This window comes from Artemia sp. Qi Xiang Cuo, chromosome 4, assembly GCF_049724085.1.
Source record: "Artemia sp. Qi Xiang Cuo chromosome 4, ASM4972408v1, whole genome shotgun sequence".
Lineage (NCBI taxonomy): Eukaryota > Metazoa > Arthropoda > Branchiopoda > Anostraca > Artemiidae > Artemia > Artemia sp. Qi Xiang Cuo.
Window position 1 is genome coordinate 65763088 of NC_142797.1, and position 72089 is coordinate 65835176.

General features: G+C 33.1%; 1 protein-coding gene across 1 annotated transcript; it reads left to right on the forward strand.

Moving 5' to 3' along the window:
* Positions 1-4227: 4227 nt before the first annotated feature.
* Positions 4228-24730, forward strand: LOC148953341 (octopamine receptor beta-2R-like). Its single transcript, XM_089088494.1, has 2 exons — positions 4228-4326; positions 23365-24730. Exon 2 carries the CDS (start codon positions 23382-23384, stop codon positions 24660-24662), a length of 1281 nt encoding a protein of 426 aa, XP_088944620.1. The 5' UTR covers positions 4228-4326; positions 23365-23381; the 3' UTR covers positions 24663-24730.
* The last annotated feature ends 47359 nt before the right edge of the window (positions 24731-72089 follow it).

The window sequence follows — 72089 nt, forward strand, 5'->3', positions numbered from 1 at the left end:
TCTGACATGGAAGACACATACACTATTAGAGATATCAAAAAAATATTTTGAATATATTAAGCTATAGACGATACTGGTTTAGAAAAAAAAAACCTGTTTGCTTTAAATTATATTATTACGAGCAAAACATGCTTGACTACATTATACTTTGCCAAGTTAAAAAAAAAAAAAAACCTCGACTTTAGTAGGCCAACTTTTAAAATATTCACGCGTAAATACATTGTCCAACGCATGGGTTTTCCTTGCCCAATTCTAATGTATTTTTTCATGTATTTTTGAAACCTTATGCGCAATTCAATGTATTTTTTCGTATATTTTTGAAAGTGCCTAATAGGTAACTACTGGCTATTTTGGCCCAATAGGCTGCCGACTTCAGCGTCATGTGTATATTTAAGAAGGAAAACAAGGAAAGTCCTGCATTTTATTTTGCCAAAAATAAGTTAACGAAATGGAAAATCAGTGGAATTAGGGAATTTTTTTTAATAACATTAAAAAAAGAAAGAGTACCAACTCAGCTCATGTAATAAAATGGTAGTTGTGCAAGTTAAGGCAATTTTAAACTAGCTGTGATAAACGAAAATATTTGTTTTACAAATCTTTTTCACTATGAACGGGTGCAGAGAATAAGTATTATACACTCAATTGAGGATTCGTAATGAAACGTATCTTTTCTTCTTTGCTCTCACCCTTTTTCTATTTTGTCTATAGTCTTACTGGTAGAATATTAAATAAAAAAAACAAGTTTTTTAAACTGAAAGTAAGGAGCGACATTAAAACTTAAAACGAACAGAAATTATTCCGTATATGAAAGGGGCTGTCCCCTCCTCAACGCCACGCTCTTTACGCTAAAGTTTGACTCTGTCTCACAACTTTATTTTTTAAAACAATAAAAAGTTTGACTTTCTCACAACTCTATTTTTTAAAACAATAAAAAACTTTAGCGTAAAGAGCGAGGCGTTGAGGAGGGACAGCCCCTTTCATATACGGAATAATTTCTGTTCGTTTTAAGTTTTAATGTCGCTCCTTACTTTCAGTTTAAAAAACTTGTTTTTTTTATTTAATTTCTGATCGTTTTTTAGTTAATGCAGCTTTTATTTGCATAAAAATTTTACTTTTCTTTTGCTAAATGGATGTCTTTACAAATTAACTTACGTAACTAACTTCTATATTCGTATATTTTTCTTCTGGCAAAAAATACAAAGTTGCAGATTTTTGCAGATATGAGATTGAAATAAATGTAATAGGATTTTCTGATACGCTGAATCTGACGGTGTGATTTTCATTAAAATTCTTTCACTTGTAGGGGATGTTTCCCCCCTCTTTAAAAAATCAGGTGAGTTTTCTGAGGCTCGTAGCCTTTGATGAGTAATACTAAACTTAATAAAATTTATATATTTAGGATCAGCATTATAAACACATTCTTTTGATACATTTATTGACATCAAAATTTTGTTTTTAAAAGTTTTGATTACTATTGAGCCGTATCGCTTGTTTTTTTATTGTTTTTTTTATTATATATATGCTATTACTTATATGAAGGGGTTCTCCCCTTAGTCAATACCACGCTCTTTAAGTTAAAAGTTAAAAAAAAATTTGATTCACAAACCCTGAATCACAAAGGCCGTTTAATTAGAATCGATAGCTCTTTTGAAAGCACTAAAAAAACTGTAGCGTAAAGAGTGAGGTATTGACTTGGGGGAGAACCCCCTTACATACGTTATAATTTCTGTTCGTTTTAAGTTCTAATATTCTTTCTTACATTTTTTCAGTTGAAAAAACTTGTTTTTTTTACGTAACTTCTGATCGTTTCTTAAATAATGCTTGGAAATCCGGCGCCCCCTTCATAGAAATGTCCCTTACCCCAAATAAACATCCTCCACGGAAATATTTTCCAGAGTAATCCCCTCCTCTAGCCCCCCTCTCCAGAAAAAATCCTTCCTAAAAATGGTTGTATACTTCCCAATAACCAATAAATAATGCTGGCAAGTCTGGCGCCCCCTTCATGGCAATTTCCCTTCCTCCATGAAAACTTCCTTCATGGAAAGATCCTTCCATATAGCCCCCGACCCACGCCGTCCCCCACCAACCAGAAAAAAAATCCACTGAAAAAGTCTGTATACTTAACAAAAACAAAAACAAAAAGTTAAAAATTAGTAAATTTAATAAATTTAATACCTCACCCAGGGGACTTTGGGGGATTAAGTCATCCTAAAAGACATAGTTATCATATTTTCGACTCTACTGAACAAAACGGATATCTCAAAATTTTGATCGGATGACTTTGGGGAAAAAGTAAGCATTGGAGGGGGCCTAGTTGCTCTCCATTTTTTTTGGTCACTTAAAAAGGGCACTAGAACTTTTAATTTCCGTTCCAATGAGCCTTCCTAGGATATTCTAGGACCACTGGGTCGATACGATCACCCCTGGGGAAAAAAAACAAAAAAAAACAAATAAACACGCATCCGTGATCTTTTTTCTGGCAAAAAATGCAAAATTCCACATTTTTCTAGATAGGAGTTTAGAACCTAGGAAGGAGGACTCTATTATCAGAGGGAAAGAATTATGTGATTTCAATCAAGGTTTTATAACTTTTAGGGGGTCTTTTTCCCTTTTTTCAAAAATTGGCCAAAATTTCTTTAGTGCGTTGCTATTGCTAGATTGGACTAAACTTGATGAAAGTTATATATTTGAAATCAGCATTGAAATCTGATTCTTTTGATATATCTATTGGTATCAAAAACTCGTTTTCTAGAGTTTCGGTTACCATTGAGCCGGGTCGCTCCTTACTTACAGTTCGTTACCACGAACTGTTTGATTAGCTTGAGTCTTTAAAATTTTAGCAGTAGAGTTAAATCGTTTGTGCAAAAAAAAAAGTAAAACAAACAACTACGAAACATATATTAACAAAACAATGTCTCAAAAATTCTTAATGTCTTATCCAATTAAATGCTAAGGAAATCCATTCTAACTTAATTTAAATTCACTTTAACTTAATTTAAATTCAAATAACTAAACTATAATTATTTTAATTTGTTATCACTAAAATTTTAAAAAGTGACCATAAGTTTTTTTTACTCCTTAATGATACAAATAGAATTTAAATACTTTCAAATTTAAAAATTGTTCTAACAAAAAACTTCTGGAAAACCTTGGCACTTTGTGTCACAGGGTTTGTCAATGTTCCCTGGAAAATAGTCTAAATAATGTCAATAATCAAGGAAATAAAAATTCTGCAAAGCTTAAACACACCGCATACCTATATCAATATGTCTTTGTCTTGGAAACGCTGTATTTCTCATGTTCTTTTAATTAATTTTGTAAATTTATTTTGTTTGCTTAAAATAAATTTTCGAGCTTCTTTTTTTTTTGTTTTTTTTTCTGATTATAGTCCCTATTTTTAATTTTTATTTGTCGTAATGCTTATATTGCGTACCACAAATTGTGAGGTGTTACCGAATCTCTGCCCCCTGGCGTACATATTCGATTGTCACTTGTTCCCCCTTACGCAGCGCACTTGCGCCACGCTAACACTGCGTATACCATGCAGAGTTTTTGAAAGTGAGTAACCCCTCGGCAAATCACATTCATATTCTAGAATAGCTAAATCAACGCGTCCCTTCACAGAGCCGAACAATTACTCCAGCATTAACATTTAAACAATAGATGATTAATGTCTGCATGTAAAAGTTAGTATTTGTTTTTTTTATGACAAATACGTGCCTAAATCTTTTGACTCTCCCAATTATTATTTTAGTTTGAATCCATTCCTTTAGAAAATACTATTAAAGATTATAACTTATTCTCTACTACTAATATTACTACTACTACTACTACTAACAACAACTCACCGTAGCACCAAGCCGCCTGAGGTCATAACAGCTACGCACGCCCCTCCTCCAACCCAATCTATTCAAAACCTCCCTCTTTACACCCTCACAGGAAGTTCCCTTTTCCTTTAGATCCTTCCAAACGACATCCTCTAACCCCAACTGCGGACGACCTGCATTTCGTTTAGCCATAGACGGTTGGCCAAAAAGAACAACGTTTAGCAATCTGTCATCCTTCATCCACAGAATGTGCCCTAGCCATCTCAACCTTTCTCTCATTAGAGCCCTAGAAAGCGCGATTGAGCCACACTTTTCCTACAGCCTATTGTTTGAAATGCGGTCAGTCAGCTGGGTACCCAGAACAATCCGTAGGCAATTTTTCTGAAAAACATCTAGCAAATCTTCATCCGCTTTTCGGAGCGTCCATGCTTCAGAACCATAATTGACCACTGTCGTCACTGTTGTTTCCAATCTGGTGTTTTACGTGTTTCAGATTTACGTATGTCTTTTTGTATATGTTTACGCAGTGAGTTCGCTTCGGATGTTCTACCACTCTTTAGTAGATTCAATTTAATTCTAATTAGTTCTTTCAATTGGCTAGTAATGTATGGTTTGTCATTAGAAAATGTTTTGGCTTTTTTCACAGGGAAGGAATTTATGTATTTTATTTTCATCAGATTTTGGAATTCAGAGACTTTAAAATTAATGTCATTTTTTCCTTTGAGAGCCAGCGAGTTTTCATTGGTAATCCAAGATCCAAATGTGTAAAGACCATCATTGGAAATTGGGGGAAGTAAAAGAGAACTCAGTAACAGAAAAAGTATGATTAAAGCTATTGGGAGGCTTCGTTAATAAACAAAAATGGTAATTTCCTCCTAACGGGGGTAAGGGGACAGGAGGGGCATAGAAATCCTGCATATTGGTGCAAATCAAATCAAAGGTTGAATTTCCTTTTGTTATTGGCATTTTTACTATTTGTTTTAAGTTTAGAGAACTACAAAGGGAATTTAACTTTAGATCATTAGCATCACCTACTATGAAAATACCGGCGTTCGGGAATTTGCATAGGACAATGTCGGCACTACTATTCAGTTGTTGGTAGAATCGCTGTCTTTGTGCAGCGTTTTGATTTGGGGAATAATAGAAGCAGCAAAACACAATCAAATTAAAGGGGCGCGGTAAAACTTTGGGTCTTACATTTACCCAAATGATTTTATCGTAATCTGAAAGGTTGGGGATACGAATTAATTTAGAAAAGAGATTGTTATCTACAAATAATAGTATTCCACCTTTTACCTAGGGGGTGATCATGAGGACGAAGTTTTATGAATTGGGAGTAGTTATTAATTTTCAATAAATCAGTGCTCTGTGCTAGGACCTCAGTTACGGCAATTACATCAATTGTGTGTACTTGACAGATGGCCTCTAGCTCGATCAATTTGTCGAAATTCAGGCTTTCGGCGTTCGTAACAAGCAACTTTGGGAAAGTAAAACGGTTACTAAAGAGGGCAATTTATTGTTTGTTAATTGTGAGTCAGTGGGGGGTAGGAGGAACGTGGGTCTGGGAGAGTAGATGCATCTTTTTTGGGATGAAGGCTGGGATTCGTTTGAGAAGCAGGATCAAACTTCTGGTTGGGTTGAGCAAGGAGGGTTTGAGAGAAAGGGGCCACATCTTTTAAACCTGGGTAACAGTAGTATCCATCTTTTGAATTCTATAGAAGCTATAGCCACTGCTCTTTTCTTCCTTATTGGTTTATTATCATGAAGAAGGTTTAACGGCGATTCCGGAGCTTCATGCAATTTAAGGACAAGTTTTTCTGACGTAGATTTCTAGTTCCTGATATACAAGTTTTTTTTTAGGTTAAATCCGTGGTCATTCATCTGTAAGTTGATTAGTAGGGTTTTTTTTTTTAAACTTGGCTAATAGGTTTTTAAACCTATTACTGCGAACGCTACATGCATCCCATTTTTGGAACTAGGAGCGAGATTGTGTGATGCTATCAGACTGGTTTCATTTCATGGGTTCATTAATAGAAGGACTAATGTTTTTGAAAAGGGTAATTACTTATTTAGTTTACGAGATTTGCGAATTTTTTGCGAAAAGATATTTGCGTAAAGGTATTGCGATGGCTAAGAATGCCTCACGGGTAATTAAAGAATGGGATGCTTGCCTCAAAAATACAAAGAATATGCTCACATACTTAATAGATTTGACGCTTACAAGAGACATTGCTAGAAGGTATTCAATAGCTTAATTGAAAAGTAACGATAGAATGACATTGTGACTTGACCTAGCTTTACCTCACCGATGTGGTCTGTATAATACATAAGTAACGTTTGAAAAGTATTGTCACTTTAAAAAGAAATGGCTGAAAAGTGTTTTGTGGGGGTTGGGTTGCAGGGAGGTTTGAGGTGCACGAGAGGTCAGGTACCGGGGCGCCAGTGGCACGGGGGTTACGGTTAGACCCGGGGTCCGTGACCCGGGGGAGTCACTGGCCCGGGGGTTGAGTTACATGGGAATTGAGTTTCACGAGAGTTGTGCTTTGTCATGGTTTAGCCATGAGGTCCCTTACCGCCACCCCGAAGGGCTGCGGTCCCCCCACCCCAACCCCGCAGGAACCCCCCAGTCCGCAAAGATTCTCTAGGCTCCCAAAGGGGCCGTGGTTTACCTTGCAACTTTTACATTCTCTTGATTTTCAAAGTTCCGTTTGAAGGACTCTGTTGTTTTAAGCCAGTGTGATTTTTTCTTTACATGGTGTTCGTTAAAAAAAGCGAGAATTTCTGTTAAATAAATAATTCTTATATTTTTTCCGTTCAATTAAAGGCGAGGATTTCTGTTAAATAAATAATTGTTATACCTTTTAAAATGACTTTACGGGGTTTGAGAGACTCAGTTGCCTAATTCCGTGTGGTTTTCCTTTACTTGGTGGTCATTAAAACGAAATTTTTGTGTTAAATAAGTAGTTTTTGTATCTTTTAAAAGAGCTTTACTGGGATTGAGGGGGCTCTGTTGTTTTAAGCCGTGTGATTTTTCTTTACATGGTGGTCATTAAAAACGAACTTTTTGTGTTAAATCAGTAGTTTTTGTATCTTTTAAAAGAGCTTCACGGGGTTTGAGAGACTCAGTTGCCTGATTCCGTGTGGTTTTTCTTTACTTGGTGGTCATTTGTTGTATCTTTTAAAAGAGCTTTACAGAGTTTGAGAGACTCAGTTGCCTAATTCCGTGTGGTTTTCCTTTACTTGGTGGTCATTAAAAACGAAATTTTTGTGTTAAATCAGTATTTTTTGTATCTTTTAAAAGAGCTTTACAGTGTTTGAGAGACTCAGTTGCCTGATTCCGTGTGGTTTTTCTTTACTTGGTGGTAATTAAAAACGAAATTTTTGTGTTAAATCAGTAGTTTTTGTATCTTTTAAAAGAGCTTTAAGGGGTTTGAGAGACTCAGTTGCCTTATTCCGTGTGGTTTTCCTTTACTTGGTGGTCATTAAAAAAGAAATTTTTGTGTTAAATCAGTAGTTTTGTATCTTTTAAAAGAGCTTTACAGTGTTTGAGAGACTCAGTTGCCTAATTCCGTGTGGTTTTCCTTTTCTTGGTGGTCATTAGAATCGAAATTTCTGTGTTAAATAAGTAGTTTTTGTATCTTTTAAAAGAGCTTTATGGGGATTGAGAGACTCAGTTGCCGGATTCCATGTGGTTTTTCTTTACTTGGTGGTTATTAAAAACGAAATTTTTGTGTTAAATAAGTAGTTTTTGTATCTTTTAAAAGAGCTTTACCGGGTTTGAGAGACTCAGTTGTCTGATTCCGTGTAGTTTTTCTTTAATTGGTGGTCATTTGTTGTATATTTTAAAAGAGATTTAAATAGTTTGAGAGACTAAGTTGCCTAATTCCGTGTGTTTTTACGTTACTTGGTGGTCATTAAAAAAGAAATTTTTGTGTTAAATAAGTAGTTTTTGTAATTTTTAAAAGAGCTTTAAGGGGTTTGAGAGACTCAGTTGCCTGATTCCGTGTGGTTTTTCTTTACTTGGTGGTCATTAAAAACGAAATTTTTGTGTTAAATAAGTAGTTTTTGTATCTTTTAAAAGAGCTTTACGGGGATTGAGAGACTCAGTTTTACCTTGTCACAGTTACATTTTCTTGATTTTTCAAAGTTCATTTTGAATTTCTTTCGTTGAAATGCAAGAGTTGGAATATTTCAGTAGTGTTTGGTTGTGGTTTACCTTGTCACAGTTACATTTTCTTGATTTTTCAAAGTTCATTTTGAATTTCTTTCGTTGAAATGCAAGAGTTGGAATATTTCAGTAGTGTTTGGTTGTGGTTTACCTTGTCATAGTTACATTTTCTTGATTTTTCAAAGTTCATTTTGAATTTGTTTCATTGAAATGCAAGAGTTGGAATATTTCACTAGTGTTTGTTTGTGTTTTACCTTGTCAGAGTTACATTCTCTTGATTTTTAAAAGTTCATTTTGAATTTCTTTCGTTGAAATGCAAGAGTTGGAATATTTCAGTAGTGTTTGGTTTTTGTTTACCTTGTCACAGTTACATTTTCTTGATTTTTAAAAGTTCATTTTTAATTACTTTATTTTAAATGCACGAGTTGGAATATTTCAGTAGTTGTTGGTTGTGGTCTACCTTGTCACAGTTACACTTTCTTGATTTTTCAAAGTTCATTTTGAATTATTTTCGCTGAAATGCAAGAGTTGGAATATTTCAGTAGTGTTTGGTTGTGGTTTACCTTGTCACAGTTACATTTTCTTGATTTTTCAAAGTTCATTTTGAATTTCTTTCTATTAAATGAAAGATTTTGACTATTTCAGTAGTGGTTGTTTGTTGTTTAACTTGTCATAGTTAAATTTTCTTTATTTTTCTAAGTTCATTTTGAATTTATTTATATGAAATGCAAGAGTTGGAATATTACAGTAGTGTTTGGTTGTAGTTTACCTTGTCACAGTTACATTTTCTTGATTTTTCAAAGTTCATTTTGAATTTCTTTCGCTGAAATGCAAGAGTTGGAATATTTCGGTGTCACAGTTTCATTTTCTTGATTTTTCAAATTTCATTTTGAATTTCTTTTGTTGAAATGCACGTTGAAATGCAAGAGGTGGAATATTTCAGTAGTGTTTGGTTGTGGTTTACCTTGTTACAGTTACATTTTCTTGATTTTTCAAAGTTCATTTTGAATTTCTTTCGTTGAAATGCAAGAGTTGGAATATTTCAGTAGTGTTTGGTTGTGTTTTACCTTGTCAAAGTTACATTTTCTTGATTTTTCAAAGTTCATTATGGATTTCTTTCATTGAAATGAAAGAGTTGAAATATTTCAGTAGTGATTTGTTTTGGTTTAACTTGTAACAGTTACATTCTCTTGATGTTTCAAAGTTCATTTTGAATTTCTATCTTTGAAATTCAAGAGTTGGAATCTTTCAGTATGGTCTGGTTGTGGTTTACCTTATCACAGTTACAATTTCTTGATTTTTCAAAGTTTATTCTGTTTTTCTTTCATTTACATTCCAGAGTAGGAATATTTCTGTTGTGGTTGTGCGTGGATTACCTTGTCACAGGTACATTTTCATGATTTTTCAAAGTTCATTTTGAATTTCTTTCGTTGAAGAGTTGGAATATTTCAGTAGTGTTTGGTTATGGTTTAGCACCTCAAAGTTACATTTTAGTGAGTGTTCCTAGTTCATTTTGATTTTCTTTCGTTGAAATGCAAGAGTTGGACTATTTCAGTAGTGATTGGTGGTGGTTTACCTTGTCACAGTTACATTTTCTTGATTTTTCAAAGTTCATTTTGAATTTCTTTCCTTGAAATGCAAGAGTTGGAATATTTCAGTAGTGTTTGGTTATGGTTTACCTTGTCACAGTTACATTTTCTTGATTTTTCAAAGTTCATTTTGAATTTCTTTCGTTGAAATGCAAGAGTTGGAAAATGTCAGTAGTATTTGGTTGTGGTTTACCTTGTCACAGTTACATTTTCTTGATTTTTCAAAGTTCATTTTGAATTTCTTTTATTGAAATGTAATAGTTGGAATATTTCAGTAGTGTTTGGTTGTGTTTTACCTTGTCACAGTTACATTCTCTTGATTTTTCAAAGTTCATTTTGAAGTTCTTTACTTGAAATGCAAGATTTGGAATATTTCAGTGGTGTTTGGTTGGGGTTTACCTTGTCACAGTTACATATTCTTGATTTTTCAAAGTTCATTTTGAATTTCTTTCGTTGAAATGCAAGAGTTGGAATATTTCAGTAGTGTTTGGTTGTGTTTTACCTTGTAACAGTTACGTTTTCTTGATTTTTCAAAGTTATTTTTGAATTTATTTAGTTGAAATGCAAGAGTTTGTGTCTTTAACTAGTGTTTGGTTGTGGTTTACATTGTCACAGTTACATTTTCTTGATTTTTCAAAGTTCATTTTGAATTTCTTTCGTTGAAATGCAAGAGTTGGAATATTTCAGTAGTGTTTGGTTGTGGTTTACCTTGTCACACTTACATTTTCGTGATTTCTCAAAGTTCATTTTGATTTTCTTTCCTTGAAATGCAAGAGTTGGAATATTTCAGTAGTGTTTGGTTATGGTTTACCTTGTCACAGTTACATTTTCTTGATTTTTCAAATTTCATTTTGAATTTAATTCATTGAAATTAAAGAGTTGGAATATTTCAGTAGTGTTTGGTTGTGGTTTACCTTTTCACAGTTACATTTTCGTGATTTTTCAAAGTTCATTTTGAATTTTTTTCGTTGAAATGCAAGAGTTGGAATATTTCAGTAGTGTTTTGTTGTGGTTTACCTTGTCACAGTTACATTCTCTTGATTTTTCAAAGTTCATTTTGAATTTCTTTCATTGAAATGCAAGAGTTGGAATATTTCAGTAGTGTTTGGTTGTGGTTTACCTTGTCACAGTTACATTTTCTTGATTTTTCAAAGTTCATTTTGAATTTCTTTCATTGAAATGCAAGAGTTGGAATATTTCAGTAGTGTTTGGTTATGTTTTACCTTGTTACAGTTACATTTTCTTGATTTTTCAAAGTTCATTTTGAATTTCTTTCGTTGAAATGAAAGAGTTCGAAAATTTCAGTAGTATTTGGTTGTGGTTTACCGTGTCACAGATACATTTTCTTGATTTTTCAAAGTTCATTTTGAATTTCTTTCATTGAAATGCACGAGTTGGAATCTTTCAGTAGTGTGTTGTTGTGGGTGCCAGTGAGACAGGTTCATTAGCATGATTTTTCACTGATCTTTTATAATTTATTTATCTGAACTGCAAGAGTTGGACTCTTTCAGTCGGGTTTGGTTATGGTGTACCTTGTCAAAATTACATTCTTTTGATTGTTCAATGCTCATTTGAATTTCTTTCGTTGAAAATAAAAAGTCGTAATAGTACATTCCTTGTTTGTTGTTGGTTACATGTACACTGTTACTTTTTATTTATTTTTAAATTTTAATTTTGATTTAATTTAGTAGTTTTTCTAGTTTTTTTATATGACATGATTTTTTTGTAGTTGATTTAATTATCTGAGTTACATTTTGATTATTTTTCAAAGTTTATTTTGAATTTATTTCTTTGAAATGCAAGAGTTGGAATATTTCAGTAGTGTTTGGTTGTGGTTTACCTTGTCACAGTTGCATTTTCTTGATTTTTCAAAGTTCATTTTGATTTTCTTTCGTTGAAATGCAAGAGTTGGAATTTTTTAGCATTCTTGTGTTGTTGTTTAACTTGTCTCAGTTACGTTTTATTGATTTTTCTTAGTTAATTTTGAATATATGAAATTTTATATAAATTTTTTTAATATTTAATTATATTGTTTTTGTTTTTTAACTTGTCAGAGTTAAATTTTCTTGATTTTTCAAAGTTCATTTTGAATTTCTTTCGTTGAAATGCAAGAGTTGGAATATTTCAGTAGTGTTTGCTTGTGGCTTACCTTGTCACAGTTACATTTTCTTGATTTTTCAAAATTCATTTTGAATCAATCAAGAAACGTGATTAAACACGTTTTTAAACTACATGCTATTTGCATGCCTTTCCTTGGCACCTTTCCAAACGAGCGGGGATTCCCCGCTAGTTCCTACACATTGCAAAAAAGTGAGCAGTACGAAAACTCCACATTTTCAACCAGTCTGGTTTTTTAGACAACACACCCACAGAGATGACACACACACATAGAGACGAGACACGCACAGACACGACACACAAACAGAGTCATAGTGAGAGAGATATCCAAAAAGTTAGGTTGATCTAGGTTCACTTAGAGTGGCGCGCCACTCTAAGTGAACCTAGATCAACCTAACTTAACAACCTAACCTAACAACCAAACACTACTAAAATATTCCAACTCTTGCATTTCAATGAAAGAAATTCAAAATGAACTTTGAAAAATCAAGAAAATGTAACTGTGGCATGTTAAACCATGGGGAAACACTACTGAAATAGTGCAACTATTGGTTTTCAATGAAAGAAATTCAAAATGAACTTTGAAAAATCAAGAAAATGTAACTGTGACAAGGTAAAACACAACCAAACACTACTGAAATATTCCAACTCTTGCATTTCAACGAAAGAAATTCAAAATGAACTTTGAAAAATCAATAAAATTTAAATGTGAAACTGTAAACCATAAACAATCACAAATGAAATATACTAAATATATAATTTAAATGAAAGAAATTCAAAATGAAATTTGAAAAATCAATAAAATGTAACTGTTACAAGTTAAACAAAAACCAAACAATACAGAAATATTCCAACTCATGAATTTCAAAGAAAGAAATTAAAAATGAACTTTGAAAAAACAAGAAAATGTAACAGTGACAACGTAAACCAAAACCAAACACAACTGAAATATTCCAACTCTTGCATTTCCACGAAAGAAATTCAAAATGAACTTTGAAAAATCAAGAAAATGTAACTGTGACAAGGTAAACCACAACCAAACACTACTGAAATATTCCAACTCTCGCATTTCAACGAAAGAAATTCAAAATGAACTTTGAAAAATCAAGAAAATGTAACTGTGACAAGGTAAACCACAACCAAACACTACTGAAATATTCCAACTCTTGCATTTCAACGACAAAAATTCAAAATTAACTTTGAAAAATCAAGAAGATGCAACTGTGACAAGGTAAACCACAACCAAACACTACTGAAATATTCCAACTCTTGCATTTCAACGAAAGAAATTCAAAATGAACTTTGAAAAATCAAGAAAATGTAACTGTGACAAGGTAAACCACAACCAAACACTACTGAAATATTCCAACTCTTGCATTTCAATGAAAGAAATTCAAAATGAACTTTGAAAAATCAAGAAAATGTAACTGTGACAAGGTAAACCACAACCAAACACTACTGAAATATTCCAACTCTTGCATTTCAACGAAAGAAATTCAAAATGAACTTTGAAAAATCAAGAAAATGTAACTGTGACAAGGTAAACCATAACCAAACACTACTGAAATATTCCAACTCTTGCATTTCAACGATAAAAATTCAAAATGAACTTTGAAAAATCGATTAAAAGTAGCTGTGACAAGGTGAACCACGACCAAACACTACTGAAATATTCCAACACTTGCATTAAAACTAAATAAATTAAGAATGAACAATGAATAATAATTAGAATGTAAATGTGACAATTTAAAACACTATAGATAGCATCTGAAACATTAGAAATCATGAATTTAAATTAAAGAAATTCAAAATGAACATTTAAAAAACACTAAAATGTAACTGTGACAAGGTAAACCACAATCAAACACTACTGAAATATTCCAACTCTTGCATTTCAACGTGCATTTCAACGAAATAAATTCAAAATGAACTTTGAAAAATAAATAAAATGTAAATGTCACACTGAAGTATTCCAACTCTTGCATTTCATCGAAAGAAATTCAAAATGAACTTTGAAAAATCAAGAAAATGTAACTGTGACAAGGTAAACCACAACCAAACACAACTGAAATATTCCAACTCTTGCATTTCAACGAAAGAAATTCAAAATGAACTTTGAAAAATCAAGAAAATGTAACTGTGACAAGGTAAACCACAACCAAACACTACTGAAATATTCCAACTCTTGCATTTCAACGAAAGAAATTCAAAATGAACTTTGAAAAATAAAGAAAATGTAACTGTGACAAGGTAAACCACAACCAAACACTACTGAAATATTCAAACTCTTTCATTTAAACTAAATAAATTAAAATGAACTGTGAAAAATCAATAAAATGTAACTGTGACAAGTTAACCCACAAGCAAACACTACTGAAATATTCCAACTCTTGCATTTCAACGAAAGAAATTCAAAATGAACTTTGAAAAATCAAGAAAGTGTAGCTGTGACAAGGTAAACCACAACCAAACACTACTAAAATATTCCAACTCTTGCATTTCAACTAAAGAAAATCAAATGAACTTATACAACTCAATATCCTGGACCTGTGACAAGGGTACCCACAACCACCCACTCCTGAAATAATCCCACTCTTGCATTTCAACGATGGAAATTCAAAATTAACTTTGAAAAATTAAGAAAATGTAACTGTGACAAGGTAAACCACAACCAAACACTATTGAAATATTCCAACTCTTGCATTTCCACGACCTACCGTCATTATGAACGTTTAAAAAACACGACACTTTAACTGTGACAAGGTAAACCACAATCAAACACTACTGAAATATTCCAACTCTTGCATTTCAACGAAAGAAATTCAAAATGAACTTTGAAAAATCAAGAAAATGTAACTGTGACAAGGTAAACCACAAACAAACACTATTGAAATATTCAATCACTTGCTTTTCAGAGAAAGAAATACAAAATGAACATTGAAATATCAAGAAAATGCAACTGTGACAAGCTAAACCACAACCAAACACTAGTGAAATCTTCCAACTCTTGCATTTCAACGAAGGAAAAACGAAATGATAATTGAAATATAAAGAAAATATAAGTGTGACAAGGTAAACCGCAACCAAACCCTAATGAAATATTCTAACTCTTGCTTTTCAATTTAAGAAATACTAAATGAACTTTAAAAAATAAGGAGAATGTAACTGTGACAAGGTAAACCACAATCAAAAACTACTGAAATATTCCAACTCTTGCATTTCAACGAAAGAAATTCAAAATGAACTTTGAAAAATCAAGAAAATGTAACTGTGACAAGGTAAACCATAACCAAACACTACTGAAATATTCCAACTCTTGCATTTCAACGAAAGAAATTCAAAATGAACTTTGAAAAATCAAGAAAATGTAACTGTGACAAGGTAAACCACAACCAAACACTACTGAAATATTCCAACTCTTGCATTTCAATGAAAGAAATTCAAAATGAACTTTGAAAAATCAAGAAAATGTAACTGTGACAAGGTAAACCACAACCAAACACTACTGAAATATTCCAACTCTTGCATTTCAACGAAAGAAATTCAAAATGAACTTTGAAAAATCAAGAAAATGTAACTGTTATAAGGTATACCAAACACTAACACTACTGAAATATTCCAACTCTGGCATTTTAACGAAAGAAATTCAAAATGAACATTGAAAAATCAAGAAAATGTAACTGTGACAAGGTAAACCATAATCAAACACTATTCAAAAATTCAAACTCTTTCATTTCAACGTGCATTTCAACGAAAGAAATTCAAAATGAACTTTGAAAAATCAAGAAAATGTAACTGTGACACTGAAATATTCCAACTCTTGCATTTCAGCGAAAGAAATTCAAAATGAACTTTTAAAAATCAAGAAAATGTAACTGTGACAAGGTAAACCACAACCAAACACTACTGAAATATTCCAACTCTTGCATTTCAATGAAAGAAATTCAAAATGAACTTTGAAAAATCAAGAAAATGTAACTGTGACAAGGTAAACCACAACCAAACACTACTGAAATATTCCAACTCTTGCATTTCAACGAAAGAAATTCAAAATGAACTTTGAAAAATCAAGAAAATGTAACTGTGACAAGGTAAACCATAACCAAACACTACTGAAATATTCCAACTCTTGCATTTCAACGAAAGAAATTCAAAATGAACTTTGAAAAATCAAGAAAATGTAACTGTGACAAGGTAAACCACAACCAAACACTACTGAAATATTCCAACTCTTGCATTTCAATGAAAGAAATTCAAAATGAACTTTGAAAAATCAAGAAAATGTAACTGTGACAAGGTAAACCACAACCAAACACTACTGAAATATTCCAACTCTTGCATTTCAACGAAAGAAATTCAAAATGAACTTTGAAAAATCAAGAAAATGTAACTGTGAAAATGTAAATCACACCCAAACTATAATTAAATATTCCAACTCGTGCATTTCGACGAAAGAAATTCAAAATGAACATTGAATAATCAACAAAATGTAACTGTGACAAGGTAAACCATAATCAAACCCTACTGAAATTTTCCAACTCTTGCATTTCAACGTGCATTTCAACGAAAGAAATTCAAAATGAACTTTGAAAAATCAAGAAAATGTAAATGTGACACTGAAATATTCCAACTCTTGCATTTCAGCGAAAGAAATTCAAAATGAACTTTTAAAAATCAAGAAAATGTAACTGTGACAAGGTAAACCACAACCAAACACTACTGAAATATTCCAACTCTTGCATTTCAACGAAAGAAATTCAAAATGAACTTTGAAAAATCAAGAAAATGTAACTGTGACAAGGTAAACCACAACCAAACACTACTGAAATATTCCAACTCTTGCATTTCAGCGAAAGAAATTCAAAATGAACTTTGAAAAATCAAGAAAGTGTAACTGTGACAAGGTAAACCACAACCAAACACTACTGAAATATTCCAACTCTTGCATTTCAAGGAAAGAAATTCAAAATGAACTTTGAAAAATCAAGAAAATATAACTGTGAAAAGGTAAACCACAACCAAACACTACTGAAATATTCCATCTCTTGCATTTAAACGAAAGAAATTCAAAATGACATTTTAAAAATAAAGAAAAAGTAACTGTGACATGGTTAACCTCAACCAAACACTACTGAAATATTCCAACTCTTGCATTTCAAAGAAAGAAATTCAAATTGAAATTTTAAAAATAAAGAAAATCTAACAGATACAATGTAAACCACAACCAAACACTACTGAAATATTCCAACTCTTGCATTTCAGCTAAAGAAATTCAAAATGAACTTTGAAGAATCAAGAAAATGTAACTGTGACAAGGTAAACCACAACCAAACACTACTGAAATATTCCAACTCTTGCATTTCAACGAAAAGAAATTCAAAATGAACTTTGAAAAATCAAGAAAATGTAACTGTGACAAGGTAAAACTGAGTCTCTCAATCCCCGTAAAGCTCTTTTAAAAGATACAAAAACTACTTAGCTAACACAAAAATTTCGTTTTTAATGACCACCAATTAAAGAAAAACCACACGGAATTAGGCAACTGAGTCTCTCAAACCCTGTAAAGCTCTTTTAAAAGATACAACAAATGACCACCAAGTAAAGAAAACCCACAGGGAATCAGGCAACTGAGTCTCTCAAACCCCTTAAAGCTCTTTTAAAAGATACAAAAACTACTTATTTAACACAAAAATTTCGTTTTTAATGACCACCAAGTAAAGGAAAACCACACGGAATTAGTCTACTTATTATCTAAAAAACTGTAAATCTATTTTAAAGGATACATCAAATGAAAATCAAGTAAAGAAAAACCACACGGAATCAGGCAACTGAGTCTCTCAAACCCCTTAAAGCTCTTTTAAAAGATACAAAAACTACTGATTTAACACAAAAATTTCGTTTTTAATGACCACCAAGTAAAGGAAAACCACACGGAATTAGGCAACTGAGTCTCTCAAACTCTGTAAAGCTCTTTTAAAAGATACAACAAATGACCACCAAGTAAATAAAAACCACACGGAATTAGGCAACTGAGTCTCTCAAACCCTGTAAATCTCTTTTAAAAGATACCAAAACTACTGATTTAACACACAAATTTCTTTTTTAATGACCATCAAGTAAATAAAAACCAGACGGAATCCGGCAACTGAGTGTCTCAATCCCCGTACAGCTCTTTTAAAAGATACAAAAACTACTTATTTAACACAAAAATTTCGTTTTTAATGACTACCAAGTAAAGAAAAACCACACGGAATAAGGCAACTGAGTCTCTCAAACCCTGTAAAGCTCTTTTAAAAGATACAAAAACTAATAATTTAACACAAAAATTTCGTTTTTAATGACCAACAAGTAAAGTAAAAACACACGGAATTAGGCAACTGAGTCTCTCAAACCCATTAAAGCTCTTTTAAAAGATACAAAAACTACTGATTTAACATAAAAATTTCTTTTTTAATGACCAACAAGTAAAGGAAAACCACACGGAATTAGGCAACTGAGTCTCTCGAACACTGTAAAGCTCTTTTAAAAGATACAAAAACTACTGATTTAACACAAAAATTTCGTTTTTAATGACCACCAAGTAAAGGAAAACCACACGGAATTAGGCAACTGAGTCTCTCAAACTCTGTAAAGCTGTTTTAAAAGATACAAAAAATAACCACCAAGTAAAGAAAAATCACACGGAATCAGGCAACTGAGTCTCTCAAACCCTGTAAAGCTCTTTTAAAAGATACAAAAACTACTGATTTAACACAAAAATTTCGTTTTTAATGACCACCATGTAAAGAAAAATCACACGGCTTAAAACAACAGAGCCCCCTCAATCCCAGTAAAGCTCTTTTAAAAGATACAAAAACTACTTATTTAACACAAAAATTTCGTTTTTAATGACCACCAAGTAAAGGAAAACCACACGGAATTAGGCAACTGAGTCTCTCAAACCCCGTAAAGTCATTTTAAAAGGTATAACAATTATTTATTTAACAGAAATCCTCGCCTTTAAATTGAACGGAAAAAATATAAGAATTATTTATTTAACAGAAATTCTCGCTTTTTTGAACGAACACCATGTAAAGAAAAAATCACACTGGCTTAAAACAACAGAGTCCTTCAAACGGAAATTTGAAAATCAAGAGAATGTAAAAGTTACAAGGTAAACCACGGCCCCTTTGGGAACCTAGAGAACCTTTGAGGACCGGGGGGTTCCTTCGGGGTTTGGGTGGGGGGATCGGAGCCCTTTGGGGTTGTGGTAAGGGACCTCACGGCTAAACCACGACAAAGCACTACTCTCGTGGAACTCAATTCCCATTTAACTCAACCCCCGTCCAACTGAATCCCCCTTGTAACTGAACCCCTGTATGACCAAAACCCCCCGTGCAACTGTATCCCCTTTAACTGAACCCGCGTGCAACTCAACCCTCCCTGCAACCCATCCCCCTCAAAACACTTTTCAGCCATTTCTTTTTAAATTGACAATACTTTTCAAACATTACTTATGTATTATACAGACCACATCGGTGAGGTAAAGCTAGGTCAAGTCACAATGTCATTCTATCGTTACTTTTCAATTAAGCTATTGAATACCTTCTAGCAATGTCTCTTGTAAGCGTCAAATCTATTAAGTATGTGAGCCTAATCTTTGTATTGTTGATGCAAGCATCCCATTCTTTAATTACCCGTGAGGCATTCTTAACCATCGCAATACCTTTACGCAAATATCTTTTCGCAAAAAATGCGCAAATCTCGTAAACTAAAGAAGTAATTACCCTTTTCAAAAACATTAGTCCTTCTATTAATGAACCCATGAAACGAAACCAGTCTGATAGCATCACACAATCTCGCTCCTAGTTCCAAAAATGGGATGCATGTAGCGTTCGTAGTAATAGGTTTAAAAACATAATAGCCAAGTTTAAAAAAAAAAAAAACCTACTAATCAACTTACAGATGAATGACCACGGATTTAACCTAAAAAAAAACTTGTATATCAGGAACTAGAAATCTACGTCAGAAAAACTTGTCCTTAAATTGCGTAAATCTCTCATATCTACGGAATCGCCGTTAAACCTTCTTCATGATATTAAACCAATAAGGAAGAAAAGAGTAGTGGCTATAGCTTCTATAGAATTCAAAAGATGGTTACTACTGGTAACTCTTGTCTGATAATATTTGGGAGGGAAATAAGACGGTGGTATTTTCAGGGGGTTAAAAGTTTCTATTGATCTAGGTCACTCCTTGCTCACATTTCGTTACCACGAACTGTTTTATTACCCATCAAAATCTAAACCGAGATCATTGAAATATTGATCACTTTTTCTGCTTTACCAATAGTATTGTGTTCATAAAACCTTACAGTTTCATCAAATGTAATTAAACAAATAGAAAAGGTTTTCAACTGAAGTTAAGAGCCAGTTTAAAACTTAAAACAAATTGAAATTAGTATATAATATATTAGTATATAAGAGGGACTGCACCCTGCTCAACACCTTGTCATTAAACAAAAGTTTTTGAGTTTCTTTGAATAATCTTTTTTTCTACTTGCAAATTTTCTTTAAAAATTTTGGACAAAAGCCAAAGTCCATGGTAAAGAGTATAGAGCTAAGGAGGAGACAGCCCCCTTCGTATAAAGAATAATCTGTTCAAATAGATTTCGAATTTATTCCTCGCTTTCAGTTGAAAAGCCCTTTTTTTTAATTAAACTTCTGATTATTTTCCAAATCATACCCAGGCCAAACCAAGATATACTTTGATGTACTGGTATCTTAAATCGGAACATTACTTTTTAAATGTGTAACTCAATAATTATACGTTGATTAGTACTGCCCAACGTTTAAATTTGCAATTTCAACTTTGGATAAAATTTGAATATACTTGGAAAATTGGTGATTGATAGCAATTTTGGTAAGAAGGCCTTGCTAATATTACTGCAAAGAATTTTGGTTGGATGAAAAGGAGTATTATTGTTGTATGGATGGAAATTCTGCGAGACTTTTGATCTTCTACATAACTGAAGCCATCACAACCTCTACAATAGTATTTTCTTATCGATAAGTACATTACATACATTTGCTTAAATACATTGAAGTACTTCCTATAAATAGAAAAAGAAAAATATTACCATTTAAATTTGCTGAGAAATAAGTTCCTAGCAGTATTAACCACCCCAAAGAAATTTCCTGGCAGGGTTGATCCTGTCCTGTCTTGCCTTTTCCACCTCTGTGATGGTAGATATTGGAATGTAACATTGTAGCTGTATAGAGAATCATTAGGATTAATTCCTACTCCCCCTACCTCTTTCAACATTTATCTGAAGCCTCATGAAGAGTAAGCAGTTTGTCTATTAAAGTGTATCTTTTTAGGAATCTACCCTACTCCCACCTAAACAATGACTCACTCCCCTCATTATGGCTGATACGCAATTACAAATCACCAAACGTAGCCTATTTTCATTACAAATAAAGCGAATCAACTTGGTTGAATGCAGTACTGCCACCGTGTGGCATTACTTTTTTTGCGATTGATCCTAAAATGTAGCTATTGATATTTTTAAATCAATTAGCTTCTCAGAATTTTAAATTGATAGAAAATTCGTCCTCTTTGGGGTAAAGTCGTAGTTTTGTGTCCTAAAATGGCAGAAAACAAGATTTTCCCCTAGCCCAATCTGTATGGTCACTTAAAAAAGAAATTTAAATTTACGATTGAATGAGCTCCCTCCCAATTATCTGGGACCTTCGTTTTGATACAATCACCCCTGGGAAAAAGTAAAACAAATAAACATGCATCGATAATCTTTCTTCTGGAAAAAAAATATGCTAAATTCTAATTTTTGAAGTTTGGAGCTTGAAACCTCTACGGCAGGGTTCTCTGATATGATGGATCTATCTAATAAAGGAAATTTTCAATAGGACCGCTTGCTTTTTCGGGGGTGTGTCCCCTTTTTGAAAAAATCAGGCAAATTTTCTCAGATGCTTGGTTTTGGTTGGGTAGCAATAAACTGAAAGAATTTTATATATTAAGAATCAGCATAAAAGGACAGTATTGCCGGTGTAGCAATTTTCATGAGAATTGCATTTTTAGTTTGGTGAATATTGGCCCAAGTCACTTTTTACTTCCAGTTTTTTTATCACAAACTATTTGATAAGATTCTCTTGTGAAAAAAAATCTTTTTGAACCTGTTCATTTTATTTATTTGAATGGGACAATAAAATGACAGAGGGTTAATTCGACAGCTGGATAGTTAAGTCTAAATTTTGTTTTTCCTTCGCTTTTTCTATTTTATTCATTTTTTTAATGTCTAAATATGCAAGGGATTAAAATTTGAAGGAGATAATTATCCTGTTATGAAAGAGGGACGTCTTACATGGCCGTTACAAAATCAAAACGTGGTATCTATGCGGGAAGGATGATTTTAAATATCTCTAATCCTTCTGTAGACTGTTATAAGGCGTAGGAAATTGCATAAAGACAAGTCTACATCTGTTATAATCTACCAAAGCAATAAATCTTTCTGTAATTTTGGCTTGAGTTTGATTTACTTTTGATATTAAATGCATAATAATTACATATATTATTTTTTAAGCAAACTGATCCCTATGCCGGGAATCAGTGTCGTTTAAAATTTACTGTATATGTTTCATTTTGTATGCAGTTTAATTGCTCAGTTTATTTGAGAGTTTTTTCCTTAAAGTATTTAAAAAGACACTTATTCCTACGAAAAAACATCTTGAAATATATTCCGTGTCATCCAACCACCACTGCTATTCTGTCGTCTGTCCCCCTACCCCTAGAAATTTTCTGTGGGTGCTCTTGCCCTAATCTACCTAAGAGTTCCAACTCAGTACCTTTAGCTTTTCCTGATATATTGCAAATCCTCTCCCTTGTGACAACCTAAATGCACGTAGTTTCTATTGTTTTAGTTCCACAACTCTCTCAACATTCCCTGAAAGTTTACCTTAGTACCCTTAGCCTTTTTGGACACCCAGGATCATACGCTCCCCCCTTAGCTAACTATAAAACCTAAAAAAAACAGCAACTTACATAACTTAAGTCCATTTCCCAAGGGGCTTTGGGGGTCAGGTTATCCCCAAGGCCATAATTATTGGTCCTTTTGGTTATTTTTAACAAACTGATTATCTCAAAATTTCGGTCGTATCTTTTTGGGTGACTGGTTGCTAAACAGGTACGGGGGTTGTACCTGTTTACCAACGGAGGGTGTCCTGCGAAGGTACGCGGGACACCCTCCAATCCCTTTTCACTTCTAAAAACGGAACAAGATCTTTTAATTTCTTATCGAATGAGCCCCCTTTGAAGTTTCTACATGGAGTGGTCCGGGAAAAAAATATTACATTGAAACCATCTTGCTCTTTAAGTACGCAGCGTTATTACGCTGCCCATTGTATAAAAGAAACGATGCTGATTTAGAAATTGTCCTTTAAATTAGAACGGTTTATTTCTTGACCACTTTATACTAATAACTGATATGATTGAAAGTACTTCACTTAGTATGCTAGACCCATCCCCCATATTTTTTCCCATAATGAAAAATTGGCCTAATGTCCTATTTGAACATATATTTTAGTACCTTTCGACCAATGTTATTTCCGTGTAATTTATTTATTTTATTTCCTTATCCGTCTTTTAAGGGTGAATGTCGTTTTCATTTTAGGGTCTTCTAATGATTCTATGGACAACGAAACCGGAACCAATGCTGCCGAGGGGAATGCCAGAGTTGATTTTCTCGCCCTGATAATGTCAGATACTCTTATCGTGATCCTGAAAGCCATTCTAATGGGAACTATTATAATTGCTAGTGTCTTCGGAAATCTCTTGGTAATTATTAGTGTCAGTCGATACAGAAAGCTGCGCACCATTACTAATTACTTATTAGTATCACTCGCATTTGCCGACTTCCTTGTTGCTCTGGTAGCAATGGTTTTCAACGCAAGTGTCGTAATTTATGGAAAGTGGTTGTTCGGTTTCCGTATGTGTGATGCTTGGAATAGCTTTGATGTATATTTTTCAACTGCGTCCATTCTACATTTGTGTTGCATCAGTGTTGATCGCTATTATGCCATTAGTGAGCCTTTATTATACTTGCAAAGAATAACACGAAAAAAGGTGGTAATTATGGTAATCAACTGTTGGTTATGGCCAGCCGTGATAAGTTTTTTGCCTATTTTTCTGGGCTGGTACACGACCGAAGAGCATTTGAAACATAGACTAAGCCATTTAGAGGAATGCGAGTTTGTTGTGAATAGAGTATATGCAATAATTAGTTCTAGTATGAGTTTCTGGATACCTTGTTCAATAATGCTTTTCACTTATTATAGAATTTATAGAATGGCAAATCACCAAGAGAAACTTCTATCAAAGGACGCTGACACAGCCCAAGTATTAAAGAGACAATATGTCAATGACGTGGATAATCTATCACCTGCAAGCTATCCAAAACCACCGCTAGTTAATCCTAAGAAAAATTCCAAAACGTCTGAGGTTGATGGAAGTGACCTCCAATTAATGCCGCTAAAAGATAAACGACTTTCTAAATTAAAACGAGAGCATAAAGCTGCTAAGACTTTGGGTATAATTATGGGAGCGTTCATTTTGTGTTGGCTTCCATTTTTTACGTGGTATATTACAATGTCGCTTTGTGGCCAGCAGTGCTTTAGTCCACCTATATTAACGGATGTTTTGTTTTGGATCGGATATTTTAACTCTACATTGAATCCAATCATTTACGCCTACTTTCATCGAGATTTTAGAGAAGCCTTTAGACGAACTCTATTGTGTATTTTTTGTGTCGAAAGAACACGGGATATTAACCAGCGAAGTATTATTAGAATTAATTTTACTGAAAATAATGAAATAAGACGCAATAGAAGTTTAAGTGTTGACACAAAAAAGATTGAGTTACTGGTTGAAACTTCGAGTTTAAGTCGAGGAATCGATGAAGCTAAACTATGATATTTTAGTGTTAGGGCTTTAAAAAGCTGGGAATTATGTAGTTTACTTTTGGAAAATATATACACATGTAAAACTTAAACCCTTATGTGTAATTTACATTGTTCTAGCTTTTTTTGTCGGTAACTCAGTGTTGTTATTCAATTGTGTTTGACGTTGAAATTATTTGCAAGCGACGAACCAAGGTTAGTTTCAATTTAAGGGTTGGTTGCGTGTTCAGTTGTTTGTTTTTCCCCCCAAGGGTGATTTTATCGAACCAACAGTCATAGAGGATCATTAGCCGGCTCATTCGAACGAAAATCAGAAGTTCTACTGTCCTTTTTAAGTAACTACAAAGAGTGGAGGGCAACTTTCCCACCTCCGACGCTTCTTTTTCCCCAAAGACTTCCTATCAACATTTTGAGATAATCATTTGATTCAGCATAGTCGGAAGGCCCAATAAACATGCTTTCGAGAATGAGACCACCCCCTACAGTCCCTAGAGAACGGGCTGTAAGCTATACAATTTGACTATTATTTACACATAGTATTTGTTATTGGGAAAAATGAGTTGTTGTTGTTTTTTTAGGGGGGGGGGGTGGGGTTATAAGAAGAGAATATCCCACGGGGAAAGTCTCCAGGAAGAACTTTTCCCTTAGGGGGATTTGGGGGATATCCTAACATGATCTGAAAAAAAGTCAGAAAATAAGTCAAAGAAATTTTTTAAGCTGAAAGTAAGGAGCAACATCAAAACCTAAGACAAACAGAAATTATTTCGTATATGCGGAGGCAAAGTTTATGCCTTTTTTGTCGCAATTTTTAAGGAAGACTGCACAAACACAAGGGTCGTTGAATTTGAATGAAAATTCTTCTTAAAGAACTTTTAGGTTTTAGCGTAAAGAGCAAAGTTTGAGGAAGGGGAAGCCCTGCTCACATATGGAAACATATCTGTTTGTTTTAAGTTTTAATGTTGCTCCTTACATTCAGCAAAAAAAAATTGCTTTTTTTTATTTGGCTTGTTTTATTTATGGCTTTATTTAAAAAAAAATTAAGCCCGGTATTATTTAAAAATGGTCAGAAATTAAATTTAAAAAAGCAAGTATTTTCAACTGAAAGTAAGGAGCAACATCAAAACTTAAAACGAACAGAAATTATTAAGTATATAAGAGTTGTTGCCTTCTCCTCTAGACCTCACTCTTTACACTAAAGTTTTTTTTTTAGAATTTTAAAACAAAGCATATTTTTATAATTAAACGACCATCGTGTTTCAGGAATCGTTCTTAAAGAATTAGGACAAAAAAAAACATTAGTGTAAAGAGCGAGGTCTTGTGGAAGGGGCAACTCCTTTCATATATGTAATAATTTCTGTTCGTTTTAAGTTTTGATGTTGCTCCTTACTTTCAATTGGAAAAACTTGTTTATTCTTTTTAATTTAATTCCTGATCGTTTTTAAATAATACCGGGAAATCCGGTTCTCTCTCCATGAAAAATTCCGGTACTTGTGTATTATACGCCACTCTCAAGTTTACGATGTGTAAAACTCGGGAACGCACCAATTTCTTCGTTAGTTTTTTCGTTACTTTAGAAACAAATTTGGGCTGTTTATTTGCATATTAAGGGGGGGGGGGTAAAGCATAACGGGTCTGCATGCAAAATGGGTTAGGTACAATTATTCTGTATATTTTGTAGTAAGAATTGTTTTCTGACTTCAAACTGTCCAAATACTTTACCTCCCCCCTTTATGTTCAAATATATAGTCCATATTATATATTTCCCATCTATTCTGTCACTTTTCTTTGTCTTGTCTAACGCTAAGCTGAAAGAAATTAACTTTTCTCGAGTTTTAATTGTTCTCGAGTTTTACACAGAGTAAACTTGAGTGATTGGCGTAAAAGTACCAATATTCCTTCCCCCTACTGAAAAAAAACTCACATAAAATTCTAATATTTATAAGCCTTATTTTCCGCGGGGGGGGGGGCATTTTCCGGGGATTTTTACTGCGGGAGATATTTTCCACGGGAGGGATATTTTCCGGGGTATTTTCCTCGGTTGATGGGGATTTTCTTCCTGGGAGGGGGGTATTTTCTGGGGGAACACCGGGGAAGGGGGTAAACACTTGCCACCACCACTATAAGTTTTCATCCAAGTGCTAGTTTAAGGTGCCAATCTTACGGTGAAGTACCTGTCTGAGGAAAATTTAGATTGCAATGGCACAATATTGTGAATGTAAATGGCTAAAAAAAAAGCCGATAAATATCATAAACAAATATAAAAGTCTAGAACTGACAGAAGATCTAAAATGTGCTGCTAGTCTATGCATTTACTTAAAAATATTTTCTCAGGGATGGGGCACCTGATAGATGTGATTTGTTTCCTAAGTGTATTGGCTGCTAAGATATTTTTGACAATCCACACTGTTGCTAAATTTCACTGAGTTTGCCGGCGAAGCAGTTATTTCGTTCTTTATGTGATTAGCTTTCTTATTTCTACTGCCTGAATTTTAGTTTTCGGCAAAATTTCCAGACTTCAGGCGGGTGGAAACAACTTTTCAACTTTCAATATGTGGCTATGTTCTTCAGTTATTATTTTTTTGAACGATTGAAGCTTATTCTAACTTCGAAGATTCGAAATAGACCCCGGCACCGCGCCGGCAGATCGACCGAACGCCGCCGACAAGAGGCCCGGTCGAACGCCGCCGAAGTGTCGTAACGCCGCCGGCGCGCCGTAGGCGTGCCACCGCCGGCAGAGGTGGTGGCGATTGTTTGACTTCATAGTAATTGTGCGGCAGGTTTTTTTAGTGTCAAACGCGAAGTCGGAGCTTTTCCTTCCCATGCGGTTAACTATTTCGATTTTCATGATTAGAAATCAGGCACGACTTTCACTATCTCCGAATTTTACGGGACTTCCCCAAGAATCTATGCGTCACCCCGAAAAAAAAATTTGGTACCCCGAATCCCCGAAAATCACGGTGCCACCCCTAGTGATTTATCACCAGTGACTTTCCCTGCCAAATATTACTTTGCATACCATAATTCTTCACTACTCTCTTGTTCATTAATTTTCGTGTCTTTTGTTACTTTGCATAAAAACCAGACAGATGCAATATTCTATTGCAAATATTGCAATATATACAGTTCTTCATATGTTGACAAAAAAAATTATCGTCTTTACGAAATGAGTTTAAATCATTTCGAATGCAGTTTCCCAATCGCTATTTCTTACATCATTCGTAGTCAAGAATTTTATTTTCAAGTTGAATAAAATTATAGAACGCATTTACTACTATACAGCTTCAGCCTTCAGTTGGATTTTGAAATTGACAGCCGACCGATTGTTTCTACAGCTGAATTATAAGTTTGCAGGTTTTTTTTTCTGTTTTTAGATAAGATTTTCTTAATGTTTAATACTCAAATGTTGAACGTCTGATAGAAAATACAATCTTCTTTCTGAAACATTTTACCCCCCCCCCCACAAAAAAACCTTCTATTGAGACAAAATTTAGCTATAGACTAAGCTATGTACAAGGTTTGGGAATTAAAGATTGAAACGGAAGTTACCCCAAAAATATGATTCATAAATTAATTGTAAATTATTGCCTATAGGGGGCTATCATTTTTAAATGATAATGCCTCATTTTTTTTATTGAAAGCAGGGATGCCAAAAAGATAATTATTTTTTTCATTTAAAATGGAGACAGAAGAAAATGATATCAAATTCCCTGGGAAACCATTGCAATATTTTGATAGACCCAGGGCCTCCAATTAGGACTTGTTCATTGTCTTGGGCATTTTGCGATTTCTCATAGGCTACTGGCCTAATTTGGCTTTTGTATGTGCTCACTTTTAATTAGATTCTTAGGATCTTATTGAATGCCATGGCGGATCTATGACTCAATTTTCAAATAATTTGAGGTATATCTGAATAGTTTCCCTTTACTCATACCCTCAATTTTTTTTCAAGGAACACTAAGCTGTTTAACGTTATTTTACGTGTTTGTTTGAACCATATTGTGACCTAGTTAATTATTAAGTAAATTATTCTTCTAATGACAGCTGAGAGGGTATCCTATCAAGGTGGTATCCAGAGGGGGGGGGGGGGTAGGGAGGTATTACATTTAAATGATAATATCTCGAAATTTTTTTATTCAAAGCAGGGATCCCAAAAAGTTAATTTTTTTTAATTTAAAGTAGAGACGGCATCCTATCAAGGTGGTATCCAGGGGGGGGGGGTATTGAGCTATCATATTTAAATTATAATATCTCGATTTTGTTTTGAAAGCAGGGGTGCCAATAAGTTAATTATTTTGTTTTATTTAAAGCAGAGACGGTGTCCTATCAAGATGGTATCCAGAGGGGGGGGGGGTAGGGAGTTATTATATTTAAGTGATAATACCTTGATTTTTTTTGTTATTGAAAGCAGGAATGCCAAAAAGTTGAAAAGTTGACAAAAATTAACAAGATTTTCGTGAGTTATACTTGATGCAGCACTTACATGGTTTTATCGTCCAAAGGGAAAGGGACATATGCGTCCAACCCGTTTTTTTTCTTATTGATGAAACGGGTTTAGTTTGAAAACATTCATTCATAAGTACCAGGCAGATTCACACTAAAACGAATTGGTGTGACGAAAGCGATATCGACATCCCCACCTAACGTTGCGCTCAAGTGACAATGGCGCCCTTGGTCCAGTGCCCAAGTTACGTTAAAAGGCCAGGTCATAATAAAAGCTTTCGATTCGGGAGGTTCAAGGAGGAGTCTTTGACAGTTTTATGACATCAGGGTACTAGATGTTGCAACGTTCTTATGTATCTACAGTGGTTTAAAAAAATTGATCACTCCACAAATGATTACCAAAAATATGCACAAATATAACAAATATAACACTTTTTTCAAAGCTTTGAAGAAAAGCAAAAAAGGCTAAATACCCCTAACTACGCTTGAAAGCTATTTTAAAAAGAAACTCTTTGGATATTTCCATGGAAATGACCATAGTTGAAGCTTTGAGCCTGGGTGGGGATCAAAGAGGAGTCTTTGAGTATTTTGACCACAGGTGACTTATTGTTGCGACTTTCTTAAATTTGGTAATTATTGTGAGCATTTGGAAATCAATGATTAAACTCAATAAATGATGCTAAGTGTCCTAACATTTTGCTTGGATTAAAAGTGACGAACTAGGATGAAAATCTCAACATCTTCCCGGAGCTACTTCAGTCTGCATATTATTTCATTAAATTACATTTAAAAAGGATGAGCTTTTCATTTTTTACCTAAGAAAATAGCTGTCACTTCATTTTTCTTCATACCGAATAAACCATTAAGTGTTTTTTGTTTCATTGTAATTGAAGTGTTCTCATGTGAAGTGTTCATGATGTATTTTTCAATTTGATAAATTTACTCCTTTTTAGATGCAGTTTATAATTAGAGTGACATTAGGTATTTATCAGTTTATAATTTGGAATGAATCTCCAAAAGAAAAAATAAATAACATTCAAAAGAGCAGCCAAAAGCAATAAAAAAGCAGCCGTTCAGCCTTAGCCTACATGACATATATTCTATAAAGAATAAAAAAAAAACTTTAAAATACATTTTTTTAAATTGTTATTTAAAACCAGTTTTGAATACAAGAAGGCTTTTTAGGAATCCAAAAGAAAAAAAAATCAAAGTCGCCCATTTCAACTGTTTTAAAGGTGACAAAACAGATATAGGCAAAGGGCAATATTAAAAAAATTTAGCTTCTATGTTCAAAGTTATATTCAAAGTTTTTACCCAGATAACTGACGAATTTTGTGATACGGTATTTGAAGTTTTGTATGCAGTAATGCTCGATGAAAAAAACTACTAATTTTGATAATTATTTGTGTTAAGAAAACATAACTAATAGATACTTCAACTACTCATATTATGCAAGGGTTCTGAAGCGCCACAGCCATTTCGTTTCTACCAGGTTTCTACTTCTCTTGATGAATAACAAAGAAGACCAGTTTCTAGCCAGCGACTTGTGAAGTTTTGAACTCATGAATAGGCTTGAATCTGTTGTAAATTTGCGCTGTGATTTGAGAAAGACTGATGAAAACATTAATCTTTGCGGTCAACATTGTTTGCGCCGGCACCGCGCCGCCGACATCTTACCGGCGGCGCGGCGCGGCGTGCTGTTTTTGGCCCCGCCGTCGCCGGTCTTCCCTCATCGGCACGGCACCGGGGTCTAATTCGAAATATAGTATCCTGGGGTTCTATACATTTATGGGTCTACTGGGCATCTAAGGTATGCTGACAGTGTTTGAGTATCGCTTTGGCAACTGGAATCTATGGTGTCCACGATAAGACCTAGTCTTAACATGAGCAAATATTTGTTTTAATTTTGGTTCAGAATAGACTAAGAAAACCAACATTTTCTAAGTAAAAATAATATATTTAAAATAACTGAAACTTTCCTGATTAAACAGTGTAAAAAATATATAATTGATGTTCTTTTTAGACAAAGTTTGAAGCAGATAATTTTGTATGATAAATTTTCATAAAGTTTCAACGTCAATCAGATACATAAATCAGCAATCGTTCTTACTTGACAAAATTTACCATCTTCATTTAGTACTGAGCATTATCGTTGTGTCTTATCGCATCGCACCATACCACATCAGGGTTGCCACCCTGACATGGAAGAATTTACTAAATCGGAGAGGAAAAATTTAATAGATCGCATCTGTTTTTACTAAGTGCTCAAAAAATTTTTTGCGCGTGCGGCTACGCTGCACGCGCACCATCAAGCATTGATTTTTACTATAGGAGGATAATCAGTACGATTTTCACAATCTTTTTCCTTTTTTCTTCTTTTTTTTTTCTGTTTTCCTCTTTTCTTTCGTTTTCATAGTATGATTGAAAATTCCGGAAACCTACAAGTTCAAAATCCTTTTTTTGGATATATACATATATATATATATATATATATATATATATATATATATATATATATATATATATATATTTTTTTTATATATATTATATATATATATATATATATATATATATATATATTTATATTTATATATATATATATATATATATATATATATATATATATATATATATATATATATATATATATATATATATATATATATATATATATATATATATATATATATAGAGTTACATTTCTACTTACTTTTAATTTCTCTCAACAGGCTCCTTTTTCCTCAATAAAAATTTTCAAACTGAGGAAATTCATCTAATCACTTTGGGTGGTTGGCTTTTGTTTTGATTCCAATAGATTCCCAATCATGACAAATCCAAGTGTCATTATAGCTTCATTTTTAGTTGGTAAGATTTGATACACAGAAAGCTGATTTTGTCAAGCTTTAGACGCCGGAAGTGAAGTGTCTGTTTATGAAAATAGGTGACTGCGTGTCTGTCTCTGAGACAGACAAGCAAAATTGTAAATTGTAAAACAGACAAGCAAAAATTTTAAATTGTCATATGCTTACGATAATTTTTTTCCTGAATTCATGGAAAAAAAAAGTTTTGTTTACTATAAATCATGACTTTTTACTAGATTTTGGGAAATTAACTAGATCCTCTAAATTTACTAGATTTGATGTTTTTTTACTAGATCTAGTAAAATCCTACTGACGGTGGCAACCCTGTACCACATTTTCCTCTTACGGGAAAGCTATGAAATATTGGACCATTTATTCTCTCATCGTTCTATTCTCTCTCAAAACAACATTTTTTTTTTTTTTTTTTTTTTTTTGCAACAATAGTTTTGCTACTTCTCTAAACTAGGCAAGGATGAGGCTCATTACTAAATGGCGTCTTTGTTTAAAAGCGTTTTAAAGGTCTTTCTTAAGACGCTACAAAAAACATGAATATTGTTGTTGTGAGATAACCTATGGTTAATCATGACGGAATTAATGCATATATTTGTAACAGGTAGCAGTTGAAACTACAATTTATTATTTTAGTCGTTGTATTATTCAATGCAGATGAATAATGTTTTTGTAATGAACACCCATTGCCAGCTGAGATTAAGATTCGTAGCTGGTTAGAACCATGTATGTAATAAATGTTTAATAGCTTGCACCTAATCTATCTTCAGCAATGGAAATGCCTTTAATGAATAAGCCCTGAAAAGGTACTCAGGATTAAAAACCCCTAAAAATAACTATAAGTAGTCGCGTTTGGCTATTTAAAGGCAAGTAAAAGCCTTCTCTATTTGATAACCCCTGCTGCTCCTCCGACAGACAACCCCTACTAAGCGATTAGACAATCCTTACTGCTCCTCCACTTAGCATTTTTTCCAATGAATTAAAACGATATTGCACCCTTGGGCATTAGTTTCAAACTTAAGAAATTCTAATCCCTCAAAACCCCAAAACAGGGCCCGAAGAGGGCTTAATTTCTTCTGAAAATACGGTGTTCAGCTTTTTGAACTTGGAGGAAGCGAGTCTATTCGGTAACTTTAGCCAATGTATTTTTCAAGGGTAATCTGTATGGTGTCAAGACTATTTTCCGCAGAATATTTTGCCGTTTATTTTAATTTATTATGTTACTATTTATGTTAATCCAAAAAAGTGCAATGTTTTCTACCTTCTTAAAAATTGTCATTGTTCTTCTCTGCGAATATAAAAATTGTCCTCACTTTTTCCTGTCATCGGACAAAGCCTCATTGTTTTTTATTGCAAAAAAGGTCACTTTTTGTCATCGGACAATGTGAGTAGTAAGTATCTATTGAATGTGCCCACTTTACGATCCCTGGCAGCTTTCCAAGGCAGATTACCAGACCAATTGCACATGGAAACAGTTTGAGATGTTTGGGGAGATTACGTTCCTTGGCACCTTTTCAGAGCATGTACTTATGCAACATGATTAAACACGCTTTTACAATCGGAATTCATTGATTGACATGTGCAAAAAAGGGGTAAATAGTGATTGGATAATTTTTTAACATGAAATCTCTGAATAAAATATTTTTGGAGCATGTACTTGACGATGGATAAAAGGGTTAAGGTGATTAGTAATTACGAACGGGGATTCCCCGCTGTTTTTTTTTTAAATCAAAAACTAGAGATTGTCAAATTGCGTATTTAGGAATTGTTTTGATTGACATTTTTGCAAAAAGGGATAAGGAATTCGCAAATTGGACACTATGAACGATATTAATTAATGTTTTGAATAATAGGAGTGTGATTGATTCTAATTAGTGATTGGATAATTTTTTAAAATTAAATCTCTGAATAAAATATTTTTGCTTGAAAATAATGTTGTAAGGTTTTTGTGATAACGATCAAACAATTATAATAAGCCCCAACGACCCTAACCAGCAGAGACATCAACCCTTCAAATGTCCCTTGCCCCATACCACGCAGGATTTCTTGTCCCTACAATTTTTTGCCCCCCCCCTCCCCATTTGTTTTTTTAACATGATATATTTTTTCAACTTTTTTGAATTTTTGAGGGAAAACCAAAAATACTCAGAATCGAAATTAAATGGGATCTGCCTCAAGGGGTAGGCTCAGAGGCCCTTCGTTCCCCCATTTCTGAGGGCAGGGGAGGAGGGGGGGGGGCGGTCAATTTTGGAGGGAAAACCAAAAATACTCGGAATCGAAAATAAACGGGATCTGACTCAAGGGGAAGACTCAGAGGCCCTTCGTTCCCCCATTTCTGACGGCAGGGGAGGAGGGGTCAATTTTGGAGGGAAAATCAAAAATACTCAGAATCAAAAAAAAATGGGATCTGCCTCAAGGGGAAGGCTCAGAGGCCCCTCCTTCCCCCATTTCTGAGGGCAGGGGAGGGGGGTCAATTTTGAAGGGAAAACCAAAAATACTCACAATCGAAAATAAACGGGATCTTCCTCAAGGGCAAGGCTCAGAGGCCCCTCCTCCCCCCATTTCTGAGCGCAGGGGAGGGGGGGTCAATTTGGGAGGGGAAACAAAAATGCTCAGAATCGAAGATAATTTCTATTCGTCTTAGTTTTTTTTAACGATGCTCCTTATTTCTAGTTGAAAATGCTTATTTTATAATATAATTGGGAATGAAAAGTCAAACTCTAACATAAAGAACAAGGTATTTTTGAGGGGGTAGCTAACTTCATATACGGGATAATTTCCATTCGTCTTAGTTTTTAACGATGCTTCTTATTTCTAGTTGAAAATGCTTATTTTTTAATTTAATTGGGAATAAAAAGTCAAACTCTAACATAAAGAACAAGGTATTTCGGAGGGGGTAGCTAACTTCATATACGGGATAATTTCCATTCGTCTTAGTTTTTAACGATGCTCCATATTTCTAGTTTAAAATTCTTATTTTTTAATTTAATTTGGAATGAAAAGTAAAACTCTAACATAAAGAACAAGGTATTTCGGAGGGGGTAGCTAACTTCATATACGGGATAATTTCCATTCGTCTTAGTTTTTAACGATGCTCCTTATTTCAAGTTGAAAATGTTTATTTTTTAATTTAATTGGGAATGAAAAGTCAAAGTCTAACATAAAGAACAAGGTATTTCGGAGGGAGTAGCTAACTTCATATACGGAATAATTTCCATCGTCTTAGTTTTTAACGATGCTCCTTATTTCTAGTTGAAAATGCTTATTTTTTAATTTAATTGGGAATGAAAAGTCAAAGTCTAACATAAAGAACAACGAATTTCGGAGGGGGTAGCTAACTTCATATACGAGATAATTTCCATTTTTCGAAGTTCATTTTGAAGTTCTGTCCCGAAATGCAAGAGTTGGAATATTTCAGTAGTGTTTTGTTGTGCTTTACCTTGTCACAGTTACATTCTGTTGATTTTCAAAGTTCATTTTGAATTTCTTTCATTGAAATGGAAGAGTTGGAATATTTCAGTAGTGTTTTGTTGTGCTTTACCTTGTCACAGTTACATTCTCTTAATCTTTCCAAGTTCATTTTGAATTTCTTTCGTGAAATGCAAGAATTGGAATATTTTAGTAGTGCCTTGTCGTGGTTTACCTTGTCACAGCTACATTCTCATGATTTTTCAAAGTTCATTTTGAATTTCTGTCGTGAAATGCAAGAGTTGGAATATTTCAGTAGTGACTTGTTGTGCTTTACCTTGTCACAGTTACATTCTCTTAATTTTTCAAAGTTCATTTTGAATTTCTGTCGTGAAATGCAAGAGTTGGAATATTTCAGTAGTGTTTTGTTGTGCTTTACCATGTCACAGTTACATTCTGTTGATTTTCATAGTTCATTTTGAATTTCTTTCATTGAAATGCAAGAGTTGGAATATTTCAGTAGTGCTTTATTGTGCTTTACCTTGTCACAGTTACATTCTGTTAATTTTCATAGTTCATTTTGAATTTCTTTCATTGAAATGCAAGAGTTGGAATATTTCAGTAGTGTTTTGTTGTGCTTTACCTTGTCACAGTTACATTCTCTTAATTTTTCAAAGTTCATTTTGAATTTCTTTCGTGAAATGCAAGAATTGGAATATTTCAGTAGTGTCTTGTCGTGCTTTATCTTGTCACAGTTACATTCTCATGAATTTTCAAATTTCATTTTGAATTTCTGTCGTGAAATGCAAGAGTTGGAATATTTCAGTAGTGTCTTGTTGTGCTTTACATTGTCACAGTTACATTATCTTTATTTTTCGAAGTTCATTTTGAATTTCTGTCGTGAAATGCAAGAGTTGGAATATTTCAGTAGTGTTTTGTTGTGCTTTACATTGTCACAGTTACTTTTTGTTGATTTTAATAGCTCATTTTGAATTTTTTTCATTGAAATGCAAGAGTTGGAATATTTCAGTAGTGTTTTGTTGTGCTTTACCTTGTCACAGTTACATTCTCTTAATATTTGAAAGTTCACTTTGAATTTATTTCGTGAAATGCAAGAATTGGAATATTTCAGTAGTGTCTTGTCGTGGCTTACCTTGTCACAGCTAAATTCTCATGATTTTTTAAAGTTCATTTTGGATTTATTTCGTTGAAATGCAAGAGTTGGAATATTTCAGTAGTGACTTGTTGTGCTTTACCTTGTCATAGTTACATTCTCTTGATTTTTCGAAGTTCATTTTGAATTTCTGTCGTGAAATGCAAGAGTTGGAATATTTCAGTAGTGTTTTGTTGTGCTTTACTTTGTCACAGTTACATTCTGTTGATTTTCATAGTTCATTTTGAATTTCTCTCATTGAAATGCAAGAGTTGGAATATTTCAGTAGTGTTTTGTTGTGCTTTACCTTGTCACAGTTACATTCTCTTAATTTTTCAAAGTTCATTTTGAATTCTTTCGTGAAATGCAAGAATTGGAATATTTCAGTAGTGTCTCTTCATGGTTTACCTTGTCACAGCTACATTCTCATGATTTTTCAAAGTTCATTTTGAATTTCTGTCGTGAAATGCAAGAGTTGGAATATTTCAGTTGTGACTTGTTGCGCTTTACCTTGTCACAGTTACATTCTCTTGATTTTTCGAAGTTCATTTTGAATTTGTGTCATGAAATGCAAGAGTTGGAATATTTCAGTAGTGTTTTGTTGTGCTTTACCTTGTCACAGTTACAGTCTGTTGATTTTCATAATTCATTTTGAATATATATCATTTAAATGCAAGAGTTGTAATATTTCAGGAGTGTTTTGTTTTGCTTTACCTTGTCACAGATAAATTATCTTAATTTTTAAAAGTTAATTTTGAATTTCTTTCGTGAAATGCAAGAATTGGAATATTTCAGTAGTGTCTTGTCGTGGTTTACCTTGTCACAGCTACATTCTCATAATTTTTCATAGTTCATTTTGGATTTCTTTCGCTGAAATGCAAGAGTTGGAATATTTCAGTAGTGACTTGTTGTGCTTTACCTTGTCATAGTTACATTCTCTTGATTTTTCGAAGTTCATTTTGAATTTCTGTCGTGAAATGCAAGAGTTGGAATATTTCAGTAGTGTTTTGTTGTGCTTTACTTTGTCACAGTTACATTCTGTTGATTTTCATAGTTCATTTTGAATTTCTCTCATTGAAATGCAAGAGTTGGAATATTTCAGTAGTGTTTTGTTGTGCTTTACCTTGTCACAGTTACATTCTCTTAATTTTTCAAAGTTCATTTTGAATTCTTTCGTGAAATGCAATAATTGGAATATTTCAGTAGTGTCTCTTCGTGGTTTACCTTGTCACAGCTACATTCTCATGATTTTTCAAAGTTCATTTTGAATTTCTGTCGTGAAATGCAAGAGTTGGAATATTTCAGTAGTGACTTGTTGCGCTTTACCTTGTCACAGTTACATTCTCTTTATTTTTCGAAGTTCATTTTGAATTTCTGTCATTAAATGCAAGAGTTGGAATATTTCAGTAGTGTTTTGTTGTGCTTTACCTTGTCACAGTTACATTCTGTTGAATTTCATAGTTCATTTTGAATTTCTTTCATTGAAATGCAAGAGTTGGAATATTTCAGTAGTGTTTTGTTGTGCTTTACCTTGTCACAGTTACATTCTCTTAATTTTTCAAAGTTCATTTTGAACTTCTTTCGTGAAATGCAAGAATTGGAATATCGTTTCTTCAACTGAAAGTAAGGAGCAACATCAAAACTTAAAAACGGACAGAAAATAGAGGCTGTTGAAAGCATATTGAGCCTGTTCATGAGACACCAGTAAAAATTGGGTATGATTAAAAATGGAATAATGATTATTCTACTGATTACGAACTAAGAGAAGACAATAACTCCATGATCAAGAGAGAACATGGTGAACTATTTTATGGAACAGATTCAAAATGTCCAAAGTTAATCATTGATATCAATAATGTATCATAATATATTTTTGTATTAATATTCTACATAGCATTATTTCATTAAAAATATTACATTGTTATGTGTTCATTATTTTTAGAGTAAGCTAGCATATCAAGCGTTTAGAATGTCCATTAAAACGTCAGAGATGTAAGAAAAGGAATTTGCGTACATCTATTGTCAGACCCACTATTTCCGTAAAATCTGAGCTATTAAGGGTTTTTGACCGAAAACTCTGGTTTTTTGCAAGAAAATTATAAAAAATACAATTTTCTGGTGCAAATGTGAAACTTGTCTATTTTTGGATCGAAAAATAAAACTATTTCCATAAAATCTGAGCTAAAAAGGGGTTTTTGACCGTAAACTCTAGTTTCTTGTAAGAAAATTATGGAAAATACAATTCTCTGGTTCAAATGTGAAACTTAAGTCCAGTTTTGAATACTCATAATGATGAGGACTGATGGTTCTAATTCAATAAATTTTTTTTCATAAAACAAACTATTTTGTTTAGACTTCGTAATTATTCAACTTTATTTATTTTTTATCTTTTTCTTTTGTACGTATCTTAAAATGACAAAATATCTTTCTTGAATTCACCTTTTGGATACACAATATAGAAATCATAAAAAAAGAAAATGTAATTTCCAGACTTCATTTGCATGCAAGAGATACCGAGAGTTCTATGACTCCTCCCCGCAATGAATTCTAAGGGTTTTATGACTCCTCCCCAAAATGAATTCAGATGCTTTTAGGAGTCATCCCCCTTAGCCATAACTCCAGTCCACCTTGAGCGAAGGTATAAAAGTTTGATGATGTATTTCTCTTCTTAACAAGTACATTAATAACTTCCAAGATGATAGGACTCTATGACACAGAATTTATCGGTTTGAAAAAATCATCTTGCGGTGTTATATTTGAATGTACATTTTTATTATTGTCAATGAAACTTGAAGAAATTGACTGTTATCATTGGATAGTGAACTACAACATGTATGAGTATGATAAAAGCTTGTGGAGTACTACATTACATCGTATAAACAGACTGGGATTCTACGATAGAGTGATTACACCACTTAATAATAGTGGTCAGGAACTGAGAAATGTTCAGGAGGAAGTCAGTGAAATTTGCAGCTTTTTCGGGGTTGAAGCACTGTATGTAAAGGGTAATGTAGCTACAGATAAAGTTTTAATTCAAAAGTGTTACCCTAGGATTCCACTTTTCAATTTAGAAGAATTTAAGAGTCCTAAATTTGAAGGGTTTTATCATCGTCCTGAAGACGAGGTCAGGTTCTTCACGCACTGGATACCTAAGGTCATACCTGATCAAGATAAATGCATTAGATATGATAAAAACTATATCATATCATGGGACCATTATTTCTGGATGTTTAAGAGTGAATGTGTGTATGACTATGTGTCATAATATAATTTTGTGTTAATATTCTACATAGCATTATTTCATTAAAAATATATTATGCATTACATTGTTATATTTTCATTATTTTTAGTGTAAGCTAGCATATCAACAGTTTAGAATGTATATTAAAACATCGGAGATTTGAGAAAAGGAATTTGCATACATCTATTGTCAGAGACATGAGGTAACATTGACAAAATCTAGGTATCAGAATGAATAAATTCTTTATCAACATTCGTTGTTGGATATGTCATTATGTCATTATGAAAAAATTGTAAGTAGGTAAGTAAGTAAGTAACAAACTCTATGCTTTTTCTGCATCAATTGTTGGATATGTTGAATAAAATATGCAAAGTCGACATAGCTTTATTTCATTTTTTAAGGTTAATTTAGACGAGGTTACGTGCATGCACGTAACCTGATGTTTACGTGAAAACATCTCTGATGTTTTAATGGACATTCTAAACGCTTGATATGCTAGCTTACTCTAAAAAATAATGAACACATAACAATGTAATATTTTTAATGAAATAATGCTATGTAGAATATTAATACAAAAATATATTATTATACATTATTAATATCAATGATTGACTTTGGAAATTTTAATCTGTTCCATAAAATAGTTCACCATGTTCTCTCTTGATAATGGAGTTATTGTCTTCTCTTAGTTCGTAATCAGTAGAATAATCATTATTCCATTTTGTATCATACACAATTTTTATTGGTGTCTCATGAACAGGCTCAATATGCTTTTAACAGCCTCTATTTTCTGTCCGTTTTTAAGTTTTGATGTTGCTCCTTACTTTCAGTTGAAGAAACGATATTCCAATTCTTGCATTTCACGAAAGAAATTCAAAATGAACTTTGAAAAATTAAGAGAATGTAACTGTGACAAGGTAAAGCACAACAAAACACTACTGAAATATTCCAACTTTTGCATTTCACGACAGAAATTCAAAATGAACTTCGAAAAATAAAGAGAATGTAACTGTGACAAGGTAAAGTGCAACAAGTCACTACTGAAATATTCCAAGACTTGCATTTCACGACAGAAATTCAAAATGAGCTTTGAAAAATCATGAGAATGTAGCTGTGACAAGGTAAACTACGACAAGACACTACGGAAATATTTCAATTCTTGCATTTCACGAAAGAAATTCAAAATGAACTTTGAAAAATTAAGAGAATGTAACTGTGACAAGGTAAAGCACAACAAGTCACTACTGAAATATTCCAACTCTTGCATTTTAACGAAAGAAATCCAAAATGAACTTTGAAAAATCATGAGAATGTAGCTGTGACAAGGTAAACCACGACAAGACACTTCTGAAATATTCCAATTCTTGCATTTCACGAAAGAAATTCAAAATGAACTTTGAAAAATTAAGAGAATGTAACTGTGACAAGGTAAAGCACAAGAAAACACTACTGAAATATTCCAACTCTTGCATTTTAATGAAAGAAATTCAAAATGAACTATGAAAATCAACAGAATGTAACTGTGACAAGTTAAAGCACAACAAAACACTGCTGAAATATTCCAACTCTTGCATTTCACGACAGAAATTCAAAATGAACTTCGAAAAATCAAGAGAATGTAACTGTGACAAGGTAAAGCACAACAAGTCACTTCTGAAATATTCCAACTCTTTCATTTCACGAAAGAAATTCAAAATAAACTTTGAAAAATTGAGAGAATGTAACTGTGACAAGGTAAAGCACAACAAAACACTACTGAAATATTCCAACTCTTGCATTTCAGTGAAATAAATTCAAAATGAACTATGAAAATCAACAGAATGTAACTGTGACAAGGTAAAGCACAACAAAACACTACTGAAATATTCCAACTCTTGCATTTCAATGAAAGAAATTCAAAATGAACTATGAAAATCAACAGAATGTAACTGTGACAAGTTAAAGCACAACAAAACACTACTGAAATATTCCAACTCTTGTATTTCACGACAGAAATTCAAAATGAACTTTGAAAAATCAAGAGAATGTAGCTGTCACAAGGTAAACCTCGACAAGGCACTACTGAAATATTCCAATTCTTGCTTTTCACGAAAGAAATTCAAAATGAACTTTGAAAAATTAAGAGAATGTAACTGTGACAAGGTAAAGCACAACAAAACACTACTGAAATATTCCAACTCTTGCATTTCAATGAATGAAATTCAAAATGAACTATGAAAATCAACAGAATGTAACTGTGACAAGGTACAGCACAACAAAACACTACTGAAATATTCCAACTCTTGCATTTCACGACAGAAATTCAAAATGAACTTCGAAAAATGGAAATTATCTCGTATATGAAGTTAGCTATCCCCTCCGAAATACCTTGTTCTTTATGTTAGACTTTGACTTTTCATTCCCAATTGAATTAAAAAATAAGCATTTTCAACTAGAAATAAGGAGCAGCGTTAAAAACTAAGACGAATGGAAATTATTCCGTATAGGAAGTTAGCTACCCCCTCCGAAATACCTTGTTCTTCATGTTAGACTTTGACTTTTCATTCCCAATTAAATTGAAAAAAAAGCATTTTCAACTAGAAATAAGGAGCATCGTTAAAAACTAAGACGAATGGAAATTATCCCGTATATGAAGTTAGCTACCCCCTCCGAAATACCTTGTTCTTTATGTTAGACTTTGACTTTTCATTCCCAATTAAATTAAAAAATAAGCATTTTCAACTAGAAATAAGGAGCATCGTTAAAAACTAAGACGAATGGAAATTATCCCGTATATGAAGTTAGCTACCCCCTCCAAAATAACTTGTTCTTTATGTTAGAGTTTGACTTTTCATTCCCAATTAAATTAAAAAATAAGCATTTTCAACTAGAAATAAGGAGCATCGTTAAAAACTAAGACGAATGGTAATTTTCCCGTATATGAAGTTAGCTACCCCTCCAAAATACCTTGTTCTTTATGTTAGACTTTGACTTTTCATTCCCAATTAAATTAAAAAATAAGCATTTTCAACTAGAAATAAGGAGCATCTTTAAAAAAAACTAAGACGAATGGAAATTATCTTCGATTCTGAGTATTTTTGTTTCCCCTCCAAAATTGACCTCCAAAATTGACCAAAATATAGACCTTCCTTGGGTCCTCAGCTTTGGAGACAAGTGTTTCAAACTATTTTCGCCAGTATCGATTCTCGATGACAAAAAAGGGTCTAAGATTTCTTGTGTCTCTCTTAGTTTTGAAACTTTAAGTGCATGTACACAGGTCTGGATGGACCTCGATGAAGTAAGTAGTAGAGGCATTTTAGGTCCGATGAGAGCCCTCCCTGGGATTCTGTTGAGGACCACGTCACGCCATCCTTGGCAAGGTTCCCATGAGAGCCCTGTTTCCAGCTGGCAAGATTCCCGCCCTCTGACATCACGACATACCCTCGCCTTTAAACAGAAAATCAACATGGGATTTTAAATGGTCAGATAGGAAAATTAACATGGAATTCGTACGGGAACCCTCTGACGTCATGAATCACCCTCGCATTTTAACTAGCTTGGGAATTTAAAGGGCAAGATAGGGGAGCTCCAAATCTCTCGCACCTGTGCAATACTGTCCTTGTTTCTAGCGGTCAGGACACACTAATATTTAAAAGAAATTTTAAAAAAATATTAAAAACAAAAAGTATTAATTTACAAAAAATAATAAAACACAGAAAAAAAACAGTAAAAAAAATGCGACAAACAAAAATAAAACGTGAAAAAAGGCAGATCGTAATATATGCAAAGACAGGCATGTATTATAGAAAGTCGGGGATCCTAGCATGAAATACAAGGGGATATGCCTGATATTAGATCCAAATTTAAGCCCTATTAAAAATTTTTTTAACCAAAATGCATCGTTTCTTTGAGTAGGATGTTAGATTTCATACCACTGTGACAATACACCCTATCCTAACTTTTAAGGTGTAAAACCATATTACTCCAAGGCAATATACGGAACTCTGGTAAACTATGAATGGCATACGGCACCCTCTGGCACTCTCATTATTTTAAGGGTATTTACAGATATTTATATTATAAAAATATGCTTTTAAATCCAATGATTCATGTTTTTGCAATCCACCCTCAAAATGGTAAAAATCTAGTAAAAGGGCCTTTAAAACAGCCTCAAAAAGAACCTCAATATGGTACAAATCTAGTTAAAAGAACCTTTAAAAAAGGACTCTGAAGTTGGAGTTCTACAGCTCCCTTCCCCCAAGCGATAATTTTCACAGGGCAGGATTGATATTAGACACAAATTCTTAGGCATTGTTGAGGTATTAATCTTTAGCGAGAATGCTTAGATTTCACACCATCGTAACAATATGCCCCCATAGCTATCATTTCCAGAGGGTACGTTGATCTTAGATTTAAATTTAAGCCATGTTAAGAGCTATTACCGAAAGTGCCATGTTTTCTTTGGGCTAAGATTATGTAACATTTTTTGTATATTTTGTATATTAGACCAGCAACATCTTATTAATCAAAAACCCTAATTTTATTAATTTTGTCCAATTTTTTCTTTCATTAGCTTTGTATTTTTTACATTTTCATATACTCCTGCAACATCTTATTTATCAAAAAGATTAATTTTATTGATATTGAACAATTTCTTCTTTCATTAACCATGTCTTTATATTTTCCTACGCTCCTGTAACACCATATTGATCAAAACGCTTAATTTTTTAATTTCGAACAACTACATTTGATTGCTAATTCACTTTTACTTTACATGTTTTGCATACTCCTGCAACATCATATTGATCAAAACATTTTATCTTATTAATTTCCAAAAAGGTCTTCTTTCATTAACCCTGTTTTTTGCATTTTCGTACACTTTTGTAACACCATATGTATCAAAATGCTTTGTTTATTTATGCCGAACAAGTTCTTCTGTCATCAACCGTATTTTTATATTTTCGTACGCCATTTTCATTTTTTTTTACATTTTCGTAAATTTGGTTTTTAAAAAAACCTGGTTTTTTACATTCTCGTAAATTCCTGTAACACCATATTGATTAAAACGCTTAATTTTATTAATTTCAAACAAATTTTTCTTTCATTAACCTTGCATTTGTTTTTATTTTTGTATACTCCTGCAACATCTTATTAATCAAAAATGCTAATTTTATTAATTTCGTCCAATTTTTTCTTTCATTAGCTTTGTATTTTTCACATTTTCGTATACTCCTGCAACATCTTATTTATCAGAAAGATTAATTTTATTTATATTGAACAATTTCTAAATTCATTAACCATGTCTTTATACTTTCCAACGCTCCTGTAACACCATATTGATCAAAACGCTTAATTTTATTAATTTTGAACAACTACATCTGATTGCTCATTTACCTTTCCTTTTCAGTTTTTGTATACTCCTGCAACATCATATTTATCAAAATGTTGTATCTTAATAGTTTCGAACAAGCTCTTCTTTCATAGCTGTGTTTTTTGCATTTTCGTACACTTATGTAACACCTTACCGATCAAAAGGCTTCAATTATTTATGTTGAATAAGTTCTTCTGTCATTAACCGAGTTTTTATATTTTTCGTACGCCCCTTAAACATCATATTGATCAAAAGCTTTAATTTCATTGATTTCGACCATATTTTTTTTTTATCCTTAACCTGGTTTTTTACATTTTCGTAAATTCCTCTAACACCATATTGACTAAAACGCTCAATTTTATTAATCTCGAGCAATTTCTCCTTTCATTAACCTTTTTTTCACATTTTCCTACGCTCCTGTAACAACACATTGATCAAAACATTTAATTTTATTAATTTTGAACAACTTCATTGATAATGCATAATCGCATTTTGTAGAAGTAAAATAACAATTTAACTTGTATTTTTTACACGGATCGGCTTTGTCTCTTCTTGCGTCTTAAGAACGTCAGGAATTATGATTTTTTCTGAAACACCAGCCTTTCTTAGCTTTAATATTTTTTGGTGATAGGCATAATCGCGTTTTGTGGGGTAAGGGAAGGTTAAAACTTATATTTTTATACGAGTTGGGTTTGTCTCTTCTTGCTTTATAAAAATCTTCAGGAATCATGATTTTTCCTAGAACGTCAACCTTTCTTGACTTTAATAGTTCTTGAACGTATGGCATAATCCCGTTATGTGGATGTAAAATAAGGCTCAAGCTTTTATTCTTTATACGAGCCTTTTTTCTAATAGTAGCAAGTTTTCTTTCAAAGCTAATAATTTTTTTAGAATTATTAAGTTTTCTGTTAATGGTAACAAGTTTTTCTTAGAAGTAGTAAATTTTTCTTAACACTAACAAATTTTTTCCTAGAAGTAACAAGTTTTGTTAATGCTAACAAAAGTTTTACTTAAAACTAAAATTAAGTTTTTCAGAAGTAACATGTTCTTCTCAATAGTAACATGAGTTTTCTTAGAAGTAACAGGTTTTTCTTAATAGTTACCAATTTTTCTAATAGTAGCAAGTTTTCTGTCAATGATAGGAACTCATTGCACGCTTATTATTGTTCATGAACGTTGTAGCATGTTCTTTTCTTCTCATCGTTAAACTTGTGCATTAACTTTCTTCTTCTCGCGAAACTGAATTTGCTTATATATTTTGTTTCATGATCATTTTAGGTTCTGGATCTGGCTTAGTTCTGATTTTTGTATTCGTAAATTTTTTTTCTCTCCTTGCAAAACTTGTGCAATGATTGTTCTTATCTTGAATTATATTTCGTTCAATGAACTAATTACGTGCCAATTTTAGTTCGTGGAAATTGTTTCACCTTGATTTTCTTTTCGTGAAACTTGTAAATTGGTTTTTATTCTCTTGAAACGTGTTACACGTGGAATTCTGTCTTCTTGAAATTGTACAGTGATTCTTGTTTTTCATTGTGAAACTGGTCTTACTCATGAAACTCATTACATGCTGATTTTCAGTTTGCGAAACTTGTTGCATAATGATTTTTCTCCTCATGAAACTCGTACATTGATATTTAATTTTTCCTAATGATGGAAGTTTTTTCTCATCTTTGAGAAAATTCAGAACTTAGGTGGAACTATTTTCTTCTTTGAGGAAGCTCAGAATTAAAGTGTAACTTTCTCTCTTCTTTGGAAAAAATTCAGAATTGAAGTGCAACTTTTTTTCTCTTCTATGGAAAAATTCAGATGATAGCTTGAAATTTTCATGACTTCTTTGAAAAAACACAGTTAAAGTGGAACTTTCACTCTTCCTTGGAAAAAAAAAATCCATAATCGAGGTATAACTCTTTCTATCTTCAACAAAAAAAAATCAGAACAAAACTTGAAATTTTTTCTCTTCATCGAGAAAATTCAGAACTCAAGTAGACTTTTTTTATTCTTCGGGGAGACCCAGAACTGATGTCTAGTTGTTTTATCTTATTTGGAAAAATTCTGAAGAGAACTTGAAATTTTTTCTCTTCCTTGATGAATCTCAGAGCCGGAGTATATCTTTGAAAAAATTCAAAACCGAAGTGTAACTTTTTTCTCTTCTATGGAAATATTCAGAAGAGAGCTTGAACTTTTCTTCACTTCTTGGAGAAAACTCGGAACTAAAATGGAAATTTTTCTATTCATTTGACAAATTGGGAGTTGAAGTGTAACTTTTTCTCTTCCTTGAGAAAATTCAGAAGAAAACTGAAACTTTTCTTCTTTTCTTTGAGAAAATTCCGAACTAAATATTGTAAATAATTTTCTAATGCCCTCAAGGGCTAGCATATCCCTAGTCGAAATGGCCCTCAGATGTTTGTAAAAAACGGTATCGCAGTGCCACTCTAGTCTCGAGGTTGAATGTTTTCATGTCTGGATCTATTAAACCCGAGAACATAATAAAACCATGAAAAAGGTTAAAAATATAGGCTAGGTTGGGTTATGTTAGGTGACGCGTCATATAACCTAACTTAATGTAACCTAGCCTATATTTTTAACCTTAATTCATATTTTTCATATTTCAGCGTGAAACAAGTTCCATGAACTAAAATTGGAACGCAATTAGTTCCTTGAACAAAGTCTGATTCACGATAAGACAAATCATCGTACAAGATTTGCGAGGAGAGACAAAAAAATTTCACAAATAAAAAATCAGCCCTCAGCAAGTTCCACTGCCTAAAATCATCTTCCAACAAGTTCCATAAACAAATTCAGTTTCGCTAGAAGAAAAAATCAATGTAAAAATTTAAGGATGAGAAAAAACATACCACAATGTTCATGAACAATAATAAGCATACAATGAGTTCCTATCATTGACGGAAAAACTTGCTATTATTAGAAAAAGTTATTACTATTAAGAAAAACCTGTTACTTTATGTTACAGAAAAATTATGTTACTGTTAAGAAGATCATGTTACTTCTACGGAAAATTTTGTTAGTATTAAGTAAAAACTTGTTTCTTCTAGGAAAAATTTGTTAGTGTTTAAGAAAAACTTGCTATTTCTAAGAAAAAACTTGTTACCATTAACAAAAAACTTGTTACTTCTAAGAATTTTTTTTTACCTTTGACAGAAAACTTGCTACTATTAGGAAAAATGGCTCGTATAAAAGAAATAAGTTTTAGCCTTCCTTTACTTCCTCTAAACGCGATTATACCTTATCTTAATGAAAAATTAAAGTCAAGAAAGGTTGGCGTTCCAGGAGAAATCTTAATTCCTGACGTTTTTTTACAAAACAAGAAAATACAAAGCCAACTCTTGTACAAAATATTCGTTTTAGTCTTCTTTTGTCTCCACAAACACGATTATGCCTTATCGCCAAGAAATATTGAACCCAAAAAGGTGGGCGTTCCAGGAAAATTTCCAGGTTCCTTCCTTGAGAAAATTCAGAAGAAAACTGAAACTTTTCTTCTTTTCTTTGAGAAAATTCCGAACTAAATATTGTAAATAATTTTCTAATGCCCTCAAGGGCTAGCATATCCCTAGTCGAAATGGCCCTCAGATGTGTGTGAAAAACGGTATTGAAGTGCCACTCTAGTCTCGAGGTTGAATGTTTTCATGTCTGGATCTATTAAACCCGAGAACATAATAAAACCATGAAAAAGGTTAAAAATATAGGCTAGGTTGGGTTATGTTAGGTGACGCGTCATATAACCTAACTTAATGTAACCTAGCCTATATTTTTAACCTTTATTCATATTTTTCATATTTCAACGTGAAACAAGTTCCATGAACTAAAATTGGCACGCAATTAGTTCCTTGAACAAAGTCTGATTCACGATAAGACAAATCATCGTACAAGATTTGCGAGGAGAGACAAAAAACTTTCACAAATAAAAAATCAGCCCTCAGCAAGGTCCACTGCCTAAAATCATCTTCCAACAAGTTCCATAAACAAATTCAGTTTCGCTAGGAGAAAAAAAAATCAATGTACAAATTTAAGGATGAGAAAAAAACATACCACAATGTTCATGAACAATAATAAGCATACAACGAGTTCCTATCATTGACGGAAAAACTTGCTACTATTAGAAAAATTTGTTACTATTAAGAAAAACCTGTTACTTTATGTTACAGAAAAATTATGTTACTGTTAAGAAGATCATGTTACTTCTACGGAAAATTTTGTTAGTATTAAGTAAAAACTTGTTTCTTCTAGGAAAAATTTGTTAGTGTTTAAGAAAAACTTGCTATTTCTAAGAAAAAACTTGTTACCATTAACAGAAAACTTGTTACTTCTAAGAATTTTTTTTACCTTTGACAGAAAACTTGCTACTATTAGGAAAAATGGCTCGTATAAAGGATATAAGTTTTAGCCTTCCTTTACTTCCTCTAAACGCGATTATACCTTATCTTAATGAAAAATTAAAGTCAAGAAAGGTTGGCGTTCCAGGAGAAATCATAATTCCTGACTTTTTTACAAAACAAGAAAATACAAAGCCAACTCTTGTACAAAATATTCGTTTTAGTCTTCTTTTATCTCCTCAAACACGATTATACCTTATCGCCAAGAAATATTGAACCCAAAAAAGGTGGGCGTTCCAGGAAAAATCATAGTTCGTGACGTTTTTGCAAAGCAAGAATAGATTAAACCGACTCAAGTACAGAATATAAGTTTTAGTCTTTCTTTACCTCCCCATAACGCGAGTGTTCCTTATCACCAAGAAACATTAAAGCCTAGAAAAGCAGGCATTTCAAGAAAAATCATAACTCCTGACGTTTTTACAAAGTAAGGAGAGACAAAGTCAACTCGTGTACAGAGTATAAGTTTCAGTCTTCTTTTACCACCACAAAACGCGATTATGCCTTCTCGCTAAGAAATATTAAAGCCAAGAAAGGCTTGCGAACCAGGGAAAATGAAAATTCCTGACGTTTTTACAAAGCAAGAACAGAGAAAGCCGACCCATGTACAGAATAAAAATATTAGTCTGTCTTTACCTCCACAAAAAACGCGAGTATGCTTTATTGCCAAGAAATGTTAAAGCTAAGAAAGGCTGGTGATCCAGGAAAAATCATAATTTCTGACGTTTTTACAAAGCAAGAAGAGATAAGGCTTACTCGTGAACAGAATATAAGTTTTAGTCTTCTTTTACCTCTTAAAAACGTGATTATGCCCTATTGCCAAGAAATATTAAGGCCAAGAAAGGCTGGCTTTCTAAGAAAAGTCGTAATCCCTGACGTTCTTATAAAGCAAGGAGAGACAAAGCCGACTCGTGCACAGAATATAAGTTTTAGTCTTCTTTTACCTCCTCAAAACGCGATTATGCCTTATCGCCAAGAAACATTAGAGCTAAGAAAGGCTAGCGTTCCTGGACAAATAATAATTCCTGACGTTTTTATACCTGAGTAACAATTCCTAATAATAATTCCTTTATAATTATAATAAATAATTATATTCCTTTAATAAATAATAATTCCTGAGTATACGAAAATGCTAAAAAAACAGGGTTAATCAAAGAAGAGTTTGTGGGAAAGTAATAAGATAAAATGGTTTGATCAATATGATGTTGCATGAGTAAACACAAAAATGTAAAGGAAAGGTCAGTGAGCAATCAAATGAAGTTGTTCAAAACTAATAAGATTAAGCATTTTGGTCAATAGGGTATTACAGGTGTGTACGAAACTGAAAAACGAGGTCAATGAAAGAAAAAATTATTCAATGTCAATAAGATAAACCGTTTTAATCAAAATGGTGTTACAGGAGTGTACGAAAATGTGAAAAACAAGGTTAATGAAAGAAGAAATTTTTCGACATTAATAAAATCAGGGGTTGTGATCAATATCACAACCCCTCACAGGGGTTGTGATAATGTTGCAGGTGTATACGAAAATATATACAAAAATCAAGGTTAATGAAAGAAGTATTTATTCGAAATTAATAAAATTAAGTGCTTTATTCAATATGGTGTTACAGGAATATACGAAAATGTAAAAACAAGGTTAAGAAGCAATAAATAGAACTTGATCGAAATCAATAAAATTAAACCTTTTGATCAATATGATGTTTAAGGGGCGTACGAAAATATAAAACCATGGTTAATAACAGAAAAACTTGTTCGACATAAATAAATAAAGCCTTTTGCTCGATATAGTGTTACAGAAGTGTACAAAAATGCAAAAAACAGGGTTAATGAAAGAAGAGCTTTTTCGAAATTAACAAGATAACATGTTTTGATTGATATGATGTTGCAGGAGTATACAAATTTGTAAAGGAAAGGTGAATGAGACATCAAATGTAGTTGTTCGAAATTAATAAAATTAAGCATTTTGATCAATATGATGTTACATGAGCGTAGGAAGACATAAAGACATGGTTAACGAAAGAAGGAATTGTTCAATGTCAATATAAATAATCCTTTTAACCAAGATGATGTTGCAGGAGTATACGAAAAAGTAAAAAAAAAACAATGTTAGTGAAAGAAAAAATTGGTCGAAATTAACAAAATTAAGGTTTTTGATTAATAAGATGTTGCAGGACTATACGAAAATATAAAAAAATGTTAAGGAAAAGAGAGCTTGTTCAAAATTAATAAAATTAGGTTTTTATCAATATGGTGTTACAGGAGCGTAAAAAAATATAAAAACATGGTTAATGAAAGAAGAAACTGTTCGTAATTAATAAAAGTAGGACTTTTGATCAATATGATGTTGCAGGAGTATTCTAGTGCGTCACTGCTACGTCGGGGGGGGGGGGGGGGCGTGGATGGCTAGGGTTAGATGCGTAATGCCATGGTGTTTTGGGGAAGCCTTGTGGATCATCATGAAAGGTTTGGCTTGCAAAATGTCAAGGTGTGTGAATATTCAAAAGCTTAGCTCAAAGAAAACGCGCTTTCGTTAATAGCTCTTAATATGGCTTAAATTTAACTCGGATATCAAAAGATCTCAAGGAAATGATTGCTAGGGGGTGGAGGCATATTGTCACGATGGTATGACATCTAACATGCCACTCAAAGATACGATGCATTTTGTTAAAAGCTCCCAGAAATACCTCAACAATGCATAAGAATCTGCGTCTTATCTCAATCCTGCCCTTTGGAGATGATTACTAGGGGGGCTTTAGAACGAATTCAGAGTCTTGTTTTAAAGGTTATTTAAACTAGATTTGTAATTTATAACCGATTTTTATTATTTTGAGGGTGGATTGCTAAAAAATTAAATCATTGGATTTAAAAGCATATTTTTATAATGAAAGTATTTTTTAAGTGCCCTTGGAATAATGATTGCCAGAGGGTGTCGTATGCCATTCATAGTTTACCAGAGTCACGTGCATTGCATGGAGTAATATGATTAATATTACAACGGGGTGAAATCTAACATCCCACTCGAAGAAACGATGCATTTTCGTTAAAAAGCTCTTGATGTGGCATAAATTTAACTCTAATATTAATTTTCCCTCTAGAAATGACTGCTTGGATGTGAGGGTGGGGTGCACTGTCAGGATATTGTAAAATATTCATAAGTTTAGCTCAAATAAAACGGTCAAAAAATTTCCTCAAAAGCTCTTAATATGTCTTAAAATTGCTTCTAATATCAATATTTCCTTCTGAAAATGGTTATTAGGGGGGTGGGTCTGGTGTAGTATCACGATGGTGTGAAATATAACATCCCACTAAAAAATGATGCATTTTCGTTAAAAAGTTCTTATAGGGCTTATATAGGGCTTAAATTTGCATTTAATATCGAGCATATCCCCTGGTATTGCATGCTAGGATCCCAAATTTCTAAAATATACGCTTCATTTTCATATATTACCATAAGCCTAATTTCCCGTTTTATTTTTTGCTTGCCGCGTTTTTTAACTGTTTTTTTCTGCGTTCTTAATATTGTTTGTAAGTTTGTTTGAAATAATAAAACTTTTATTTACAAAGTCTGAGTTTGTAAGATTTATTGTTTAGCATGATCAAGGTGTTTACACAGTTTAAGCATCCCTTAGTCCTTATCACTAGAAATTCCTTTAGAGCAATTTGGTCTAAAAATAAATATTTCCACTGCATGTTTTGCATCATCTATTTTACACCTGGCCAGGAGAAATCCAAAATGAGCGTGGAATCCTGTCAGATATGTCATGGAATAGTCAGAGGTGTACCTTGTGACGTTACGAGAATAGGTTATTTCTTGAATGTATTTCACTAATGCAGTATATTGGGAATAGGAGTTTAGTTTTATTGCTTAGAACGCTTTCCCACTGGAACTGAATTGATCTTTACCGTCCTAGCGAGGACAAAGAACTAAAATAAAAAAGAAGTGCTTTGAAAGGAAAAAAGTCATTATGTGACAGTGATGCGTGCTGTCATTACATAAAAGTGTGTGCTGACCTTACATAAAGTGTGCACCGTCATTAAGTTAGAAGAAAGAAAAAATGTTTTGAACATTTCGGTCTAAAAACAAAATGTCAAAAAAGTATTACGTGAGAGTGATGGATGCGCAGTCATAACGTGTCATCACATAAGGTGTGTACTGTCTTTAAGTTACAAACGGGGATTCCCCATAGGTTCCTGACGCAAGGTTACATAAAATTATGTCAAGCATATTACACCTGACCGTTTAAGACGGGGTAAGTCATGTGATGTTATTGGAGTCCGGAGGGGTGTGTAGTTGGAATCTTAGCAGCCAACCACTAGATACAAGGACCGTATTGCACAAGTAAGAGGTATTAGGAGCTCTCCTATCAGGCCCTTTAAAATCACATGCTAGTTAAAGTGCGAGTGTGTGTCGTTACGTCAGAGGGCTCCAATAGGAATACCATGTTAATTTCCGTATCTGATTATTATTAATTTTTAAAAATACCATAGTAATTTCCTATCTGACCGTTCAAAGGCAAGGGTGTGTTGTGACGTCAGAGGGTGGGAATCATGCCAGCTGGAAACAGGGTTCTCATGGGAATCTCGCCATGGGTGCCGTGACGTCAGAGGGCCCTCGTCGGAATCCAGGGGAGGGCTCTCAGCGGACCTGAAATACCCTCACTACTGAAGTCTTGGTTTCGTCGATTTGTTGGATGTGAAGCTTGACCCGTGAAATTTTGTTTTTTCTTACTGGTCTAATTTTACAGAGGATGTTGACAGGGACAAGCGATCTAACTAAAACAAGAACTATTTTGTATATTTATTCTTGACGCCCATTCTAAGCTCAAATTTAATTTTGTCTCTGATTGGCGTCAAAATTACTGAAAAAACACATCAACGAGGAGAAATACTTGGAAAACAGGGCTGCATCGATTTGTGGAAGCCCGAAATTGGCAAACATTATTTTCCTGAGACATTTAGGGTAAATAAACTGGAACAAAAGGTCCTAAAGGAGAGCTAAGAATTTGGAATAAGTGTTTGGTTGAGTCTTTCGAGTCCGTACTTCGTACTTAAACAAATCTATGTAATGTATTTACCGATAAGAAAATCCTATTTTAGAGGTTGTGATGGCTTCAGTTATGTAGAAGATCAAAATTCTTACAGAATTTCCATCCACACAAATAATAATACTTCTGCTCATCCAACCAAAATTATTTTGTAGTAATATTAACAAGGACTTCTTACCAAAATTACTTTTCATCGCCAATTTTTTCAATAGCCTATATTCAAATTTTATCCAAAATTGAAATTGCAAATTTAAACGTAGGACGGTACAAATGCTTGTACAATTATGGATTTACACATTTTAAAAGCAATTAACTAGGGATGTAAGGGACAGGTACCTCAAATTATTTCTTGGTTAGGCCTGGGTATGATTTGGAAAACAATCAGAAATTAAATAAAAAAAGAGCTATTCAACTGAAAGCAAGAAACAGAATTAAAACCTATTTGAAAAGATTATTCTTTATATGAAGGGAGGTGTCTCCTCCTTAGCTCCTTACTCTTTACTGTGGAGTTTGGCCTTTATTCCAAATTTTAAAGGAAATTTGTAATTGGAAAGATAAGATTATTCAAAGCACTAAAAATACTTTTGTTTAATAAGCAATCGTAAAGCCTCGTGAACAGTAAGCAGTTTGTCCATTAAAATATACTTTTTTTAGGAATCTAACCTACTGCACCTAAACATTGAATCCCCCCTCCTCATTATAGCTGGTCCGCCATTACAGAACGCCAAAAGTAGCCTAATTTCAATACAAATAAAGCAAGTCAACATGGTTCAATCCTGTACTGCCACCGCGTGGCATTGCTTCTTTTACAACTGGAAAGCCTAAAATATAGTTATTCATACTTTTAAATCAATTAGCGTCCCAAAATTGTAAATTGATTGCCAATTCATCCTCTTTGGGGTAAAGTTGTAGGTTTGTGCCCTAAAACAGCAAGAAACAAAACTTTCCCCTGGTCCAATCTGTATGGTCACTTAAAAAGGAGCTTTAAATTTATGTTTGAGTGAGCTCCTTCCCAATTATCTTGGACCTTTGGTTTGATACAATCACCCCTGGACAAAAAAAAACAAATAAACATACATTGACGATGAATCTTTTGAAAAAAAATGCGAAATTCCACATTTTGAAGATTTGAGCTTGAAACCTCTACTGTATGTTTCTCTGATATGATGTACCTAATAAAGAGCTTCTCAATAAGATCGCTGGCTTTTTTTGGGTGGGGTCCCTTTTTTAAATATTCAGGCTAATTTTATCAGATTTTTCATTTTGGGTGGGTAACAATAAACTGAAAGGATTCTAAATATTTAGAGTTAGCAAAAAGCCAATGCTGCCGGTGTAGCAATTGTCACGAGAACTGAACCTTTAGTTTTGGTGAATATTGGTCCAAGTCACTCTTTACTTCCATTTTTTTTTCACAAACTATTTGATAAGATTCTCTTGTGACAAAAATTTTTCTGAACTTTTTCATTTTTTTAGTTGAATAGGACAATAAAAAGAAAGAGGTTCAATTTGACAGCTGGATAGTAAGTTTAAATTTTGTTTTTATTTCGATATTTTATTTTTTTTCTTGATGTATGAATGAATATATAACGGATTTAGGTTCGAGGGGAAGAATTGTCCTGTTATGAAAGAGGCATTTTTTACAAGGCTTTTATAAAATCAAAACGTGGTATCTGTACAGGCAGGATGATTTTTGAGTGTCTCTCCTCCTTGTGTAAAGTATTCTAAGGTGCAGCAAATTGTATAAAGGCAAGTCTAAAACTGTTATAATCTACGAAAGCAATCTTTCTGTAATTTTGGTTTGAGTTTTATTTTATTTTTATTTAAATGCATAAATATTAAATATATTATTGATTAAACAAATTGGTCCTTTTGCCAAGAGTCCTTGCGATTTAAAATATAGCGTATTTTGTTTAATTTTGCAGGCAATTTAGTTGCTCTTTTTATTTGAGCTTTCTTTTCCAAAAGTGTTTAAAAATAAACTTATTCCTACAAAAAAAAAATCCTGAAATATATTCCAAGTCACCCAACCACAACTGATATTTTGGCGTTTGCCCCCCTCCCCCTGGAAAATTTTCTATCGGTACCCTTGTATTCTACAAAGCACTTTTCTAAACTAACTAGGGGTAGTTCTTCTTTAATTGCCTTTCTCTTCTTTCAAAATCTTTGACTGCAACCTAATTTGACAGAGCATTTCAATTTACATAATATGCTGAAACATTCACTTATCATGCCAGCCGATACAAGTTGAAACCCTGACTGTTTGTTACCTGAAGACTGGTATTTATGCCCGCCTATTGAAACTAAATATGCAACAGTTCAGGAATTTCTAATATAAAACTGATGGTAACAACTTTTAGTTGAAACAAATAAACTTATAAAAATGTCATTTTTGAAATTAGAACAATAATTAAAAGTCAAGTTGTTCCTTTCAAAATCCCCTACAAGTCCGCTTTAATTTTATTAAAGTTATATGCACCGTTCTTTTAGACAAGTTGAAATGGTATTTGGACGAAAAAGCCTAATTTAGAAAGCCCAGAAAAAAATATAGCAAATTCAGATTATAGTGTTTTAGAGGTAATTACTTGGCAAAAAAAAAAAAAGATAAATAAAAAGACTGTCATCCTAATCCAGCAATTGAGACGAATGTGCACTTGAACGAGGTTTTGACCTTACTCATCTATCCACCTACCTAGGACCAAACAGTATAACCGAACCATCAACCAAATAGAAATGTCCAAATCCATGCAAAGTCGTCATCAATAAATGTAAGTCGTTGTAAATTTACAAGCAAAAGCACCTTAAATCTAGCGAAATATTTCCAAATAGTACCTTCCATTAGGGCTCATCAGAAGAAATACCACCTGCCTTAACGGGTTTCAAGGCTTTACTTTCTTTATCCGGTACAGTGGAACCTCTACCATAAGATCCTTATGGTATCCCTATGTTAGGTAAAACTTGTGAAATACATGCATACTAGTAAAGCTATTCAAAATTATATACAAAATGAGTTTTATTCTTTTCTTAATAAATCCCAGAGGTCAGTGAGCAAAGACCATTCTGGAACAAATAAAGACTGGTCCAGATGTGAGTTATAAAACAATGTCTTTTATTGGTATCCGGAGCCAATTACGGATTTAAAGTTCTTCAAGCTTGTTTGAAAACAGTCTACAAATTCAAAATTTCAAAAAAGAAAAGCAAACGAGAAATTATATTAAAATATCATTCAGTATTTCTTTATAATTTTTTGTATATTTACCTAAAAGTTCATGATGCATAAAACCAAATTTTTTAAATTACCAACTAATTTTTTTGGCAGAAAAATCTCTTAAGATCAGTTTTTCGCTAAGCTTTTTACATATATTTTTAAAATCTGTGTAATTACTGCAAATTTTTGCATACCTAAATAATTGGGAATAATAAGCTAAATAAGTAATATTTGAATGATTATTACTTTCAAGGAATGGAAAATTAATTACTTCAAAATTAAAATCATTCGTTTTATTATATATTTTAAAAACTAATTTATTATTATTTGAAATATTAATATTTAAATCTGAGAGATTGCCAGAGTGTCCTGTCCAATAGCTAGGCTCCAGAATTAACTCTTGTGGATAAATATTTTTGGAAATCTCAATAAACTCAGCACAATTTATTACTAAGAGATCGTCCAGATATCTTTTATTACTTGAAAGGTTATATTTTACATTGCTTGGGTTATTTTTATTTATCATATATTCGTATTCTAATTGACTTAAAAACAAGTCCGCTATGAATGGACTCGTATTCACACCGATAAGAATGCCAACAGTTTGTTTATATAAGTTACCATTAAATTTTATAAAAGTATTAAATAGAAAACCTTCCAATAAATCACATACCATATCCAAGCTGTAGCATCTTGAATTAATAGTACTTCTAAAGAAACTCGTCCATCGGGCTTTTTTTATTAAAAGTATAAATTTTAAAAAATCCTAGATTAGACAAAATAAAAGATTTTTTTATCACCATTTTCAATTTTTCGAATACTAAATTAAGTGACAAATTTGTATACAGAGTAGTAAAGTCAAATGAATCGACTCTTGTAGCTCAAACATTAGTCAAAGAATCTATCACTTGTAACGAGTTATTAACACTCCAATATGGGTTAAAGCTAGAAAAAATTTTAATTTAAAATTTATTAAATTTATTTCTAATTTCTCCTAAAATTAAAGATAGGTCAGTGGCCACAATTCTGGTTGGACACCTCAATGCCCCTGCAATAAAACGTGGTTTTGCTGGATTCTTATGAAATTTTACCGTCCAATATAAGAAAGGAAAGTTTTTATTATTTATTTTAATATTGAATATTTTCAAAATTCTTTCTTCTATATTTTATATTAAACTATTCTCCTCTATATGAGCCTTTTCGTATGTATTCGTTGTTTGTAAATCTTTTGATAAAATATCACAATAGAGTTTCCGACAAATTATGGCAAAATTATTGCTAGCTTTATCAACTGGTACAATTAAAAATTCATTCTGTATATTAGCAATTGCTTGTTTCATAGACTCTCACCCTAAAGGATATTTATGCTATAATTGTCACTATGATTAGTGGGAATAATGGGAAAATAATTACTCTGGTATGATTGGAAAAAAACCCTTAACGTTATTTCAGTTTATTTCTAAGGAATTGGTATCGTCGTGGATTTAAATTGTTTTTCGGAAGAAGATTTTGGAGCACGTTTCAATTGTAGAAACATCAAGAAAATATGGTTTCTATGTCATCGTTCTGAGAACAATGGTAGTTATGATTATAAATCTACTGATTTTTATTTGGCTTTTACAAAAGTTATTCTTCATATGAGAATATCGTGTGCGACATTACTTCAAATAGTCAGATAGAAAAATGTGAATTTTACAATATGAATAATAATAGTATCATTGACTTCACAAAGATATTTAACAAAAATTAAGTTACAATATATTGTGAAAATATAACACTGACTTTGAACGCCTGGATAATTAAAAGTTGAACCCAAATGATTTGCCACCACTAATCGTCGTTGACGTCAACGACCCAAATGACCAAGAAGAAGGAGAAATATAAACGACGAAGAGAAAAACCCTTTTTTTATAGTACGTATATATTTTATTAATAAACAAATTTACAAACATTATTAAAACATTTTAGTCTAAGGGCAATTAAATAAATATTATACAGGTAGGGGGGGGGGACATGTTCTACTATGAAGTCATTCAGTCAAGAATTGTCCACATAAATATTGATAATTCACTTTAAGTATAGTCACAACATTAAAAAGTAAAATATAGTAGTGCATGACAACTACAGCTTTTGGTTGATAAATCTGGTACTCGCTTCTGATTTTGAATATTTTTTTCCCCACATCTTTCAAGGAAGTTTTTAATGTGAGTTTTGTAGAATGCATATGATAGACCAAGAGGTTCAAAAATTATATATTCTTCGCTCTTTGAAAGATGGATAGCCAATGCTCCGTCTTCACAGTCAGTGGACTAATATTAACAAAGATAATGGTATTGTTAGCGCTATGAATTTATTCAAGGACATCTGAGGGTATGCAATAGAATTTGTATTTGGAGATGTATTGATCCATGTTAAATACATCGATTACTTGATTGGTGTTCATGGTGCCAAGTCTAATAGAACACTACCATCGTGGTTAATTTCCTAGTAGGTTTTAAATTGATTGAGTGAGATTAATGTTACACTCTCCGCCAACGGTTTCGCATAGGTATACTCTAAGCTTACAGTGTCCGTTCGGACAATACTCATATCTTGAGCACCAGACAGGTCCAACACAATGATACCGTGCCTTTTTGCGAGCATTGTATCAGTTATACCACATTCAAATAGTTGTGAATCTCGATCCAGGGATTGCATTGTCAATTCATATACGTCATATAGGATTTATCAAAGGATAAATTGTAGGGAGGAATTCCATTTAATTTATATACAAGAGAAAGAAGTCCAAATAATTCAAATTCATGTAGAAAACTTGTCCATGATCCTATGACACTGGCACTCTTTACATAATCCAAAGGAAGTTTTGAAGGAATTTCACCCTTGGTAAATTAAAAGTCGATGTAGGTACTTAAGCCAGTGGCAATGTGACGTTGATTGATGAGTTTGTGAGGAACGAACAGTTTGATAATATTTCCAGAGGCTCTTAATTTTTCAATTGCCAAAGCAACAGAACTCATATCCTGATTTTTTCGTACCTTAAGTATTGCCGAGGTGACAATACCATTTGAATCAGCTGATGCATTAAGTGCTTTTCTCAAGATGAAATTGAACGGAGAGAGTTGTAACTGTGTGTCAATTTTAACACTTGGGGGGAGGGGTGTCTATTGAGATAAATGAAATATTTCATGATGTATTCTACCAACTAAATGATATTCCTTATCACTGCCCAAGTGAGTTCACCATTAATTTCAGCATTTGATCTATAGTCATACCCCATCACCAGACCTCTCAATCTCTTATAGGACTTTGGAGTTATCAACATAAATTGTATGTAGCTTGCAAAGAAGGTGGGACCAGTGAAAATTTTAAAAGTAGAATAGCCAATGCTCAGGTTTTTTTCACAGTTAAAAATTTTTTACCAAAATATGATGATTAGTCTGCAAACCAAGATTAGAATTTTAAAAGCTACATTGATGACAGTGGTCTTAAGCATTGGTACTCTAAAAAGCGGATGAAGATTTTCTAGATGTTTTCCAGAGAAATTTCTTACGGATTTTTCTGGGTACCGGGCTGACTGACCGTATTTCGAACAATAGGCTGTACGAAAAATGTGGTTCAATACTGCTCTCTAGGGCTATAATGAAAGAAAGGCTGAGGTGGCTAGGGCACGTTATGGGAATGAAGAATGACAGATTGCCGAAGATTGTCCTTTTGGCCAACCATCTAGGGCTAAACGGTAAGCAGTGTGTACTCGTTTGGAGTGAAAGGACGTCATAAAGATAGATTTAAAGGAAATGGGAACTTCCTGGGAGGTCTTGAAAAGGGAGGTTTTGAATAGAATGAGATGGTGGAATGAGAGGAGCATGCATAGCTGTGTTGGTCTCAGGCAGCTTAGCGCTGCAGTGAGTTGTTAGTAGTAGTAGAATTATAATTTGATAGATTATTGCTAGTGCTCACCAATGTTCCATTTATGTAGACACATATTTATTTAAAAAAATTGTGTAGTATGCCATTTTCATAGGATAATCCATCACTAGTGGTGGAAGCTAGGTTGTCAGACTTGTTCCTCAGCACAATTTTTAAATCAGTAAATGTGGATGATAAATCTATGATATAGTCTTCATTTGAATAAATTTAAAAATGTATGTTTTCAGAGAGGGGTTTCATGGATAGAATTGTTCATAGTATCCATGTTTTACACTGACATCTATACTTTCTGCATTGAAAAGATTTAGAGATGTAGTAACTATGGGATGAGGATCCTTGTCGGCTAGATAAGTCATTTCAGTCAAGGAAAAGAATTTTTTATTTACCTAACAATTTTTCTTCCTGGTTTCTTTTTCTTCTTCTTCTTTGACAAGATTGGTGTCTTTCGTTTCTCACCTGAGTAGAGACTGACGAGTGAGGAGATGTTTCTCGACCTTTTTAAACCTTTTCCGCTTTATCTTAATTTCAGTTGCTCCAAGGGATCGTGCACTGGACCTGATTTTTTGTGAAACACTTTCTTTAAAATCTTTGCCAGCCTCCAACAAAATGTGTAGTGTATAGGATGCAAAATCTGAGGTAACCGAATCAATATATTGTTACCTAGAGGTAGGGCCAAGTGAAAAATCTTAGCAAACCAACTGCCAAGACCATAGCCTTTCATTGACGAACAACTTTGTAATAGTCCATCCCATAACTCAATTGTCGTGGTCGGAGAGTAGTAACATAACAATCAATATCAGGACAAACAAACATATTTTTATTATTAGCCATCTTGTTTTTGTTGTTGAATGCGTTAAAAATGACATATAATCACAGCCAAAGCTTTTGTTATTGCTAGAGGATCACCTGATTCACTTCTTAATGTTAACTAACAGAGTTTCAAATACGAAGTGTTTAGAGGAACATACTGAAGATGCTTTATATTATAGTAATGAACATGTTCAGGAGTGGTTTTTTGTTCAAGAAGTCTTTGGAGGGGGACATTTGAATTATCAACTCTCGATGTTCCGACAGAGGACGCATAAAGAAATATAGAACTATCCGGTGAGAAACCAGATGAATATTCTGCAAAAATAACACGGTCCATCCTACTGGCGGTTCCAGCGCTTTTACCATTGATTATATTCTGTTTAAAACCAAGAAATTCTCTTAGGTTGTCATTGCTAACGTTAGGTGTAAGGTGTGTGCTAAAGTTATAAGCGGGGATTTCTCATGGGTGCTGTCGCAAGGCTACATAAAATTGGGTCAAGCACATTACACCTGACCGTTTTAAAACGGGGTAAGTTGTGTGACGGCATTGGTGTATAAGGGTGTTCTTCGTGGGGATCTAGCCAGCTGTGTTACCTATATTAGAACACATGGGGTGGTAACCCTTATTATCACTACTTGTGTATTATAGCGACCACAATCATATAAGAAATACTGGAATTCTGGGAATCTTGCCTAGAAACAAATGCTTCACACCTTACGTAATGATTACGCATCACTGTCACATAACACTTTTTTGATATTTTTATTTTTAGCCAAAACGTTCAAAGTGTTTTTTTTCTTTCATTTAGTTCTTTGTCATCGCTAGGACTCGAAAGGTCAATTTTATTCCAATAAAACTGCGCCTTAATACAACTCGTCCATGAAATCCTTTCCAATATTCTGTTCCAAGAAATAGTTTGTACATGATAGACATTGCCATGCAATAAAAATCCCAATGCTCCAATCGATTATATGATTTCCAACTCTTTCTACATGAGAGCACAAGCATCTCTGGTCTTATGTATTCTTGTTTTATTAAATGCACCTGACAGTTTCCCGCACTAATACAATCTATACACCCAGAAGTTACGTAGTTTTGCTGTTAGATTTTTCATTATGTAGATAATTATCTATTGAAGAACTGTCTTATATTAATAAAGCTATAAAAACACGGCTGTTTTCCCTACAAAAATTATTGATAAAAACATTATAATACAATGAAATCACAGAAAAAGCAGTTAAAAACACGACAAAACATGAAAAAAACTGATATAGGCTAAATTTTAAGTAAAATATGCGTGAATTAAAAAAAGGTATGGGTCCCAGCAGCCAGAAATTCTGGGGGGCGGACCTGATATTAGAGCTAAATTTAAGCCCTATTATACCTAATACTTCATCATTCATTAGAGAGTAAGAGACACAAAAATGAATACAAACACATAAATTCAGACATGCAAACCGACAAAAACAGGCATTGTAACAAGTAAACACCCATCCAGAAACAAAGGCAAAGAGAGTGAGAGAGGCACAGAAACAAACAAATACATAGATTCACACATACAAACCGACAAAGATAGGCACGGATAAAGCAAATATCAACCCAGACACACAGGTCTAGAGAGCGAGTGAGACAAAAACACATATAAATACATATATTAAGACATACAAACCGACAAACACAGGCAGTGGGGAAGCAAACATCTGCCCAGACACACAGGCTTAGAGAGTGACAGAGACAAAAACGCATAGAAAAACATAAATTCAGACATGCGAACCAGCACATATAGGCCCTGGGACAAGCAAATATCCGCCCAGACAAACACGAAAAAGAGAGTGAGAGAGAAAAAAAGACATACACATACATAGCTTCAGACATACAAACCGACAAAGATAGGCACTGGGACATGCAAACCGACAAAGAAAGTTTCTAAAACAAGCAAACATCAGCCCAGATACACAGGCAAAGAGAGTGAGAGAGACAAATACACATATAAATACATAGATTCTGGCATACAAACTTAAAAAGACAGGCACTGGAACAAGAAAACACCCGCCCATACACAAACGCTTATAGAGCTGCAGAGACAAAAACACATACAAACACACATTTTCAGACATGCAAACCGACAAAGACAGACACTGGGACAGCCGAATACCTGCCCAGACACAAACAGGCAAGGAGAGAGGGAGAGAAACAAAAACACATACGAATACATAGATTCAGACATAAAAACCCTTAAAGACAGGCACTGGAAGAAGCAAACAACTGCCCGGACACAGGCTTAGAGAGTCAGAGAGATAATAACACACACGAAAACACAATTCAGTCATACATGCAGACAAAGACAGACACTTGAATATTCAAACACCCACCCACACACATAGGCTTAGAAGGTTGGAAACACAAAAATGCATACAAAGACATAAGTTCAGACGTGCAAACCGATAAAGACCGGTGGTGAGACAAGCAAACACCCACCTGGACATACAGGCAAAGAGAGTGAAAGAGACAAAAACACATACGAATACATAGATTCAGACATACCATCCGATAAAGACAGGCACGGGGACTTAGCAAACACCTACCCAGACACACATGCTTAAACTGTGAGAGAAACATAAGCACACACGAATACAAAATTCAAATATACAAACAGACAAAGACAGACACTGGGAGAATCAAACACCCATCCAGACACACAGGCTTAGAAGGTTAGAGAGACAAAAATGCATACAAAGACAAACATTCAGACATTCAAACCGATAAAGAGAGGTACTGAGACAAGCAAACACCCACCCAGACATACAGGCAAAGAGAGTAAGAGAGACAACAACACATTCGAATACATAGATTCTGACATAGAAACCGACAAAGACAGGCATGGGGACTTAGCAAACACCCACCCAGACAAAAAGGCTTAGACTGTGAGAGAGACATAAACACACACGAATACAAAACTCAAACATAAAAACAGACAAAGACAGACACTGGGATAAGGAAACACCCACCTAGACACACAGGTACAGAGAGGGATAGAGACAAAAACGCATACAAGCAAATAAATTCAGACAAGTAAACCGACAAAGAACGACACTGGGACACGGAAACATCAACCCACACACACAGGCTTTGAGAGTTAGAGACAAAAACGTATACAAATACGCAATTCAGAAATATAAACAGTCAAAGACAGACTATGGGACAATTAAACACCGACCCAGACACCTGTCCTGGTCGCTTTATACGATGTGAGTTCCGTTGTAAATTCCGCGTTTATTGATGTTATACCACTAGTGTGGTCATGAAATTACTCAGACATGGCTATTTAAAAAACAAATTTGATGTCAAAACCATCAAAAGCTTTCACTTTCAGTATTAGAAAATGTAGTTTTACACATAGTAGGACGAAATTATCTTTTATTACTCGTTAAATATTTTTAATTTTTCTATTATTTTAAGAATTAGGAATTGATAAAATCTTTCTCGCATGCGAATTTTCTAATTATGTGTTTTTGAATTATTCTGCTCGCAGTATTATTCGCTTTGGCTGCCAGTGCTCAGACCGTTATGCAATTTTTGGCTTTTGACACCAGTGTTTGCAAATAAATGTACGCATGACACTATCTTTTTTTCATTTTTCAATGAAATTTTTTTGTTGGAGCTGCATATTAGATTACTTCACAATATTTATAGGAGTATAATTGCTATTTTAGAAGTTTAGACTTCTTGAAAATAGTTCTGGAAAACACCTGCTTCTTTCATGAAAATTCTACTATTGTAAATGCTTGTTAAAATTAAATAAAAAGTTTTTTTCTAAATGAAAGTACAGAAAAACATTAAAACTTAAAACAAACAGAAATTATTATGTATGTGAGACTGGACTTCGCCCTCCTCAAATCCCAGTCTTTAAGCTAATATTTGTCTTTTTGCTTCCCCCTCAGCACCTTGAGAACGAATGCCTAAATGCATGGGAATTGGAATGGAAAATATTTTATCTAAAAGCCCCAATAATATACTAGCTCATTGATGTGCACTTGCTTTAAACAATAAAATTTAAATTACAAATGGTTTAAGAGGCAATTTGTTAATCAAACACTTACATTTACCAATTAACTACATTTGTTGCACTCATAAATGCTTTCAATAGAGCACTCTAAAATTTTGGCATAAAGAGTGGAGCTGAAGAGAAGGAAGATTCCTTATACACGTATTCAAGTTTCTATGTCGATCTTTACTTTCATTTGATAAAAAAAAGTAATTTTATTTCTTTTGGTATTGAAAACATACCAAAGATTACCCTGAATGTAAAGACATCACCACCTACTCACATGCCTATCTTTACACTAAAGTTTTAACGTTTTAACGTTCTGTTCCAGTTGATGCTGGTCAATGGTTTCAAGGTCATAAAGACTCACAAAGCCCTCCAATTTGATTAAAAGCCATAAATGAAGACGTTTATTGACACCTTTTTTCAGTAAACGATCTGGGGCAAAAACGAAGTTTGAAAAGGAAATTTTTAACTTATTTTAAATTCATCCCCCGGTAGCTTGTGCGAGAGTGTGTGCCATAGGAGTCATTCTGACTTTGTAACCGACCCAAAAGAATATGGTCGAATCATTGCAGATCCCAACTTCACATCGTTCACGATGATAGACTCCTATATGGTCCTTTTAGATAGAAAGAAAACGCACAATTTTAAACAAAAACATTGCTGTTGGCAGTGCCATATTAGAAGTTTCAAAAAACTCATATTGGAATTGTATTACAATGTGAGTGAGCTCCAATACCCGGGGGAGGGGCAACTTCATGTATATTACGGGGATACATGTTCAGTATTGTTAACAGTTAAAACTAGAAATTTATTTTGACGATTTGGGAAATGGTGAGTATATTAGCTCTCGAATGGACTACACCAGCTGGGACGAGTCCGTTTTACCAGGAGCTAGTGAAGGGTCAGGCCCAAATAAGTTGTTATTCTTAATGTCTGAGACGGGACGTGACTTGATATCCCACGGTGTGCTTGCCGGATCGAAGTTGTACTGCGTGCAAACGAACAATGTGGATATCAAAAACGTTTGCACAGGTTTGCCTTCATACTAAGAAAAGAAAAATTTTGATATGAATATTTACAGAAACTGTGTAGAAATAAATTTAACTCCAAGAGCGAGTGTCAGGGCCATTCACTCTTTAAAATTTAAAAAACTATACAGTTAGAGCTGAAAAAATACCAAGTCAGCCATATCGGACAAAGTTTATGTGCACGCGGATTGTGTGAAAGTACTACCACGTGGTCATTACCTGACTTTATATGGAGACGTATGTGTAGAGTAAAGACAGCGTCTCGGTCTAGAGAAAGCTCTGTAGTTAGTTGGAGGTCCCCGGTTTTCATATTTCTAAACAAGTTTATGAAAATATTGGCAAAGAGAGAAGTTTAAGTTCTCCTACCATGCTTGTTCGAGTTGCTTGAGTTGAAAAGAATTTGGCGACAGAGAATAATTACTCGGAGAATGAACCCAGCTACACTCTGCATCGAAATCATAGAGTTCATGATAGTCATTATCGAGAAACTAAAGCCTTTTTCACATTGCATATATTACAAACATATTTTTTTACTCTAGACGTGATTCAAAGACGTCACAATAGTCCATGTATATATATTTTACTTGCAATCAGTATTTAAGTCGCTATACATATCCCGTTCCATTGCGTTCAAAGAGTTGCTAGAGCCCTTGAGTCTATCCTTGAACAAGATTCATATAGAAAACTTCAAACCGCTCGAGAAAGGGAATTTGTAAATCCAAACATAAAAAAGATTTTATTGAAATATAATAAAATACTCTATCATAGTCATAGCACAATAAAGGCGGCATTGACTGAATGTTTGATAAGAACAATTCGAATTTTAATCTTGAGATATTTTACATTGAAAATACTGCTACTTTTATTCAAGATGTAGATAAAACCATGTTGATTTATAATCAACGTCGACATCGATCCTTATCCAATCATAGTCCTCTTGAAGCTTATCACAGTACACTTGATATTTTTCCGAAACAATATTCCTTTGAAGGGGGAGGGGTCAAAAATTAAAAATTTAATGTTGCTGATATAGTTTGAATCAATCGAACAAGTAACATTTTTGAAAACGGAAATAAATTGTGGTCCACTAAATTTTTTAAAGTTTCAAAAGTCTTAGACACTAAACCTTTAACGTATCGTCTACGTGATATGAAAGATGGAGATATTCTTGGCGGTTTTTAAGAGTACTAATTGCAAAAAGTATAAAAGAATAGAATTTATTTAAATTAAAAAGATATCAAAGAGTTGAACTCCTAAGGGTAAAAGACAGTTGCTTGTTCGCTGGCTAGGATACAACTCTGATTTTAATTTTTGAGTTGCCGCTGAAAAGGCTCACAATGCTTAATGATTTGTATTCCAATTTCATGTCCAATGTTCTGACAAAATACATCCTAAGAAATCAGAGAATGTTCTTACAAGATACCACTCATTTCTTATCGAATATTATGAAAACATGATGCAATCAATAAGTTAAAAAATTTAGATGGCGTTACATTTCACTACCTCAAGTCCTGCCATCTTTTCTATTTTTATTTGTAGATGGTAGCATAACTGAATTTTAAGCTAGGTTACAATGAGTTATCTGCTTTCAAGTTAGGTTAATTTACGTTAGGTTAGCATAGCCCGCCGCGCTAACCTAACCTAAATCAACCTAATTTGAAAGTAGTTAACTCAATGTACCCTAGATTAAAGTTCAGTTATGCTATGAAAATTATGAAAAAAAAATAAAATAATGAGAATAATCTCTTAAAACTATCAAAACCTCGGGTCATAAGCCCTGGAAAATATTAAATATATGACAAAAATATTAAAATATGGTTAATAATTGGTTAAAATCCTCAAGTGCTAGCATATCCTTAGTCAAAATTGCCGAATAGATGTTTGTGAAAACGATATTTATGTTCCATTCTGCTCTCGAGGTGGAATGTTTTCATGCCTTGGATCTATTAAACCCCAAGAAAGTAAAGAAAAAGATGAAAAAATGTAAAATATTGAAAGTAATCTCTTAAAATTCTCAAGCCTTGGCCCATAAGCCCTAAAAAAAATATTGAAAATAGGAAAAAAAAGATAAAATATGGTAAATACTTGTTTAAAATTCTCAATTACTAGCATATCCTTAGTCAAGATTGCCTCCTAGGTGTTTGTGAAAGACGATATTGATGTTCCACTCTCCTCTCAAGGTTGAACATTTTCATACCTTGAATCTATTCAACCCCATGAAAATAATGAAAAAATTAAGGCCATATCCAGAGGGGTTGGGTTGACCCCTCCCCCCGAAATGTTTGTTCGTCTCATAAAACTTAAAAAAGGTATATAAACAAATTTTTTATATTTTTTCAGTTTTTGTGTACCTTCCCCATCCACTGAAGAAAATAACCCCCCTCCAAACCAAAATTCTGGATACAGCCTTGTGGCCGCCCCAAGTATTTCTTTCGTCTTGAAGCCTTTTTTAATAATTGTTCTTTTTCATCTTCTTTCTTTCTTCTTCGCATTCATTGGCATCAATAAAGCAAACTGACAAAACACAATGAATGGAACGTTTTCATTGAATCAATAGCGGAAATTTCGCAAGAAAGTATGAATTGACTGATAATCAAGTTAATTTATTAGAAAAGAATAACAAAAAGGGTGTTGTTAGATTTTGAGAAATGATTCAGAAATAGATGTAAGCTTGAACATATTTTCATAAATTATAGATTATAACATGAATAGTTACATGTGAATATTGTTGTATTGTTAATGCTGACGTTTTTTGCATTTTTCTTCTTTCGTTTAATGCTCCTTCATAAGGCTACATATTGCAATGTAGGGGGTTTATCTTTTAATATACTCCACGTAGAAACATACAGACACCCACGAGAACTAAAAGCTAAAAAAAGAGGAAAAATATCTTAACTTCTATCAAGAATCAACAAATTCCGTATATATATATATATATATATATATATATATATATATATATATATATATATATATATATATATATATATATATATATATATATATATATATATATATATATATATATATATATATATATATATATATATATATATATATATATATATATATATATATATATATATATATATATATATATATATATATATATATATATATATATATATATATATATATATATATATATATATATATATATATATATATATATATATATATATATATATATATATATATATATATATATATATATATATATATATATATATATATATATATATATATATATATATATATATATATATATAAGATATTTTTATTGTTTGTTTAAACTGTTTTTGAACCAGTGAAATCGAATAGGGCTACTCCTTGGGAGAGTCGATTTGTCGCACCGATTAGGGTTACTCTTAGAACATAGACAGTTGGGTGTTATCATGGTTGCTGCAACAACTACAACCTAGTAAGGAGCAAATGACTGAAAATAAAAAAGTAGTTTTTAAATAGATTCTTAGCATCAAGAATTCCTTCATTCAAGAATAGTAGCTATCGACGCTAAGTTTAAAAATAAAGTATTGCTCAAAAATATTTTTTCTGTAATCACTATTTGTATATATCAGTCTTTGTCAATATGTATAATGAAGATCTTTCGATGATAATAACTGAAAGGCTGTTGTTAGATTGTGAGAAAAGATATTAAACTAGATGTAAGCTTGAGCATATTCTTATAAGTTTATAGTTACATTTAAATATGGTTTGTTTTGTATGGTTGTTTTTTGTTTTTTTGCTCCGGTATCTATATATTAATGCAGAGGGGTTACTAAATTAACAGATGCCAGGTAAAAACATACAAACGTCAAAAAAATAAAAGCTTAAAAGGAAGAAAAATATCTTAATCAAACAGTTCGTGGTTAAAAACTGTAAGTAACGAGCAACTCGGCTCAATAGTATCCGAAACTGTAGAAAACGGAATGTTGATATCAATAGGTAAATAAAAAGAAAAAGCTTATTATACTGGTTTCAAATATGCAAGAGTCGGCAAGTTTAGTGTTGCCCATAAAAAGTTACAAGCCTAAGAAAATTTGCCTGATTTTTGAAATAGGGGTAAATACTCCCCAAAATTCAAGGAAGCTTGATGAAAATCACTGCATCAGATTCAGCGTACCTGAGAAGCGCATTGTAGAAGTTTCAATCTCGTATATTCAAAAATGTGGAATTTTGCTATTTTTGTCAGAAGACAGATTCGTATTTTTTTCCAGGGGTGATCGTATTGAAATAGTGGTCCTTGAAGATCAGGAGAGGGTGCATTCGAACAGAAATTAAAAGTTCTAGTGCCTTTTTTAAGTGGCAAACAAGATTAGAGGATAACGCCCCTTGACTTCCCAGTAAATGGGCAGTTTTCTGATCAAAATTTTGAGATAAGCATTTTGCTCAGTATTGTTGAAAGACCAAATAACTGTGTCCTTAGGGGTAAAATGATCCCCCACAGTCCGTGGGGAGAGGCCCCTAAGCCATGAAATTTGTCTATTGTTTACGTTTAGTATTTGTTATTGGGAAGTA

Bases quoted from the DNA above. Each gene is read 5' to 3' on its own strand.
- LOC148953341 (XM_089088494.1), top strand. From the start codon at position 23,382: ATGGACAACGAAACCGGAACCAATGCTGCCGAGGGGAATGCCAGAGTT.